The following is a 62,035-nucleotide window of genomic DNA, read 5'->3' as shown; positions in this document are numbered from 1 at the left end:
CCCTGCCCCTGCTTTTAAGACAGCAGCTATTTTAAAAATCTTTGAGAGTCCTGAAGCCTCTGGGATAAAGAGCTATGAATCTTCTTTGTAGAAAAAAAAAATACACAGGAAGCTAAATTTCTGCTTCCCCCAGGTTAAAAAAAAAAAAATCTCTGTGTTAAGCTGAGAAGCTCCCTTGCTTCCCAGTGTGTATGGAAAGCCATTTGCTGTATTCTAGGTACCATTTCTGAATGAAGATAAAGTAGCTTTGCTCAAAGATACCCTACGGGTCTGCACAGGCTGTTTTCATCCCGCTGGTTCCTACGGGTCTGAAAACCACTTCTGATTAGGCTTTCTTCAAAGCATCTGTAGTTTCCAGGAGGTGGGCTTGGCCAGGAGGCACAGATCTTGGTGACAATCATGCAGAAGCATGCCAACGGAGGTGTCTTGCCTCGTCTTTTGTGATTATCCTTTTTCCAGTTCCCCCATCCTCCATTCCAGAAGACGAGCAGTGCACATAGTTTGTATACATACATGAGTTCATAGAGTAGGCCGTCGGCTACTACTCAAAAAACAGAAGTTTTCATAGAACACACACAAGAAATAATTGGCCCTGTCTCCTGAGATGAAGCAGACTGTCTCACCCTCTTCCAGAAATTCAAGTTGCTTGTACTTTCATATGACTCCTTTTCCTGTTAATGACTGTCTGTCGTTACACTTCATGTTCCTTGGGATAAAAATGTAGAAAGAAGGGTCAGGGTCCCTTGTCCCCTACATATGGCTCCAGGCTCATGTTCAACAGGCAAGCAAGAGTCCCAGACTGGTCTGGCCTTCTAAATCTTCTGAGCCATTGTTCGTACCATCACCATTACACCATTTACTAAGGACCTACTCCAGGCAGGCCTCAAACCTGCTTGTATAGTCAAGGATGACCTTAAACTTCTGGTCCTCTTGCCTCCACATCCCAAATTCTGGATTACAGGTGTGCACCACACACCTGGTTTATGCAGTGCTGGACTCAGGCTTCATGCATGCTAGACACGCACTCTACCAATAGAACTATAGCCCAGCTTGAGATTTGTTTTTGTTTGTTTGTTTGTCTTGTTTTTGTTTTTGTTTCAAGGAAGAGTCTCAATTCATATCCCTGGTTGACTTGGAACTTGCTATGTAGACCAGGCTGGCCTCAAATTCACAAAGATCCACCTGATTCTCTACTGCCCCCGCACCCCACCCCCCATTAAAGGCCTATACTACCACATCCAACTGAAGTCACTTTTTAACTCAAAAACCTTTGAATCCCACTAATGGCTGTGGAATCCCAACTCCTTAACATGAAGGAGGTCAACTCACTGTAACTGTTTCAACCTCATTCTGTCTTTTCCTGTACTCTGTCCAGATCCACTGACAGTTTCACCATTGTAAAGACCGTGGCACAAACCCTTTTGACCACTGTAAGGATGGATGCAACCCTTTTGGGCTTGTGCATTCTTCGGACACTGCTCATCTCAATTCCAATCACAGCGGCAGGTACATCAAAGATGTCCCATAAGTATTTGTCAGTGGAAGGAAGACATGTCATGAAGAATGGGAAGGGGGCAGTGTGAGGATTAAACCTTTGGGATTGCTTGCTAAAACTCAGAACATAATGAACCTGGCACAGCAGGAATGCTCAGGGCTGTCAGGGTTTTATTTGGAGGTTACAACCAAGACTGGGCTTGAGTTTCTCTGCTAACACACAATTCACCCACAGTACACTGTGATAGCACCAGACATGGGGGCTCTCTCACAGTATCAGGAAATAGAGGATGGGTAGGTTTAAATGCGAATTCACCTTATATCCAACCAGTTAAAAACTAAGTAAACACTGTAATTCATGGTTTTAAAAGCTAATGTTTGACCTGCACGTAATTGTGGGTTGTGAATTCCAGGGTGTGAAGCAACCACTGAAACTGCAGCAGACTGCAATCCCCAGGAGCCCCGGCAAGGCTTGTGGGAAGCTAGGGAGCTCTCTCAGAATCTCCATCTTTTTCCTGCCCTGCCCACTGTTCTCACCTCAGCAGCCGGCCTCCTCCTTCAAGCCTCTGGCTCTGGGGTTGCCATCGTTGCACTAGGACAGCTTTCTTTGACTCCTTCCAGCCCCACCTCACCGCTTCTAGCAGTCCAATCACCATCTATAAATCCTGTCGCTGGCATCCGGGGTCTCTTAGGCAACAATGTGTGGTCTGTTGATTGGCTGGGGCATCCAAGGAGGGCTGCCCATCCAAAATTGGGCACGGAGATATAAAGGAGAAAGTGTGGCTGTAAAATGAGTGGGAGGAGCTGTAACATCTTGATAGAATGCTGGCAGGAAGCTGTATCCAATCCTGAAACCAGCAGCCTTGAAAAATCTTCCTTCAAGGCTTGCTATGTTTGTGTTCCAAAACAGCCCTTCCCTACGGAGCATGCCCAGTTGTGTTGCTCTGGTCATTCGGGAGCTCGGAAACGCAAACTCCATTGTGACAGGTTTTAAGACTGCCCAGAAGGTGGAAGAGGGTTGGAAGAAATAAGAATTTGCAAAGGGCTGGATACAAGAAAAGCACCTGCAGAGGAAAAGGGAGGTGGTGCAGGAACTGCCCCAAGCTGAGTAACAGATACACCAGGGAACCAGCAGATGGCATGCCCTTGTAAGAATAACTCTGAATTGGCTTTTTAAAGTCCAGTCACATTTAATTAGTTAAATGCACTGAGCGCCCACCTTGTAGCGAAAATTAGAGAATGCAAGGATTAAAAACAAGAAAGAAAGAAATATGAAGCCGGGCGTGGTGGCTCAAGCCTGCAATCCTAGCACCCATGAGGTGGAGGCAAAGGGATCAGGAGTCCTAGGACAGCTTCGGCTACACAGGGAACTGGAGACCAGCCTGAGCTCCAAAACACTGTCTAAAACACAGGAGAAATCTAATGAGAGAAACTTCACAGTGCAAAGTGCAAATAAAGAAGGTAAAGCTCAGGGATCTAGTAGCTGTGATAGTAAGTTCTGGAGGATTCCAGGAAGTTCAAAATTCCATGCCTGCAGTCATACTGCAAAACAATTTTGATGAGCATCAGCTAACCAAAAATGAACCCAGAACCTAAAACAAAAATAGTAATTTTCCACACTGTCTTTCTTTCTAAAACAATGGACTCTCCTACAACTTAAGCAGTCCTACAAATCCCTCATGTTTCAACATTTTAATTTTAATAGCGCACTTTTAAATTCACTTATTTATTTATGCGTATCTATGTCTTCGTGTGAGCATGTGTGTGCCATGTATGGAGGTCAGAGAACAACTTTCAGGAGTCTATTTTGCCCATCATGTAGGTCCAGGGCTCAAACTTGGCAGCAAATGCCTTTACCCTCTCTGCCATCATGCCAGCCTACTTTTCATAACTTTTAAATATCTCCAATTTAAATGAAAAAGGGACAGTGGGTCTCATGGAGATTAGTGCTTTGCCTAAGTTAACAATGGATCAGTAAGTGGCCAAGCTGAAATTAGAACCTAGGTTGTCTGGATTCCAACCTAGTGGTTTTTTCCAAATGACCAGCTTGTATGTAAATGAATAAACAAAGCCTTTGGGGATGTGCGGGGGTGGCCTGGGGGAGGCAGGTAGAGATGTCATACTAAATTACCATGCATTACCAGTTAACATTTATGGTTTCAAAACGGGTTCATCCAGAAAAGGACCAGTTTTAACAATGCCTAGGTGGCTGGGTCTCTCTGTGAAGTTCCCGGTTGTTAAAAGCTTTCTATTAGTGGTTACAACATGGAAGGAAAGGGAGAAGGGACAGGGAAAGCATCTCAAGTTATCCCTGTGGGATTTGAATGTTTTTATTCCTGATAGAAGATCCCTTTCTCTGCTCTTAACCGTACCTTTTGGGTCTCCTGTCCCACAGCTCCTCCATTTGACTGTTCCCCCAAAGGGGAATGAGTCACCCCATTCCCACTGTATTTCTAGGGAGCATGCACACATAGCCCAGTGTCTGTGATATTTTGACATTACTTTTGTGTGGAATCTATTAAACATAAAGAAAATCTTAGAGACTTTCACAATACCTATTATCTCCACAAAGATGTTTCAAGATGTGACTGTTTGCTGTTTCTGTGTGTGTTCCTGTGTGTGTGTGTGTGTGTGTGTGTGTGTGTGTGTGTGTGTGTGTGCTTACCAGACACGTTCTTTCTACACACAGACCCCGTTGTCCTTCCTATATCTAGAATGCCATTTGCCACCTTGCTGCAGAATGAGTGTGCAGCCTTCTTGTTCCTTTTAGATATTTTCGTTAGATATATGTTCACCCCTGTAAGCAACTTATTCTTTCCACTTTTTAAAGATACACCTCCACTAAACATATATTGTAGCTTCATTTTCTGTTAAGTATTGCATTTGTGGGACTTAATCGTGTTGATGTATTTGCGATTCCTGACAGGAGCAGTGGTGTGGCCGGTGCCTGTTTTTACTGGATGATGTGTCCATTGACTAAGGAAGCTTCTGGTGAGCACATTTCCAGGGCTTTAGCTATGGGGACCTGGCAATACATGAAGTTAGCACCAAGTTTCCCCAAATAACACCTGCTTCTTTACTCACTCTCATCAAGAGGCACCATTAGCTCCCCAGGACAGCCTAACTTGCCTGGAATGGCCCTAAGAATCAATGTTACTGTCCTAAAATGTTACTGCACAAGGGTCAGTAAGTAAAAAGGAAACTGTTGCATCAGATTTCATTTATCACCCTGGTTCATCAAGGCTGCCTTTTGATGTGATATGTCCGACACAAGCCCTTTCAATATTCATTACATTATTTGAGAATCTGTCTCTGTTTCTATTTCTGTCTGTCTGTCTGTCTGTCTGTCTGTCTGTCTGTCTGTCTCCCCCCTCCCTGCACTCTCCTGTGTGTGTGTGTGTGTGTGTGTGTGTGTGTGTGTGTGTGTGTGTGTCTATGTGTCTGTGTGTGTAGGCCAGAGACTAACTACAGGTGTGTTCATCGGTTGCTATCCACCTTATTTTTTGAGACAGATCTCTCCCTGGACTGGGAATGCATGGAATGGGCTAGGCTGAGTGATCAGGTAGACCCAGGAATCTTCCTGTCTTTGCTTCCCCAGCACTGGGATTACAAGGGCCTCTTATCAGGCCTCGATTTTTGTGGGTTCTGAGGGCTGGAGCTCAGGTTCTTCTGCTTGTTCTTCTGCAGGTGCTTTACCAACAGGACTGTATCTCTAGCCCATATGTTACCATCTTAACCGTTTATAAACATACAGGTCAGTAGTGTTAAGTACACTCACTTGCGACAGGACCAATGTTGCTGACAGTCCTGTGAGCTACCAAGAGAACAATAATGCTACGAACCCCAAGTTGAAGACAGACAAAAAGAAAGATAGGCAAAATGCTGTAGCAAAGGAAAAGCAATAACTGTTGATTGAATTCCTACTCTTTCATTAAAATGCTGTGTGGCTTTAAGTAAGACATCCAACCTTTCTGAGCGTTCTTCTCCCCTGTTGGGGAAAAATAAAATAACACTGTGTTTAGATGACCTCTGAAGAATCTTTCCGCTTTCGAGTCGTGCATGTAGAAAAGGGAGAGTGAAGCCTTTTCTAAAGAGAAGATGGGGCATGGCGCCAGTAAACACAAGCTCCATCTGTTTATAGTAAGGTCTTGGTGGAGAGGACGCACAGAGCGCACCTGCTTCGCCGGTCAGTGTGCAGCGTTGCAACAGGCCGGGTGTCCCTTGCTACTTGTACACGGTCCTACCCTCCGCCACGGGTGGTCGCTCCCTGACCCTGAGATCCCGAAATTGGCACACTAGCTAGTCAGAGCAGGTGTTGGAGGACTCGCACGGAGAGCTTGGCTCAGGAGAGCCTTGCAAGAAGGAGCCGGCGCATTTCAGATGAACGCCTTCAGAGCTGGGAACCACTAAGCCGACGCGCGACAGCTCAAAGGCGTCACCGTCACCTAGGATGCCAAGCAGAGAACAAAACGAAGCGCGGGTCAGCACCGCACAGCCAGGCGCCGGCTGGGAGACTTGATGCAGCGCGCATGCGCGGCACGTGCGCGCGCACCTTCCTCGCCGGGCCGCGCGCCCCGACGCTCGCGAAGGCTCGGCGCGCCGGCGGTCCTCGGCTGCTCTGGGGACCTGAGGGACGCGCGGCCGCCTGCGGGGCCAGCGGTGCAGCCCGGGAGAGCCCGGAGGCCGCCGGTGAGGTAAGTCCCGCTGCCGACGCTTCCTCCGGAGCTGGGAGGGCGAGAGGGGATCAGAGCGTGTGGAGAGCGTTGAAGCGCTTGCCCCAGCTCGGCCGCCCCTCGTCAGGCGGCGCTCGCTGCTCGCGTCGCGGCCGAACAAAAGCCCGAGGCCGGTGCTGCTGAGGCGGGCGCGGAGCGGCGGCTGGTGAGCGGTCGGGCCCGAGCGGGGTCGGGGTGGGCGGCGCGTAGTTCGGGGCCTCAGCCGTGCCGGGTTGGGGATGCCCCGGGAGGGTGGCGGGGCCGCTACGTCCCGCCCGCGCCGGGCAACCTGTGCGAGTGTGGACGCGGCGGGTCCTCGCACCGGCCGCCTGCGGGGAGCGAGGCCGGCCCGAGCCGGTTTCTGTGCTCGGCGACGCGGGGGCGTGGGCGGGAGGACGATGCGCCAGGCTTCCCAGCAGCCCCCGGCCGACCCATGCCACCCAACGCCCAAAAGTTGTCCCCTGCTGCCCATCACTTTGCAAAGTCGGAGGCTCCCTGCTCCGCGCACTCCTCTGCTGCCCCGGGGGTGGGGACTCGGGGTCGGCGGATTAGCCCTGGGATGCCTCGGCTAGGTGATGAACAGTTCGTGGCCTCTGGAATAAAGACGCTGAGATGAGGGTGACGTTAAGGCTGTAAACATCCCATAGGCTTCTTAACATCTTGGGTCTCTTGGAGATAGGGGCTTCCTTCAGGGAAAAGGAGAGCTTTTTCATTTCTCTTTTCTCCTCCCTTTTTCTTATCCTTTCCCTTTCCTTCTGTGGGTAGAAAAAAGAACAAAAGCTCATGCCATTAATTAGGCAGAGGAGACTTAAAGTTGAAAATTACCACGACTCCAGGAGAGGTCCCTGGTTTTCGCCCAATGTAAGTGAAAAATGGGAATTTTTAGTTCCCTTCTGAATGTCTCAGGCTGCCGAACAGACGCACCAGCTCAAAATCTCTCCGTAGAAGTCTTTTCAGTACATCTGGAATGCTGGTTGATGGGAATTGGGTTAGTTTGCAAAGCCAGTGTATGAGAGCAGGGAAACAAAGACCCAGCTGGGCTTAAGGATGTTACCTCCCTCCTCAGCTTTCTTTGGTCCTCGGTGGTGGCATAATAGGCTAGGAGAGGACTAGATTACCCTTGAGTTCTGTATTAAGGAGCGGGTACGCTAGTCGTGCTTGATGGCTCATGCCTGTAATTCCAGCAGTTGGGAACTGAAGCAGGAGAATCACCGAAAGCTCTAGGACTTAGAATAGGCTACATAGTGAACCCCTTTTCTCAAAAAGAAAGGTGGGGAGGTCCTCTAGATGACAATGCTTTCTATTCCATCTTTACTATTAAACAAATCCATGTCCCCTGCCCCCCGGGAAACAGAACACATTTGCTTGAGCTGTATCAAACCACAGACAGCAAAAGGTAAAAGGATTCAGAGTTAAGGAGCCAACGAAAGAAGTGTATTTGGAAGGATAAAACCGAAGATAAACTATAACCCAGTCACAGCTCTTGCCATGCTTGTCTGTACTTAGTAAAACATGTGTAGTGTTGCTCCCTGCCCCCAAATTCTTTGAAACTGTTAGGTAAATAGGTATATTTCTTGATCAAGTCTAATATTCTATTTCATCTTTCCTACCCCTCCCATATAGTAATAATTGCATCTCATATCCTAGAAAGCTAACAAGATTCCATTAATGAAAGAAAAAGGGACTGTGGCCTCCTCATCCCTTTTATTCTTTTTTGAACTTTATTTTCTGTTTTGGGCATTCAGGTTAATTTTTCTTGGGAGTTTCATGCTTGCGGTATTTGAAGTGGAAAGGGTTGGGAGGAATTTAATAGTGAAGTGTGCATCCTTTGTATAGTACAGCATGAAACCTTTATCATCTAAGAAGAGTGGGGGGGGCGTTGCTTACAAAAGATTGTCTGTTACCCTGCTTTACCTCTGGGGTTTAGGAATCCACCCAACTTATGTTTTGTATTAGTTTGCTGCTAAAACTCTGCTATGATTTTGTACGTGAAACTTCCAAGCTTGAGATCAGGTGTGGTGGCGCACACCTCCAACCCCAGCACTTAGAAAGCAGAGGCAGGAGAATCTGTGAGTTCGAACCTAGCCTGGTTTACGTAGCAAATTGCAGGACAGCCAGGACTACATACCAAAACCTGAATATATTGATGCTAGGCTTCTATGGAGTTTATTTTCTCTAGGAGTCAGGTGGTAGGCAACAGTTCTCAGCACGGTATCTTCTTTGACTCAGTAGAGGTTAGGGCAGATACAGTAAGATTCTGAGGAAAGAAAAAGTTTTCAGTGATGGTGTTTTCGTAAGGTGGGGTGTAACAGCTCTTCATTGGCTTGCAAAGAGTTGGCTGCTGTGCAGAAATGGACTTTCTCTCTGCTTTCCAGTTTATCATCCTGGGAACCACTGACTTCAGTGGATCCAGGGAATGCACTGTAAATGAAGCTTTTGAAGACTATAACAGGGTGTGAGCTTAGCACATTCCAGTCTCCCCCTCATTATGTCTCAGAATAATACTTGAGTCAAAGCCTATGAAGCATACAGTCTTGTTAAGGGGAAAACTCTGGGGCTGGTCGTTTCCTCTCAGAAGTTCAGTGTTTTCTGGTGAACAGACTGTAATTGGAAAGGGAAGCTGGTTGGAATTTCACCTTTACTTATTTTATTTACCTTTTGCCACTATCTGTCTATCTTCAGGACTGGGACTACAACTCAGCTGGTAGTACTTGGCTGGCACCTTCAAGACTCTTGAGTCCAGTTTCCAGTACTGGGGGCTGGGGAGAGGAAGCAAGCAGATGTGTCTTTGAAATTTCAGTTTTATTTATAGGTTAATTTTGAAAGATTGCATCTCTTAGTTTCAGAATTTAGTAATTTGTAAATCTGATTGAAATCTAATGCCCACCATTCCTTCTAATTCTGCATCTAGAAGTAACTTTTGGTTTATTTCTTTAAGCAGTACCGCTCAGCACACTAATAGATTGGGTTACTTGTTGTACTTAGTAGATGACAGCAATGTAAAAATTAAAGAGGTGGTGGGCACCTTGTACCACAGTGCCCACCTGTAATACCAGCACTTGAGAGAGAGGCAGGAGGGTTAGGAGTTGGATGATAATCTTGGCTATGTGAGATGCTGTATCATCCCTTGCCCCAGGTAAAATTAGATTGATATAGTTAGAAAGGCCAGAAAAGAATAAGTCTGGGATTAGTAGAAATGTAGGTTCTATGAATTAAGTATGATATATTAACTTTTTGCAATTCCTAAGAGGCAATTTGGTGAGGATGAGTTTTTTGTTTGTTTGTTTGTTTTTTAACCATAAGATATGGAGGGCCGTGGAGGTGGCTTCGTTGATAATGTGTTTACTGTATGTACATGAGAGCCTGAGTTTGGATTCTCCACACCCAGGTAAAAAGCCCTGTGTGGCAATGGTGCTTGTAACCCATTGTTGACCAGAGTGGAAACACGAAGCCCTTGCTTTCAGGTCAGCTAATCTAGCCAATTAATTGATGAGCTCCAAGTTCAGTAAGAGACTCAATTAAAAAAAAAAAAGTAATATAAAGGTGGAAAGCAATTGAGGAAGATATCTATCTGACACATGCAGGCACACATATGAATGTGCGAAAACACTCACACACACATGTGCCACCCCCAATAAGAAATGGAAAATGAGGGGGCTGGAGAGATGGCTCAGTGGTTAAGAGCACTGACTGTTCTTCCAAGGTCCTTAGTTCAATTCCCGGCAACCACATGGTGGCTCACAACCACCTTGAATGAGATTTGGTACCCTCTGCTGGCGTGCAGGCAGAAGACTGTATTCATAATAAATAAATAAAATCTTAAAAAAAAAAAGAAACGGAAAATGAAAGGACAAATACTGAGTGGGCCTTAGGAAAAAGGGAATAGGTTGTAGGAATATTTTTCTAAGAAGACAATGCTTCCCTTCAGACAGACTGACTTAGAGGAACCCATTGCTAATCTTTGTGATGTGTTCTTGAAAAACATGTCTAAAAGATGAGTATCCTACCTTTCCACATTGTAGCCAGTGTATTAAGGATTTACAGCTGACAGATATTTCTGAACTGCCTGTCAAGAAAATTAAGTGTAAACTAAGAATGACAAGAGGGACCCTGTCTGTGGAGAAAGTGATGGGAAGATATTTCTAAACAGTCTTTTGTTGCCGTACTTTCTTGAGAAGACCTGTGGTACACTTTCTCATGGTTGCTCCTGGGATCACCTAGTTTTTTCCAGCTGAGTTCTTTGGACCTGACTCTGTAGACAACCTGGGAAGACAGTCTTCCAACATTTTATTTGCCTTTTTCTTCCTGCCCTTCAGGTCATGTGCTCAGCTAAATTTATATTAAGGACTTTTACTTTTCATCATAAAAACTAACAATAATTGGAAAATAGTAGATTCCCGATGACGTACATTCATAAAACTGGACATGTATAAATTTCAAGTATTTTCTATGTTCTGCTTAGTACAGGAACTCAAAACAAGGCTTCACATGCTAAGAAAGCACTTTACCAAGATGAGTCCCTAGCCCCAGTCTAAATTGGTACCAAGCACTTAGAATTTTCCAGATGTTTTATATTGCTCTATGGAGAGGTGAAAGTGCCTCTTTTCTTATGAACTGTCATAGCATTTATTTTTGCTTGGACCCTGGTACCCAAAACTGCTTACTCCTTCTGTTAGCTCAATAGGCTCCTTATTCTGTTGGAATCCCACAGATTCCTGCCCCCCCAAAAGATAATAATAAAAACAATGCTTCAAACAACTGTAAACCTTTATTTAATGGGTTGCTGTGTTTTGTAAAGCTTAGAGCTTTCCCATGGACTGCCTACCTTGAGAAAAGTGGTACATTCTCGTGATTCTGATTAGAAACAGCTATTTCAGAGGCTATGGAGGTGGCTCAGTCGGTAAAGTGCTTGCCATACGTGTTTGAGGCCTGATGCCTGGTGCATCTGTGTAATCCCAGCTCCAGAGACAGACTGGCTCTCCAAACACCTTAACTGAATCAGAGAGCCCTTGGTGAGAGACCTGGTTGTCTCAGCAAAAACATGTGGATGCTTCAGAGAGAGATACTGGACATTGATCTCTAGCCACCAGGTGCATGTTCGTGTACATGTACACAGGTATAGGTAATTCATCGTTTGAGACTGATGTGGAGTGTGTACAAGTGTGTACAAGGTGCTTTAAAGTACACACAGCATTTTGATTGAGCTAACAGGTAACCTCAATTATTTTAGTGTTAAAAAACCAAGTTTTTTTTGTTTGGTTTTGTGTGTGTGTGTGTGTGTGTGTGTGTGTGTAAATGTAAGAGTACTCATGTAGTGGTGCATGTGTGGCAGTCAGGACAACTTTTTTTTTAAATTTTTTAAAAAATTTTATTTATTTATTATGTATACAACATTATGCTTCCATATATATATGCACATCAGAAGAGGGTACCAGATCTCATAATAGATGGTTGTGAGCCACCATGTAGTTGCTGGGAATTGAACTCAGGACCTCTGGAAGAGCAGTCGGTGTTCTTAACCTCTGAGCCATCCCTCCAGCCCGTCAGGACAACTTTTGATGCCAGTGTTTTCCTTCCATCTTGTTTAAGACAGTCATTTGTTTACTGTTGTATATGCCAGGCTAGCTGCCGCTCAGCCTTTCCGGGATTTTCCTGTATATGCCTCCCATCTTTTCTGTAGGCACTCTGGGATTACAGATATGTGCTATCTTATCTGGCTTTATGTGGGATCTGGAAATTTGAACTCAGATCTTCTTGCTTGCAACACAAGCACTTTACATACTGAACCATTTTCCCAGTCATGATTGTTTAGCTTACCATTGTTATGTTCGTATGTCAGTAAATGCAATTCAGGCCCATCTTTTGGGAGGGAGGGGCAATGTTGAGAATTGATCACAGGATGTTGTGCATGCTGCATATCATGACCACTGTGGTGTGCTCTAAGTTATGCTCATCATTTTTAGTGTCTATATAATATTCCATCATGTGTTTATGCCACATTATTTAGCAGAACCGCTATTGGTAATTTTTTAGGTTATTTTCAGTTTTTTAAAAATTGTTATAAATTAACCTATGCTAATATTTCAGCTGTATACCATATGCACTGGTGTGCTTCTGGAATAAATTATGAACAGGTTTGCCGAATCAAATTATGTGTGCAACTGAGGGCTTTTGGTATAAATAGCCATTAAAATGAATTTTATTTTTATTTTATGTGTATGGGTGTTTTTCCTATATGTATGTATGTGTACCATGTGCCTGCAGTCCCTGTAGAAACCAGAAGAGGGTGTTAAATATCCTGGATTGGAGTTACAAATGGTTTTGAGTCACCTACAGGTGCTGGGAATTGAACCCAGGTCATCTGGAAGAACAGCGTGTACGTTTAACCACTGAGCCATTTCTCCAACCCTATAAGTAGCCATTAAAAACAAAAGTATCAACTAATTCACATCCTTATCCAAAGTATTTCAAGACGTTGAAAATAATCTTTCCCTATAATCCATGCCATACTTTGTCCTGCCATTTTATTTTTGTACATCTGATTGGCAAAAGTGTTATGTTTGTCTTTTTTATTTGTATTTTTTAACATTTTTTAAGTGAAGCTAAACATCACATCCTGTGTTTATTGGCCTTTTGTATTTCTTTTGTTCTTTGGAATGTTTTCTATTACTCTTTTTAAAATTTTTTTTTATTTTATGTGTATGAGTGATTACCTGGATGTATGTCTGTGTGCCATGTGTATATCTGGTGCCTTCAGATGAGGGCATTGGATCCCATGGAACTGGGGTTATAGATAGTTGTGAACTACCATGTGGGTGTTGGGAACCAAACCTGAGTCGCTTTTCAGCCCTATTATTCTTTGTATCCATTTATTATTGTTACTTTTTTATATCTACTTAATAATTTTATGTAATTGTTATATATAAACATGCTTTTTCTTTTAACTCTTCTGTTTTAGCATAGCATTTCTCAAGACCTGACTTACAGGACACTTGTAACGATGGGCAATTCTTAGACAGTGGTCCTTAGTCAATGTGTCTCTTTTCAGAGGAGTTATGTAGCTCAGTGGAAGTGGTAATTTGGAATCATCCCCAGCCCTACTCAGGTTTGTCTATACACCAGGCTGTGTGGTGACCATTTGTTGATCATTTATTCGAGATTCCAGGGCAATATATGTGACCTTAAATTTTTGTGCTATCTAAAATGATGTAACATTGGCAAAACTGGCTGGTGATACTTTTAGAACCATTTATTTTTAGTTCAGTATGTTTGACAGAGGTAGCCTTGTCAACTGCAATTCAGTGCCCAAAACACCGAATGCTTGATGCTATTTTTTTTGTATATATTAACTTATAATTTACTCATAGATTCCCATGTTTGAGAAATGATGTTCATTTTGAGGAAAAAAAATACGAGTTAAGTTGAAGACGGAGTTTCTGTTCTGCTTCTGTTCTCCCAGAGCTGTGCTCACCACCTCAGCTCTGTTTTATGCTGCCATCAAGCAGCTTGTAGCACACTGCCCATAAACCATTTTTGTCTATATGAGTAAAAGCTAAATCTGCCATGCAGCAGCTCTGCAGCTTGGAGATGCAGCCTCTGTGTACCATAGTGGAAATCTGCCATGCTTTATTCAAGCCTGAATGCCACAGCCTCTCTGCATCATGGCCTGTTTGAGACTGAGAGACCAGGAAGCCCATTGTGGCTCCGTTTCTGTACATTCAGAACTCCTTATAAGCTTTTGTCAGGTTTTACATGGACATTCTCACCTCACATTGGGGGCACCATTTGAAGGCGGAGTTTCTGTTCTGCCTATTCCCACAGCTGTTTAGTCCCAAATAAACGCACAGAAGCTTATATTAATTATAAACTGTTTGGCCAATGGCTCAGGCTTCTTATTGGCTAGCTCTCTTAATTATTAACCCATTTCTATTTATCTAAGTATCTCCAGATAGTCTTGGCTTACTGGAGAATGCCCAGGTGTCCTATCTTCCTGGTAGCTGCATGGTATCTCCTTGTCAACTCCTCTCTCCTTCCTCTTCCCAGCATTCTCCTAGTCTGGTAGCCCCACCTATACTTCCTGCCTGGCCACTGGCCAATCAGCATTTATTGGTTCATCAACCAATAAGAAACATATATTCACAGCATACAGAAGGACATCCCCCCCCATCATCAAATGTCAGTGTTTGCAATGTTGAATTAATAAGAGGTTTAATCTCTTCCTGGACCTTTCACAGTAACTCTCTACCAAGTCAGTTAATATAAAAGTGTACTGCTAACAACCAAAACACATATGATAAATTCATAATTCCATAGTCTAGTTTACAACAAATATTACAAGGAAAAAGTATTCAAAATGGATTATTTACATCTTGTGATGGAATTCTCCACCATGCATTAGATACGCAATTTAGAGTATAAAATTAGCCTTTAATTATTATTTTAAAACTATTTTTAGTGTGTATGAATATATCATATGATAAAATAGAAAAACGATTACTTTCTGAATACCCCTGTATTTTTCTGTTAGATCAGTATGATGTCTCATCAAATATTTTAATGTCAAGTCTGCAATATTTTGAGAAGTGATTAACTTTTCCATTTTCAATACTTTTCAGATATTTCAACAAGGAAGAAATCACTCTCCTCCTAAGATGGAATCTGTGATTTGGGAATGTGGATGATCAACTTGATATGTTGGCCAGATGTGCCCTGTGTAATAAAATGAAAAGAAGATACAAGATGATGTCATTTTCCAATATTGTGAAACCAAAAACAAATGCCTTTTGTGAGACCAGGTTAACAAACCTCTGACAGTACAAGAAGTTTCTAACTGTTTGAAGAACCTAACAGATACAGAAGGGTGCTTTCAAGCTGAGACCTGCAGTCATATACTGGTAGATCTGATCATCGAGTCTCATTCAGATCCAGGGAGAATGGCTATGAGTTGGATTGTCTTTTATCTTTGGCTCTTGACTGTGTTTGTGGGGCATATAGGTGGGCACAGTTTATTTTCTTGTGAACCTATTACCTTGAGGATGTGCCAAGATTTGCCTTATAATACTACCTTCATGCCTAATCTTCTGAACCATTATGACCAACAGACAGCAGCTTTAGCAATGGAGGTAAGACCTGAGCTACCATTTGTCATTCCAGAAAATAACCCTGATGACTCACCCAATGTATCTGATATAAATAATAGGAAAATACTGCTGTTTTTAACTATATCTTATACATTTAAAAATTTTATATAGTTTGGCTCATGCTATAATAGATTGAAGAATTTGTGTTTGGAGAAATTCTCTTGAATTTATTTTGAGACATGTTTTTACAAAGAAATTTGTAACTCTGAAACATGTGATCATACTTCTTCAGAGATTACATCATTCTTATTTAAATAATAAATAACTTTTATATAGATAGCCGAGTATAATAATATGATATATAGTTCAATAGCTGTCTTAGGGTTTCTATTTCTGTGTACAGACACCATGACCACAGCAACTCTTATAAAGGGAAACATCTAATTGGAGCTGGCTTATAGTTTCAGAGGTTTAGTCCATTATCGTCATGACGAGATGTCAGACATGTTGCAATTTTCCAAATATTTGATGATGTTGTAGAGATTGAACAAAACATTTTCTGCCCTTTATATGACTATGCAAGGTTTAACTAATAAAGAGATTTGTCATAGATCATCAGACAAGGATATATGAAAGGAGGTATTGTCTGCTGGCGGTAGGTTGGCTTCTGGCATACTAGTTGTAGTAGTTTTGCTGTGTGTTAAAGACTGAATTAGAAATACCCTTATATCTACTATCGTTGTAAAGTCATAACTTCTTTGGAAGCAAGAAACATGTCATAAAGATGCTTGTACTTAGGTTCTGCTTTTGACTCTGTCATGGAGTAGGTGTAAAACTTTGGACAGATTGCCTAACATTCCTTCCTACATCTTGTTTTCTTATTTAAGGCAACAATAATGGAAAAAAAAAACTATATGGGCTTGTTAGGATTAAATGAGAGATTTGTAAGTAGCTGCACAATGCTTGGTCTACAGATTTAATTCTATTTCCGATTCTGTTTCTAAATTGTCTGGAGAGTCACTAGGAAGGTGATGGACTTGGCCCCAGGTGCACTTTTATCATTCCTTACATGTTCATGGGACGTTCAGGACAATGACATGGTAGGCATTCTCTGCCTTCTCTAATATGTCCACATAATCCATATAGTTTGTCAGTGGGGTTGCCTCTTGGAATTTCTGACAGCCTAGGAAGAGTCTGTAAGTGAGAAGTAGTTTTGAAGAGAAGGCTTCAGAGATTTGATGGAACCCTGAGGAAGTTGTCTGCTACATGGTTGTCATAGCAGAACAGAGATGCCACTGACAGAGTCATCAGACACAGTTGGAGAGTGTGAATTTCATACTCATAGCCGTCTCTCAGCTTAGTAACTCTGTGTTTAAAAATAATTTTCTAGCAGCTTAAGACCCTGGCTTGATCCCCATACTAGGAAAAAAATTATTTTTTAAACACAGAATTACTGAGCTAAGAGATGGCTGCTAGAAAAATGTTGCATCAAACCATTTAATGTTTTGAGGAACTCCTGTACTGCTTTCTGCGTGGCTGAACTATTTCAGATTCAAGGTAACACATAAGGATTCCTAATTTCTCTCCTTGCTTATCAGCATTTACCAGCCTCCCTTCTTCCTCTTAAAATTTTTTTTTATAACAGCTATCCTACTCTAACAGATACGATGTCCTTGGTTTTTAGAGCTATATTGGGTTAGGTAGCATTTCTTCACTCAGTACTTGCTGATGGACATTTGGGATTTTTCCTGTCTTTTTTTTTTTTTTTTTTTTTTGGTTTTTTGAGACAGGGTTTCTCTGTGTAGCTTTGGAGCCTATCCTGGCACTTGCTCTGGAGACCAGGCTGGCCTCCAACTCACAGAGATCCGCCTGCCTCTGCCTCCCAGGTGCTGGGATTAAAGGCATGCGCCACCAACGCCGGGCTTTTCCTGTCTTTTGTTCTTATAAAAAGTGCCACACATGTCTTTTCATACTTTTACTAATATATTTTTGAAATGAAATTCAAATGTTCAAATCATGGAAAATGCTTTCATTGGTACTTTTAAACTCTCAATAGAAGTTGTACTATATTTTTGTTCCCCCTAGCAATGCATGAGAGAACCTGTTTCTCAGAATTAGCAGTAGAATCTGCTGTTTGTCTCTGTAGTAGACTGTCATTGACAGAATACCTGCAGAAATAACATAAGGGTTATTTTGGCTCACAGTTCAGGGACTTTGACTTCATTTTGGGGGAAGGCATAGCAGAGTGGCTCAGTTCATAGCAGGTGTTTGTGGCCCTGCTACTCACATTGCAGTGGGCCCAAAAGCAGAGAGCATGCCAAAGCCAGCAGCTGAATTTAACCCTGGAATGCACTTCCAGTGGATCTGTGTCCTCCAGGTAGGCTTCACCTCCTACAGGTTCTACAGCCTTCTAAAAGAACCACTCCTGCTGGGACCAAGTGTACAAAACAGGAGCCTCTGGGGACTTTCAGATTCAAGCCATAGTTGTATTAAACCAGTGTGGTAGCTGGAAAATAGCATCTCATTGATCTTTAGCACCTACTTTACAGAGACAGAAATTGCATCATATATGAAGGCAGTAAAATGAAGATTAATTACACTGTAATGAAGAGGTAAGAGTAAGGAATTTGGAGGTACAGTAATTCAAGCCCAAGTTTTGCTACTTATAAACAGTGAGGCTGGGACAGAGTGTCTTACTGTACCATCATTAGAATGCAATTGGTTAAAAAGATCAAACAAAATATGAAAACTACTTTTCTATAATATGGTGCCAGTCCTTGCCCAGAGGATCCCATTTGAAGCATAATAGACATTTGTAAATGGCTTCTACTCTAGACTAGTCTCAATGGTTTGCAGGTTTTCCTCACAGTTTCACAGAACTTCCTACATTCCTTGACCTGATGGAGTCATTGCAAATGGAAGGCTCTGCCAATATCTGGGTGATACCTTGCTTTATTCTCAAGGCCTGGCTTGGGTCTAATTTCCTTGTGGAATCTAGGATGACGAAAGTTAGCGCCTCTTACCGCCATACTTAGCAGTATGCTCTGTTTACCCCTGTTCAGTGTGTATGCTTTTTTTTTTTTTTTTTTTTTACAATGTTTGGGTGTTTTGCCTCCTTACTCCACTCATTTGGAAGCTTGTCCTTAACCACCTTTGTATGCCTAGTATTTAACATAGAGCCCATATACAGTAATTAATAAATGTTTGAATTAAACTGCAAATTCTTTAGCAATGTCGGTAATCATAATTATGTTTTGCTGCTCTACCTAAACTCTTACTATCCTGGGATTGAAAATATTTTGGTGGGATAATGAGGCTGATCACACTTCCAAAGCTACCACCTGCCTATGGACACTAGTGTAATACTTCCTTGTCTTTTTTGTTGTTCAAAGTGATTTGAAGCTTTTCACATTATGTGTTTGTATTTTATAAATAATGTAGTTAGCAAAAGAATGAAGCAATGTAACTTTCTTTTCTCTAGGATCTTGTGTTGTTTCTGCTTAAGTCCACCTTTGCTTGTTCAAATTCTGTTGTTCTTGATCTATTGTTAAGTTAAAAAAAAAAAAAGTACAGGAGGGTGTGTGGCTTAACCAAAACATGTGTGATGCTGTGCAGGCTAGTTTTATGTCAGCTGACCCAAGCTAGTCACCTGAGAAGAGGGGACCTCGACTGAGAAAATGCCTCCATCAGATCAAGCTGTAGGCAAGCCTGTGGAGCATTTTCTTAATTAGTGATTGATGGGAGAGGGCCCAGCCATGAGGAACAAGCCAGTAAACAGTACCCACACCTTCATGGCTTCTGCATCTACTCCTGCCTCCAGGCTTCTGCCTTCCTTGGGTTCCTGTCCTGACCTCCATCAATGATGAACAATGAAATGAAAGTGTAAGCTTAATAAACCCTTTCCTCCCCAAGTTGCTTTGGTCATGGTGTTTCATTACAGCAGTAGTAATCCTAACTAGAGCAGAGACTAATATAAGAATCTTCTAAATTAAAAAACAAAAGAAATGCTTTTTCTTCCAGTCTCTTTGGCCTTGGGTGGATAAGGCACCTAAAATTTTCTTGTAGATTCAGACATGGCAGCATTCAGTTTATCTTGAAGATGTCAATTAGTCATAAATGTTCTGGTTTCAAAAACAAAAACAACAAAAGCCATTCTACATACAGATAGTGGAGAATTATTTGCAGTTATTTCTGATTTTAGGAACAAAAATAACAGCTTCTGAAATTTTGAATGTACCCTAGTGTAACAGTACTGATCCACTTTTATGGATAGGCCTTTTAGAAAATAAAATTTCTTTAGAGTTCATGGGTTTTTGTTTTTGTTTGTTTATTTTCCAAGCCAGGGGTTCTCTGTGTAGCCTTGGCTGTCCTGGAACTCTGTAGAGCAGACTGGCCTCCAACTCAGAGATCTGCCTGCCTCTGCCTCAGGAGTGATAGGATTAAAGGTATGGGCCACCACTACCCAGCCAAGTTCCTGTTTTTAAAATTTATACATTCATTGTCCACCATATTTACTTTCCTTATTATCTTTTGTTTAGGCTAATGTTTATAATGAGCTTTTTTTTTTCCTCTAAAGAAACAACAATGTATTGAAATGACCTATTTTATTATATATCTCTAGCCCTGACAGGTGTGGCTTTAGAAACTAGTTTTGTGACTAGAATAAACCAATTAAGAAACTTCTAAGTTAAGTTGGGTGGTGGTGGCGCATGCCTTTAGTCCCAGCACTCAGGAGGCAGAGGCAGGCGGATCTCTGTGAGTTCGAGACCAGCCTAGTCTACAAGAGCGAGTTATAAGACAGCCTCCAAAGCCACAGAGAAACCCTGTCTCGAAAAAACAAAACAAAAAAAGAAACTTCTAAATTAAAATTTCTGGTTTTAGGAATAAAAAATAACAGGTTTTAGAAATTTTGAATTGGTTTTCTTATGATAAATTACATTTTAAAAATCCCTTGTAATTCTTGCTTTAAATCAGATTATTAAATGGAGTAGAATTTGACTTGTAAAGTATTATTTTTTAAGTATGTCATAATCCAGAACTCTCCATGGTAGTGGAAATATTAAAAGTTTACTCACTAAAGAGTCAACCCTATGCACTGTTTTAGGAAGTCCACTTTGCCTTATGAAAGTGGATAGATTCCTGTGATAATGGTGACCCTGTTAGCTGTGTAGACTATCATGGTTCCTTTTTTTTTTTTTTTTTTTTTTTTTTTTTTAAGGTTTGAAAAGAGTTGTTACTGAATTAAATGTGTTTTTTAGAAATCTAGAGATTTTTTGGTTTGGTTTATTTTTTTCAAGACAAAAAAAATAATTCTTAAAAGTGTTGGACCGTGTATCATCAGAAACTATTGTCCAGAAAGGGAGATTGGGTTTTGGGCTTTGTTTGCTTTGTTTTTTTTTTTTTTTTTTTTTAGAATCTTTTATAGTTCTACTTACATAAAATTGTTTTTATAGGTTGTTTGGAATAACTTCTTATTCCAATTAGATCTAAAGTAGCTATGAATAGCAGTTTTGAATTCTCAAGGCTGTTCCACATTGGTTCACATTTAGTGAATTTAATCATGCTATTCCCAAACCCAGTATGGCACAGTTTCTATGGTTACCAGGCTCTTTGTACAGTGACAAAGATTGGAATTCTGATTCTCCTGAGTCAGATTTTGGCCTTTGACACTGTCCCCTTTTCACACCCTTGCTAAGCTTGGACTGTTGCTATGCTTGAAGGCTTGTCAGTTAGCAAGTTGCTATGGTAACGGATGGAAATTTGAGAGAAGAAAGAATGGGAGCACAAAGGCTTGGCTGATTTGAATTTAAACAAAGAATGCAAGGTTCCATGTGGTGCGCCTTTGTTGTAGAAATCAGAAATCTAGTTTTAGAAAGTTACTTTCCAGTTTGTAAACTTCCTATACTCTAGTCTTGATTTAGGGAATGAAAACATCACAGCCTAGAGAAACACTCAAGAGTCATTTAGAATTCAGTCAGCCTAGTTCCTTCTTTATTTTATAGATTATGAGTGCTGTTCCCCATGTTATATATGTGTTCTCAACCAGTGTCTAGGCCAAGTCATTTAATTTTTATTTTGCTGAGGTTGAAAATGTTAAGGTTATGATCAAGATATTTGCTTATTTTAAAAATGTTAATACTTTGTTTATATAACAGCTTTATTGAGTTGTACCACGTATAACAAACTACACTTATTTAAAGTGTTTCCTTTGATGAGTTTTAATAATTCCCATGACATTATCATCAGTACCAAGTGTAGAACATTTCTGTCACATCAGAAGCCTTACAGCCCTTTGTGGTCCACCCCTGTGCTTTTACTTTCAGCCGTGGCAGATGTACTCTCTGTCCTTATGGACTAGTGTGCATTCTAATGTTTATAGACATGGGCTCATACAGCATCTACTTTTTTAGATTTTATTTTTATTTTTAGTTATGTGTATGTGTGTATCTAATTGTGGGTTTGTGTGCATGAGTACAATGTCCATGGGAGCAAGAAATGATCATCAGATCCCTTGGTGCTGGATTTAAAGGCAGTTGTGAGCCGTCTGATGTGGGTGATAGAAACTGAACTCTCTATCCTCTGCAATAGTAAGTAGATTATGCTCTTACCTGCTGAGCCATTGCTCCAGGCACACAGTATCTACTTTTTATATCTGGTTTCTTTCACTTAGCATCACAGTTTTGATGTTACCTACTTTGTTTGGCATTTTAAAAATATTCCAGTTGACTTCTCCATTTGACAATTGAGAACAGAGAACCAAATCAGCCTGCTATACTTGAAAATATTCCCTATCTTATTTATACATATTATTTATTAGTTATGTTCTGTATGTGAGGGGAAAACTAAAACATAGAGGTTAAGTAAAACAAATTGGTTAAGTACAAGGGATCTGGGTAAAAATGTTAAGGTTTGACTGAACTTGTTTGAATTCATATTAATAGTTGTATGATCTTTGATGACTTTAGACAAGTTAGCATTATTTGTTTACTGGGTGGAATTGTGCAATTGAAATTAAATAAGGTATGTGAGGCACTTTGAACAATTCGTGTCATACTGTGCTAATGTCAGCTAAACTCTAGCTCGAGGTATTTGTAATTCAGTGAAAATACACAAAATATTAAAATAAATTTTACAACTTAAGTACTCACAGTTGGAGGGTTTGATAACATATACAAAGATACTCCACCATATGATTATTTTACATTTTGCTTATTACCACCATACATGTGCATGTTTGTCATGTGTGAACATATATCAGCATGTGAATATAATTCCTTACCTTTTTTTTTTTTTTTTTTAAGACAGCATCATACCATGTAGTCCTGGCTGACCTGGACCTTGCTGTATAGACCAGTCTAGAGATCTGCATGCCTCTGCCTCCCAAGTGCTGTTAACTTTACCTTTAGTTTTTTAATAATTATAGGCTCTTAGGAAGTTGCCAAAACAGTACACAGAGATTACATATATCCATTTTTCCACTTTCTGCCCTAATCTTACTGTTTTATAAAATTAGGATACCTAGGTAACATTGAAAGATGTATTCATTTTTCCAGGTCTTTGCTGTTACAAATTAAAACTCATGTAAACATTTGTGACAAGTTTTTGTGTTGACATATCCTTTCATTTCTCTGGGTTTGGGTTTTAAGAAACCGTAGTGGTTGTAAACCCATTTTATATTCCTACTGTAGGATATAGTGCATCTGTTTTTCCTCTATGTTCTTGCCATTACTTGGTATTACCACTGTTTTTGTCTCTAGCAGTGCAGGTATATATGCAGTACTATTTCATGTGCATTTTACTTGTTGAAATAACTGTTTAAGCTTTATGCTTTCTTTCTGATTATATTTTTCCACTTTGTTAGAAAAAGAGTTTAAATTAGCAATACAGTAACAGGTTTCCTTGTTTTTGCTGAACTTCCTCTTCTGCTCCCTCCCCTTGTCCTTCTACCCCCCCACCCAGTATTCACCTTTCCACTTTAATGGCTCATGTATTCTATTACTTTTACTTATTATTATTAATGTGTGCATGGAGGGGTGTGCCACACAGCATGATTGTGAAGACCAAAGAACTATGTTTAGGAGTCAGTTCTTCTTTATGTGTTCAGCATGTGCCTTTACTTGCTCAACTGTCTTGCTAGCCCCTGAGTTATTTATGTATTCTGAATACAAATCCCTTCTAACTATAATCCTAGCACCTGGGAGGCTGAGGCAGGATTATGTTCTGGCCAGCTTGGGCTATATGGTAAGATACTATCTTAAAATACGTAGTGAAAGGATTCAGGCCTGCCCCTGTTACCTGGCAGAATACACTCAGGCAGTACTCTGGTCAGCCCAGGGTTCCTTGAGTACTAGTCTGAACACAGGTATAAAGAAGCCCTTTAAAAGAGACTTCCACCCACTTTTGCTTTCTTACTCTGTGTTATTGTCCTTTCTGCTCTTCCTCTCTTGCTCCTCTCGTCCCTCTTTCACTCTTTCCCTTCATCTCTCCCTCTCTTTAACTTAAAAGAACATTTTGGTGCTGTGAAACCCAGGAAGCTCTCCCCGTAATCTCTCCTATTGCCTGCTGGCAGCCGCCAGAGACTCGGGGATCCTGCGCTTGAACCGACAACCCACTTTTCATCTACCCGTTCGCTGCGACCTGGTAAGACACCCTTTCTCCTGGTCAGTACATTTCCCACGGATGAGGTCTATTACCGCATTTGCTGAGCGGTAATCGTTTCGTTTCTCCAAGCCTTTGGCGGCTGCTTCTTGCTGGCTTTCGGATTTCTGTGTCCTGTCAACTGTTGAATCCTGTTTTGGGCCTTGCCCTCAGCCATGCTCTCTTGACTGATGAGTTCTGAGATCGTACTGAGCCATCCTTGGCCTCATCCATGGGAAATACACATCAAATTGGCAGCTTACATTCCAGTTACTGCCAGCGGACAGGTAAATGAGAGGAGTTACTGTATTTCTAAGCTATCTTCTACCTCTCTGCTAAACAATCTCTTTCCTTAAACCTGTTTTCCTCCTCTTTCCTTCCTGGCATACTAAAACTCCCCTGCCTGCCTCAGGGCGGGAACCTTCTTCCACCTAGGAATGTCTTGTTTCTTCTTAAGGATGCCAGTGGCTCACAGTGGCCTGGCCTGAAGCAACTTCTGCTTGGGATGCTCTGAGAGTTTTTTATTTTTTCATTTTTTACCCACGAATGAGGTTTTCGAGTTTTGTACTGCTGGTGCGTTCGTTTCTCAGACCCATGACGGGTCTCTTGGGTTTTGTACCCTAGCACTGTCCATAGACTGGTGCATTCGTTTCTCAGACCTACAGTGGTCTTTTTTGTATGTTGTGTCACTTGAACTCTGGTGTCCTGTTGGTTTCATACATCTTTCTGCCTTTTAAGTTCTTCATGGAAACTGTTGTAGTTGGAAGTGATTGTTGATTGTTATATATTAGTTATATATGCTTTACAGTTAGTTTCTTTGGCATTGATTTAACTGACTCTTAGTTTTCTGATTATACCATATTTAGAAATAATTGTTCTTACTCAGTAGATAAGCCAATGGTGAGAGTATAACTAGTTCACAATCAGCTGTAGCTCAGTTTATTTTACAAACAACTGAAAAATATTTATTAGTCAAAAATCCAGGTATACTTTTGGGGATATTTAATCTATTCCTCTGGTTACAGTAGGTATCTTAGCCTAGTTTTATGTTTGGGACCACAAATTTTCTTTTTTATTAACTTAGTATCAAATTATAGCATTAGCTGTATTTACAACATTTGATTTCAGTTTAAAGAATTGTGTAGATGCTTGGGTTTTTTTTTTTTTAATGTTTAGAAAAAAAAAAGAATTGATCAGCAAAAGGTGAGAGACCTTTTCTCAACTGAACACTTCTTTACTGTGTGCAACTATGGAGAGGTCTTTTCCATTTCCATCCTTTACAGTGTAACTACCTGTCTTCTCCCTTCTACCCTTCCCAGGACCCCTTGCTACTGCTAATTTGCTCTTTTTGATAGGTGTTAATTGAAGAAAATGTAGAAATTGAAATACATCAAAGGAAATTCAAACCCTTGTAGCCCCACTGCCAAATAGTAAAAGTGTAATCATTGGGTGAGCTTTAGTGCATATCTTGTATAGTTTTGGTTTTTTTTTTTCTATATTAAATGGATTGTTTTATTAGTAATTCCCAGCCTGCTTCTTCATTAATAGTACCTGTAATGCTTAAATATGTACAAGGATTTATCAATTTTATCATAGTCCTTGGATTTAACCAAATTAGACTCTTGAGAAGTAGCTTGGGGAACATTTTATTTAAAAAAAATCTTAGAAATATTAATAGCCTTGAAATTTTTTTAAAGATTAATAAAAAAAGAAACTCAGGTTATTAACAAACACTTGAACTATCTAAAGCTCTTTATCTAATTATTCAATTTTAACTTTTTCCTAGCCATTCCACCCTATGGTGAACCTGGACTGTTCTCGGGATTTTCGGCCATTTCTTTGTGCACTCTATGCCCCTATTTGTATGGAATATGGGCGTGTCACACTTCCCTGTCGTAGGCTGTGTCAGCGTGCCTATAGCGAGTGTTCAAAGCTCATGGAGATGTTTGGTGTTCCTTGGCCTGAAGATATGGAATGCAGTAGGTATGGGTCATTTTTTATGCTGATATATGCCTTCTCTTTCATCTATTTTAAAGAGCAGGATTTATTTTTTTTTTTGTTTATTTTTCTGAGGCAGGGTTTCTCTGTGACTTTGGAGGCTGTCCTGGAAGTAGCTAGCTCTTGTAGACCAGGCTGGTCTTGAACTCACAGAGATTCACCTGCCTCTGCCTCCTGAGTGCTGGGATAAAAGGCATGCGCCACCACTGCCCGGCAAGCAGGATTTTTTCTAATGTATAGATGTGTATATTAATGTTGAGCACTGTTTCATTGGCTTATTTTTTGTAGGAATTGGGAAGAAATAAATGAAAATGATATGAAGAAGATATTTCTATGAAGAAATTTAAAAGAATTAAGAATCATATAAACAGGACATTTGGTTGATTTTTTTCTTTTCTGCATTTAAAACACTTTTCTTTCTAGAAGTAATGCCATTCTAATGAAAAATTAGAAACTGGGCAGTGGTGGTTCATGCCTTTAATCCCAGCTTTTGGGAGACAGAGGCAGGTGGATCTCTGTGAGTTCAAGTCCAGCCTGGTCTACAGACTGAGTTCTAGGACAGCCAGGACTACAGAGAGAAACCCTGCCTCAAAAAAAAAAAAAATAGATAAGAAAATAATTACTCGTGACTATCATTTTAGCAGCTTAAATGCCTTTGATATAGGATGTGCTGATATCTAAGGTTGATGGGTCAATTTTGTTTTCTTTTTCCCCATCACATATTAGCACCCAGTTGAGAAAATGTTGGTGCTTTTCAAATCTCATGTAACACATAGACTGTGAGCTGTTACAGAAGACTTAAAGATTTGTTTAGCAGACATTCCTGTAGTTTTGTAGTAGTCAGAACTATTAATAGTAATAATATAGTGTGTTATATAACATACTTTCCTATTTTCTGAAATATTTCAAAGATAAAGAATAATAAGGGAATACTTATGTACTCATAATGATCTGCCTTTTTCCTATCTTCAATGTTTTGTAATGTTAGTCTTCAGATCTTCTTTTAAGAAATAAAATACTGTAGATGCAAACTGAACTTGGTGGCATAAGCTTGTAATTCCAGCATTTGGGAAGCTGAGGCAGGAGGATTGAGTTTTAGGCCAGTCTAGGCTACAAAATGAGACTCTGGAGTGAGGTAGGGTGGGGTAGGGGGGCTCTATAGTACAGTTGCATGTTTTGTTAGTCCTTGTCTTGCTTGCATTTCCTTCTTTTCTCCCCAAGGTTTGGTAAATATGGTAAATTAACTATTAATTATGTCCATGTTTGGTTTATGCAATCTACGAGGGCTTTGTCTTCATAACTAATACTACCACAGTGAGGAATAAGTTTCAACACATGAGATATGTTGGACATGTGTAATGAACATCCTTAGTTTCTTCCCCAGCCTCTTTATTTTTTTTCACCATTTAGTATAAACTTTGCTACCTGTCACTTGAAATAATACTTTTCTTGATAATTTCACTTTATTCTTTCTTTTGTACTTGTTCAGACCCATGAATTTATGCTTTGTATTTAATTGTTAAACCATAGCTATTCTTTCTGTTATTTGTAGCTACTTGTCCTGGTAAAGAAAATTTCTCTTGTTCCCATCAGCACCTTTGCTGATAGAATTTTAGATCCATAAGAACAGGGACTTTGTTTTATTCACTGTTTGTCTTCAACATCTAGAAAAATCTAGCACACTGAAGACAATATTTGTTGAACTTATGCCTGTTAAATAAATAAATTCATGTAACTGAGCCTAAGTAATCTAAGAGGTAGCAGAAAGTAACTCAAGCTGAGCAAAAATACATAGAGATCAGTTGGAACATGGTTAATACATTTTAAAAATTAATTAAAAATAGAGGAAGTTAGAAGACAGCAACGGAGTTCATAATAATTGGGTATAGCAATTGACTTCTTGAAAGCTAAACAAAGATAACTTTCAGAGAACTAAGAAAACAAAAGAAATTGTAGACATGTTGAAATTGAGATATTTGAGACAAATTTAAGAGTCAAGATCACCTTTATTTCCCTCATCCTCAGCCTGCCCACCTTTCCTTGTGTGTTTAGAACATCGTATCTGAGCTGTGTCAGACCAGGCAGTCTTGTTTCCTTCTTGGATTCTCTTCCTGTGTGTCCCTTGTGTTAAGGGTCTTCACAGAGTTCAGTTCTTGCTTTCTTTGATACTTTCTCTGGAGTCTCACAAAGCAAATCTCAGCAACATAGGAAAATTGAAATCATTCTTATATTCTGTCTGATTACAATGGATTAAAGCTAGAAATCAGCACTTAGAGAGTCTACAAAATATGCAGACTCATGCATATTAAACAGCAACACATTATAGACTGATGAATGGGTCACTAAAGAAATGAATGAATTTTTTTATTTGTTTTTTTGAGACATGGTTTCTCTGTGTAGCCCTGGCTGTCCTGGAGCATGCTTTGTAGATCAGGCTGGTCTTGAGTTTACAGAGATACACCTGCTTCTGCCTCCCAAGTGCTGGAATTAAAGGTGTGTCACCGCCCAGCAAGAAGGAAACTTTTGTAATGCCTGGAGTCAAATGAAAATGAAAACACAACACACCCAAATCTATGGGATACAATGAAAGCAGTCCTAAGAGAGATATTTATAGCTCTCTGAAATATGGTTTGTGGTGATAGGTATATAGAATTTTCTTCTTTAGTTTTTCGAGACAGGGTTTCGCTGTGTTTTGGAGCCTGTCCTGGCACTTGCTCTTGCAGACCAAGCTAGTCTCAAACTCCTGCCTCCGGAGTGCTGGGATTAAAGGCATGGGCCACCACTGCCCAGCTAGAATTTTCTTTTTAAAATGTCCTTAATTTTATGCACATCTGTGTTTGGAAGTAACTGAGTTATAGGGTACAGTGGGCTGGAGAGAAGTTGTCAGGATGGTGGGAAAAGTTAAGTGACATTAAAGACCTTAGATGCCCTTTGGTTACCGGGTAACAAAAGCAGAGACTGGGCTAGGGGAGGCTAGAGTGCTTGCTCAGCATTCATAAAAGCCTTAGGTTCTAATCCCGGTGTTGCCTCCCCTGAAGCTAAAGAGTGCACATGAGATCTAAAACTTATCAGTGAGGTTGTTTATTACTAATCTAGCTCACAGTACCTTGGACCATGCATTTAAGGAAGATTTTTAAATCTTAAGTTTGAACTTTTATCTGCTGGTCTTTTGACACAATATAATTGCACATACACATACACACATATTTCACATTTGGAAACCATAAAGACTATACTAAATAAATAGTCCACATATATGTTGTGGGTTTTTTTTGTTGTTTTTTTGTTTTTGTTTTTTTGTTTTTGTTTTTGGTTTTTTGGTTTTTTTTTTTTTTTTTTTTTTTTTTTGATGGCTGGTTTGACTGTTTTAATGGAGTGCTGATTTTGAAGGTAAAACAAATTTAATTTTAAGACTGTCATTTAAAATCTGCTTGAAGCCTCCCCAGAACATGCCATTTTCTTTCATTTCAACGTTTTTTGAAGACTTTTTTAAAGATACAATTTATTTTTATTTTATGTTCATGGGTGTTTTGCATTCATGTATGTCTGTGTGATGGTATTAGAAGCCCTGGAACTGGAGTTATAGACAGTTGTGAGCTGCCATGTGGGTGCTGGAAATTGAACCCATGTCCTCTGGAAATGCAGCCAGGGTTCTTAACCAGTGATCCATCTCTCCAGCCTCATTTTCTTTATTTTTATTTATCCCAAGTGATGGGAATAGATGAGATTACAGATGCTAAATTTAGAATTTGAAATTGCTAAGTGACAGCAACTTTACCCGGAAGTAAATATGGTTATCATCTTTATTTTTTTAGGTTTCCAGATTGTGATGAGCCATATCCCCGACTTGTGGATTTGAATTTAGTTGGAGATCCAACTGAAGGCGCCCCAGTTGCAGTACAGAGAGATTACGGTTTTTGGTGTCCCCGAGAGTTGAAAATTGATCCAGATCTTGGCTATTCCTTTCTGCATGTTCGAGATTGTTCACCACCATGTCCCAATATGTACTTTAGGAGAGAAGAACTGTCATTTGCTCGCTATTTCATAGGACTGATTTCAATCATTTGCCTCTCTGCCACGTTGTTTACTTTTTTAACCTTTTTGATTGACGTCACAAGATTCCGTTACCCTGAAAGGCCTATCATATTTTATGCGGTCTGCTACATGATGGTGTCATTGATTTTCTTCATTGGCTTTTTGCTTGAGGATCGAGTAGCCTGCAATGCATCTAGCCCTGCACAGTATAAGGCTTCCACAGTGACACAAGGATCTCACAATAAAGCCTGTACCATGCTTTTTATGGTACTCTATTTTTTCACTATGGCTGGCAGTGTATGGTGGGTAATTCTTACCATCACATGGTTTTTAGCAGCTGTGCCAAAGTGGGGTAGTGAAGCTATTGAGAAGAAAGCATTGCTGTTTCATGCCAGTGCCTGGGGCATCCCTGGAACACTAACTATCATCCTTTTAGCGATGAATAAAATTGAAGGTGACAATATTAGTGGCGTGTGTTTTGTCGGCCTCTACGATGTTGATGCATTAAGATATTTCGTTCTCGCTCCCCTCTGCCTGTATGTGGTAGTTGGGGTTTCTCTCCTCTTAGCCGGCATTATATCTCTAAACAGAGTTCGGATTGAGATCCCATTAGAAAAGGAAAACCAAGATAAGTTAGTGAAGTTCATGATCCGGATTGGTGTTTTCAGCATTCTTTACCTTGTACCACTCTTGGTTGTAATTGGATGTTACTTTTATGAGCAAGCTTACCGTGGCATCTGGGAAACAACATGGATACAGGAACGCTGCAGAGAATATCATATTCCATGTCCATACCAGGTAAGGGAACCCTTGTTATAATTCTCAGAATGTGTGATAGTGAAAAGAGGGTTACTATAAAAAGTAATCATCTGTTGTTTTCTTTCTAATTCCTCATGAACTTTAAGCATGTACATTAAAGTTTTAAAGTGAAGATGATTGATAAGCATGTGTATTGTAGTAAGTATATAATACACATATTTGTGTAGATTTTCATTTTATTTGTTTTTATGTTTTTGTTTTTCGAGACAGGGTTTCTCTGTGTAGCTTTGTAGAACAGGCTTACCTGTAACTCACAGAGATCCATCCACCTGCCTCTGCCTCCCGAGTGCTTGGATTAAGGTGTGTACCACCACTGCCTGGCGAGATTTTCATTTTAAAAGATGATTTACATTTCCATATTATAAACTTAAAGCATTACCACAAAACATTTGATTCTTTGAAAGTCAAGGTTTATAGGGGAGAAAATTGTTCCAACTCTGAGAGAAGGGTCCTGGCTCCTGTGGAAATTTTACTGGTGGTCAGATTAGTAATTATTTGAACAGTTTTTTAGAAATAGCAGAATTCAATTGCATAAACTCTTGGCATTACTTTTTTTGTTGGTATACTGAATATTTTGTGATGTACCTTTGAGTTTGAAGAGCCATAAATCCATAAATCAGAATTTTAGTTCTAGAAAGAAGTTTAAAGATCATTTATTTTGATTTTGTCCATAAATTAAATTTTCATACATCTGTTTTGTTTGACTATTTGAACTACTGGATGACTTGCCCATGTGACCTTTTAGTCTTAGGAGAGTTACTGAGAACAGGTCAGAGGACATCTCATCCTGTAGATGGTACCTAGTCTTCCTCCTTTTAAAAGGATTTTCTTTTTCTTTTTTGATTTTTTAAGGTTTATTTGATTTTATGTGTATTTGCCAGAATATATGAACATACACCACATGTGTGTCTGATGCCAGTGGAGTTCAGAAAAGGGTGTTGGACCTTCTGGAACTGGCTGTGAGCCATTATGTATGTGCTGGGAACCAAACCTAGCTTCTCTCAGAGAGCAATAATTGTTCTTGACTGCTGAGTGGTCTCTCGGCTCCTCAAAAGGTGTTTTCTTAGTATTCTCACATGGCATCTGTTCACCATCTTCTGTGTGCACCTCATCTTACAGCTCCCTGACATGTCTCAGACCTTTAAACACTATTGAAGTGTTTACATCTCAGACCAAAGGGCTTGCATTCATGTATCTTTTCTTCCTACTAGATAGTGAACTCTTTAAGAGCAAGAACTTCTGGGCATTGGTGGCACACGCCTTATATCCCAGCACTCAGGAGGCAGAGGCAGAGGCAGAGGCAAAGGCAGGCAGATCTCTGTGAGTTCGAGACCAGTCTGGTCTACAAGAGCTAGTTCCAGGACAGCCTTCAAAGCCACAGAGAAACCCTGTCTCGAAAAAAACAACAACAAAAAAAGAAAATAGATTCTATTTTGTACAGTATATCTGATTATAGTTTTCTTCCCTCTACGCTTCCCAGTTCTTCCCCACCTCCCCTTCCCTCTGGATCTACTCTCTTTTTGTCTCATTAGAAAAGAGCAGACTTTTAAAAGATAACAATCAAACATGACAAAATAAAATATAACAAGACGAAGCAAAACTATCAAATCAAAATTGGACATGGAAATCTAACAGGAGGAAGAGTCCCAAGAACAGATGGACTCAAGAGTCAGAAACTCACTCATTCTCACACTGAGAAGCCCCATAAAATACTAATAGCTATAATACATGCGCAGAGGACCTGGTGCAGGCCTAGTAGGCCCTGTGTTTTCTGCTCAGTCTCTGTGCTCATATGCACTTTGCTTAGTTGCTCCAGAGGGCCTTTTTCTCATCGTGTCCTCCATCCCCTCTGGCTCTTGCTGACATCCAGTTAGACCAGCACCATTTGTTGAAGTTGCTGTCTTTTTTCCAATATCAAAAATCAGGTGTCAGTGGGTGTGTGGATTTATGTCTGGGTCTAGTATTTGATTCCATTGATCAATGTGTCTGTTTTATGCCAGTACCATGTGGTTTTTATTACTGTAGCTCTGTAGTAAAACTTGAAATTGGGAATTGTGGGGACTCCAGCAGTTCTTTTATTGTTCAGGATTGTTTTAGGTGTCCTGGGTTTTTGTTTTTCCATTTAAAGAATTGTGTTGGAATTTTAATGAGGATTACATTGAATCTGTAGATTGCTTTTGGTAATGGCCATTTTTACTATGTTAATCCTAGCAATCCATGAACATGGGAGATCTTTCTATCTTCTGATGTCTTCTTTAATTTCTTTCTTCTACGTCTTGAAGGTTTTTATCATGCAAGTCTTCCACTTGCTTGGTTAGGGTTACCCCAAGATACTTTTATATTATTTGAGGCTATTGTGAAAGATATTGTTTCCTTGATTTCTTTCTCAATCCATTTGTCATTTGTATATAGAAAAGCTACTGATTTTTTTTATTTTTATTTTTTTTTAGTTAAACTAGAATCTAGGCCACTTTGCTGAAAGTGTTTATCAGTGTAGGAGTTCCCTGGTGAGAATTTTAGGGCCACTTTGTATATTATCGTATCAACTGCAAATAACAATACTTTAACTTCTCCCTTCCCAATTTGTGTTCCCTTGATTTCCTTCAGTTGTCTTATTGCTCTAGCTAAGACTTCAAGAACTCTATTTTATAGGTAAGCAGAGAGTGGACATCCTTGTCTTGTTACTGATTTTAGTGGACTTGCTTTGAGTTTCTCCCCCATTTAAGCTGATATTGGCTACGGACGTGTTAAAATTGCCTTTATTAAGTTTATGTATGCCTTGTATCCCCAGTCTCTCCAGGACTTTTATCATGAAGGCATGTTGGATTTTGCCAAAGGCCTTGCCTATATCTAACAAGATCTGTCAAGTCTCTAAACACTATTAAAGTGCTTCTTGTGTCCATATATCTTTTCTTCCTATTAGACAGTGAACTCTTTGAGAGAAAGAACTTTTAAAAAAATGTTTGAATGCATATTCTGTAGTTAGTAAACGATAAGTTAGTACAGAGATGGAGAAAAAAAGGACATCTTAGAGAAATAATAACATTACTGCAGTGAGGATAAGGTTAGCACATAGTCAGTGCACAGAGTCAATGGTGACAATGACAGCTTACTTATTTCTTCTGGTGTGATATTTTAAAAGACTGCCTCATAGCCAAACATTGTTTCTTCACCTGCCATAAAACAACATATAATTGAGTACTAGGTAACATATAGGGAAGCAATTGATGTGAGTCAACCATGTTTTTTATTGACTTTCAGGTCTGAAAATTGTATTAGGAGTTTTTAGTAAGCAAATCTGGTAAGAAATTCAATAGAAGATCAATTATTGTTTTTCCCCAACATATAAATTATGGGTTTTAAAAATAGTAGCTAATATTTCTTACAAACATAAAAAAGCATTGTTCGTACCAGCAAACAAGAAATTGTCATTCTCATCATCTACTATAAGCACTCTGTGTTAACATCATATTCATGTTCCCAACACTGCTGTTACCATTTATTTAAAATAACCTTTCTTCTTCATCCATATGCCCACATTCTTTGTAATATCACTTCTTGGTCTCTGTTTTGTTTTGTTTTTACCAAAATTTGCAATTGTTGCCTCGTAGGAAAAAGAATCTTCAACTTAAGTGGCTATCTTAATTTATATTCAGACATTTTTTCCCTTTTATAAGTATCAGGCATGAAATTTTTTTTGTTTACATTCCCTTATTAGTAATAAGATTATGTTCCCATGTGCCTATTGGCCTCTTGGCTTCTCCGCTGTGTCTTGCCTATTTGTTATCTTTGTTTACTACTCTAATAGGTTGCTGTTGGTTGCTGATTTCCAGTTATTTGCATCACAAGTATTTTATCTGGCTTACCTTTTGTGATTTGGGTTTTTTTTTTTTTTGTATTTTTTTGGTTTGGTTTGGTTTTTAGTTTGTTTTTTGCCTTTTTTTTTTTTTAAATTCAGGTTGAATCTGGCCTTTTTTTCAAGATAGGGCTTCTCTGTGTAGCCCTGACTGTCCTGGAACTCACTCTGTAGACCAAGCTGGCCTTGAACTCACAGAGATCCACTTGCTTCTGCCTCCCGAATCCTGGGATTAAAGGTGTGTACCACCATCACCTTTATTGCAACATATACATACACAAATTGTAAAGGAGTAAGAAGCTTAAGTATTTGCATCATAATAGGTGGTAGTTCAACATCCAGGGTAGAGAGAGCACTGGAAGAAGACTGCAACAGATTGATTCCCATGGAAGAAAGAGCATCTTCACAGGCAAAGGGGAGTCTGGGATCTGCACCATCTCAAGCTCTTTCTCCTCATTCATAATCATAAGGGGTACTCCGTTCACGGGGAGGTATGTGATCTGGTGCTCCTCAGGAAGATCAGAACTCAAAGTCTAGAGCAGTGGTCCTCAACCTTCCTAATGCTGAGACCCTTTAATATAGTTCCTCGTGTTGTGGCAACCCCAAACCGTAAAATTGTTTTTGTTGCTACTTCATAACTAATTTTGCTACTGCTATGAATTGTAAATATCTGATATGTAAGCTCTATGAAAGGGGTCGTTTGACTCCCTATGGGGTTGCAACCCACAGGTTAAGAATCACTGATCTAGACATTTTTTTTTCTGTTGTCATCAGAAGCAGAAACAGAACTTTGTACTTTAACTGTCTCCTTGGTGACCTTTTTCATAGTAAAAGTTAGTTGTTTTTGTTTGAGGAGTTGATTAGTTTTCACTGGCTTTTCTGAGCTCTTGGCCAGCCTTTCTACCAGTGTTGGGTAAGGCTGTGGAACACTGAACACATTGCCAACTTGTGATTTTAAAACCTGCTATTTCCCATCTAAGGTTTTGACACAAGATCCCAGCCTCAACCCATAGTTAGCCAAATGGCTTCTCCATTATCCTCATCCACAGAGACCAGAGTAGCCATTCTGGATTACTCCTAAGACTGCTCCAGGTTTTCCAAAAACTTGGTGAGGACATTTTCCACATTCACATCTTGTGCATACATTTAAATTTTTTCTTTGTCATTTAAATTTTCCCCATAATTAATATTAACCTTTCTCTTTAAGTAATTGTGCAATCTAGTGAATTCCTTTGTGATTTCATGGTTTTTAGTCTCACTTGAGTCCATCGCTGTTGAATTGAACCTGGTATATTCAGAAGGATGAAGTACTATAAATAGTTCACTAGTTAAATTGACTTGATGGTGGGTAAAAGCCTATGATACCATTTGGTAAGCACAGTAACTTCAGAAAGTATGTAGTGTGGCTTCATTCTAAAGCACTTTAAGTATGTGGCTTTCACAGTGTGGTAGTTTGAATGTAACTGGCCTCCATAAGCTCATAGGGAATAGCACTGTTTAGGAGGTATAGTTTTATTGAGTAGGTATGGCCTTGTTGCTGGAGTACATTACTGTGGAGGCAGACTTTGAGGTCTGTGCTTGAGATATCACCCAGTGTCTCAGTTCACTTCCTGTTGCCAGTGCAAGAATAAAGAACTCGCAGATACCTCTCCAGCACCATGTCTGCTTGCATGATGCCATGTCCTACCATGTTAATAATGGACTGAACCTCTGAACTGTAAACCACCCAGTTAAATATTTTTCTTTATAAGAATTGCTATTGGGCTAGACAGATGGCTCAGCCATTAAAGGCTAGACTCAAAACCAAAAATATAAGAGTTGCTATGGTCATGGTGTCTCTTCATAGCCATAAAAACCCTAAGACAGTCACATTAGCTAAAAGATCAACAAAATAACCTATACAAACTACATTTCAGTGATTACAAGGCTGGCCACCTGTGCATGCAAAAATACCTATCACGATATTCACCCTTTTACTTTTTTATTTATTTTTAAGACAGTATTTTATGTAGGCCAAATTTGCCTTGAACTCACTATGTAGCCAAGAATGACCCAGTTTATAAAGTGCTAAGGATGGAACTCTGGGCTTTTTACTTGCTAGAGGATTGAAGGAAAGAGAAGCTCTACTAATTGAGCTATACTCCCAGTCCCATTTAAGCATCTTTAAGTGTCTTGTTCCAAGTACATTCACAATTACAAACCCTCCCTAGCATTTTTTTTTCCAGAAATGTTTTCATTTTCTCAAACTGAGGCTACACATTTAACAGTGACCTCACACTTACCCCATTCTCTGGCCCCCACCATTCTACTTCCTTTGTGTGACTACTCTCTAGTACCTTATATAAGTGGAATCATATAACATCTGGCCTACTTTATGGCTTTTAGCATGCAAATATTAGGATATTAGTTTTCATTCAGTTTCATTAGGATAGTAAGCATCAGTGATACTGTATTCTCATTTTGAAGTAATATTGAGCATGCCTAAAGCATGCAGGAAGCTCTTATGATAATTCCTAATGGGAATTTTTTAAGTGGTTTGAGCCGTAGTGGGGGGTAGCTGCCCCGGGTAACTTAGAAAGACTAAATAGCATTTGAATGTGTTTGATTAAACACATAACTAAGGTTGTAAGCCAGGTAGGGCGGTTCACACCCCTAATCCAAGCACCGCTAGTGTTTGAGGAGAGCCTGGATTTTATAGTAGGACCCTAAATAACAAACAATACAAAGCAAGTGAGAAAGAAGGTATTTGGCTTCTGACAAAAATAGTAAAGTTGGTCTCTAATATCTAAAAGCTCAGTTTGTGAAGTAAATTTATCACATTTCTTAAAATACTAATTGGATTTAATGCAAATCACATGTATGTAAGCTTACGATTTAGACAAAATGAGCTAAATATGTTAGTTTTAAAATCTTTGAAATGAATGTTCTTCTTGAAAATGGAATTTCACTGCCTACGCTTGTACCAACTGTTTTTGGTTGAATTTTTTTTCCTTTTTTCTTTTTCTTTTCTTTTTTTTGGGGGGGGTAAGAATGCTCATTTTTCTGGGCAGTGGTGGTGCATGCCTTTAATCCCAGCACTCGGGAGGCAGAGGCAGGTGGCTCTCTCTGAGTTTGAGGCCAGCCTGGTCTACAGATCAAGTTCCAGGACAGCCTCCAAAGCTACAGAGAAACCCTGTCAAAAAAAAAAAAAAAAAGAAAAAGAGAGAAAGAAACGAAACGAAAAGAAAAAAACCAAAGAATGTTCATTTATTTTTTTTTTTTACTATGTATCCACTCACACTATAAAAAGCATTATTTAGGGTCAGCCAAGGCTATTTATCAGTTAGTAGAGTTTGTCTAAGAAGCATGAAACCCTGTGTTTCATCCTCAACAGCATGTAAACCTGCTGCTGGTGCATATGTGTGATCCCAGCACTCTGGAAGTAGGAGGAGAGTAATCACAAGTTCAGGGTCATTCTTGGCTATATAGAATTCAGGGCTAGACTGTGATATATGGCATACTGTCTCCAAATGTTTTGTTTTTGTTTTTTGGTTTGGTTTGGTTTGGTTTTTCGAGACAGGGTTTTTCTGTGTAGCTTTAGAGTTATCCTGGCACTTGCTCTGTAGACCAGGCTGGCCTTGAACTCACAGAGATCTGCCTGCCTCTGCCTCTGCCTCCAGAGTGCTGGGATTAAAGGCAGGAGCCACCAACGCTGGGCTTCCAAATGTTTTTTAAAGAAAGGAATATTTAGTCCTAAATTTACTCAGAGTAATGCTATTTCACAATTGACAAAGAGTGAAAGAGCTAGAGAGATGGCTTACTAAGTGTGTACTGTTTTTGTGGAGGATCTGAGTTCAGTTCCCACACCCAAACCATTTGTTGTGCTTCAGGGAGACCTGACTCCTTTATTCTATATGGGAAATGCACATAGTTAAAAAAAAAAAATGTCTTGTGGGCGTTGGTGGCAGAAGCAGATGGATCTCTGAGTTCGAGACCACCCTGGTCTACAAGAGCTAGAACCAGGACAGTCTTCAAAGCCACAGAGAAACCCTGTCTCGAAAAAACCAAAAAAGAAAAAAAGAAGAAAGAAAGAAAGATGTCTTTAAAAGCAATGACATTTACTTCTAGAGCAGATGTCATATTAGTAATTTCCTAGGTACTTGGGGGGGTTGTTTGTTTTATTTTTAAATGTGCATTGGTGTTTTGTCTGCATGTATTCCTGTGAGGGTGTAGGATTCCCAGGAACTGAAGTTACGGACAGTTGTGATTTGCCATGTGGTTGCTGGGAATTGAACCTGGGTCCTTTGGAAGAGCAGCCAGTGCTCTTAACTACTAAGCCATTTCTCCAGCCTCCCCCCCCCCTTTTTTTTCCTTAAACGTCAGTTCCATTTATTTATTTATTTATTTATTTATTTATTTATTTATTTATTTATTTAGTGTGTCTTAAGAGATTTGAAGCACTTTATAAAAGTTATATTTCTCAAAAGTTGTTGATAATTCTAGAATAGATTTTTAATGTAACAGGACACATTACTTTAGAACTGGAACAAATCAAATGGGTTGAGTTTGTGTCAAGTTTTTAACCATTTATTCATGTAAGAAAATGTTTTAAGTTGCTATGAAGATAAAACAAGATAGATTTTAATCTCTTGCTTGAGTGTCTCATATAGAGCATTAATTTCACTGTAAGGATAAGTACATAATTCTTCCTGTGTTCTCTACTGTAATCTGATTTTCTTCTAAACATTAATTTTCAAAAGTATGTGGGGTTTTTTTCATTTTTCTCATGTTTTTGATTCCTCTAACCTAGTGCTATATGTCTGAAGGTATCTGACACTAGAGCTTTTGCTTCAGACATAGAAAGTATGTTGCCATAGCTCAGTCTATCAAGTTCACATTAAAACCATTTGCAGAATCTAAAAAAAATACATTTTTATAGGAAAACAAACATCATTTACCCTTCCAGACACACAAGGCAAGCCATCTGTTGTTTATCTAGTCTTGATTCAGAAAAATACAAAAATAGCAGAATGACATTAAATCTAATTTGTTGGTTTTAGCTTCACTTTCTGATAGGAGTGTTCCCTTTGCTAGTCAGTTTCAAAAGAATCAGCCATACTGTGAAGGAAATGGTTTTTTTTGTTTTTTGTTTTTTGTTTTTCTTGAACCATGACAGACAGTAAAGGATTCTTGTAAATACATAGTTCTTCTAATGTTTTGGTGGAGGTATGTACTAATCTTTAAAGTGGAAGCTATCTTGCTTGTAACTTCTAAGTTCAATCAGTTTATTCTCAGAATTTTTTAGTGTCTGTTAAAGAGGAAAGGAGTCAAATTCCCTAAAAAAGCATAGCAAATCTCTTGCAGAATTAAGATACAAGCTGCTGCTGTTATGGCCTCCGTGGAACAAAACAGCTTAAGCTGTGAACTCAGTTTAGGAGCACTGTAGATATACCTTGTTTTAAAGTTTGCACTTCGTTTTGGGTCATAAAGGCAGGCAGCCAAGGCTGGATCTCATACTTGCTGTGTAGCAGAGGCTGGCCTTAAACTCCTGATCTCCTCTCTCCATCTCCCAAGTGCTTAGATTATAGGCATGTGCTAGCTTACTTTTTTCCTCTCTTTTAATTCAGTGTCATTATCACGACCTACAGAATAACATGGCAGTCTTTCTATAAAGAGTCAGACATAAATATGGGGGCTCTGGTAGCCAAGGACTCAGCCCTGCTGCTGTCTGCAAAAAAAGGAGGCAAATGTTACAAGAAAGTTTTACTTACAAAAGAATGACTTGGCCTACATGCTATAATTTGCCAGCCCCTGATCAACATCAAACATTATCCTATATAACCTTGCATATCATGTAATGAACTCCTAACAGCGGTTGAGACCTATCATGTAAATTGTCAGACTTGCAGTGCAGTCCTCACTACTTTGGTCATAATTTTATGTCCAAAATAAAATATTTACTGTAATTTAATATTTCTATGTTACTATACTAAATAAATAAAATGACTTGTATGTCACTGTAAGACATGTCAGTAAAGGTTATTCTTAGCAGTCTGATAGTTTTGTTGCACCAATTAAGGGAAGTTTGGTAGTTTATGCTAATGTAAGCAATGTGTTGCTGTGTGGTGTGTGTGTGTGTGTGTGTGTGTGTGTGTGTGACACACATAGGAGTGTATGTGCTTATGCATGTGGAGGCCAGAGGACAACCTCTGATGTTAACTTACTGACACAGAGCCAAAGAATAATTTTGCAAAATAAGGAAACTAAGTGTGAAACACAGTTGAACCAAAGTCATACAGTAAGTGACAGAGTTTGGATGTAAACTGCCTGGCTCCAAAACCTGCAGTCTTAATATTTTAAGCTTTTTTTCTATGCAAGAATACTAATGTATTTAAAGGGGCATTTTTCTACATTTTGCTATTTCACTCAGAAGTTGTATCTTTACATTAGTCACTTAGTTTATAATTTCTTTAGCTCTAATTTTTTTTGTTTGAGACAAGATCTCATGTAGCCCAAACTGGCCTCAAATATACTTCGTGGTAGAAGATGACCTTGATTTTGCGATTCCCCTGCCTTTACCTCCCCAATACTGATATTAGAGATGTGTGCTAACACACCCAGTTTATGTGCTTCTGGGACTCTCATGCACACTAGGCAAGCACTCTGTCTAGTGAGCTACACCCCCAGCCTGAGCTCTGAAATCTTACAAGATATCTGAATTTCTTCTCACATGTAAAATTAAATGAATCTAGAAACTGCTTTTCCAGAACTACACCTTACTTTCTCTTCTTTTAAGAATCTCATTAATTCAGAATTATTATGCTTCTATTCTTCTGGCATGTTGAGGTTGCTACAGAAGGGAGAGTGATTAAGATAAAACCACTGTCTTAAAGGAGTTCATAGCCAGTGGAAGAAAGTTAACTGTGAGTCAGATAACGGCATGACTAAAGCAGAATTATGGGTGAGTTCTTCCTGTCTTTTCTTCCATAGAAAATGAGCACCTTCTTAGCATGAACCAGAAAAAAAAAACACCTCAGTAACAACAGACTTGGAAAACCTACTAAAACAGTTTGAAGTTTTTATTGTTAGTAATAATAATAATAATACAATTTGTTAAATATACAAAGATTATATTTATCTTTCCAGAACTTCATAGCCAGGTTAAAATGTCTCTAAATAAGAAAGCCTTTCCTCCTATCCTGGGGTTTAGAAGTGACTAGGAAGTTACTGTAACAGATTTCCAGGCTAGTGTTTTATTAACCCCACTTTAAAATGAAACACAGCATTTAAGGGACTGGAGAAATGGCTCAGCAGTTATGAGCACTAGTTGCTCTTGCAGAGGACCCAGCTTCGGTACTTAGCATTCACTATGTGGTTCACAGCTGATAGGGTTTCTGTTTCTTGCTTGCTTTTTAAATCCTGAAGTTGCAAACAGTTTGGGGGAAGTTTTAAAGATCTCTTCATTGTGTACGAAGCTGAGAATTCGGTTGGTTATGATATTGCTGTGTAAAGGAGAGTCCTTGTTTGGTTTATTGTTCTGTAAAAACTGACTTACCTTTTCTGTTTATTTTTTAGTTTGCATTTGAAAAAGATAAAACATTCCCAGATAATTTACTTTTTGTGTGATTTGCTTTAGGAAGAAAACAGTAGTTCTTGAGGGAACTGGGATTGACATGTAAAACAAACTTGTTTCTAATTTAAATTTTTAAAAAAAGGAAAAAAAACAGTTCTTTTTTATTGTTTTTTTATCCAGGATAGAAATTATACTCTCCACCTGTGTGAGCATCATTGTTACACTATGCATGAGGGATATAATTGCTTATGCTCACCAAAATTAAGATAATTCTGTAGTTTTTATTTGCTTCCCACTTACTGCATCTATTATTGTGTAGCCTTTTGTAGACAGTGTTGCTTTTCTATTTTTTTTTGGTTATTCCTTGTTGTAAGACAGACAATAACATCAATAATGATCACACTTGTCATGTAGAATTGGATGTTGTTGCCCTTTGCTTAATCAAATATAACTTCTTCATAATGCCAGCAAGGCAAAGAATGATAAAATTGAAATAACTGTGTTGTTTCTTTTTTCATTTTGAGCTTCCTCATCTTGAGGAAGTTTGGCTTTGGTATTTTCCTATGGGGTTATCTAAATAACATGTGCAGTCTGTATTGATTTGCATGATAGATCTGTCAGGTAGTAGTAAGATTTTGTGGCAATGTCTGAGCATTTGTGTTCTGCTGGGCAATTCATTCTGAATTAGGCAAGTTCTGCTCTCCTTTGTCTCTTTTCCCCCTGTTCTCTCACTTGACTACTCAGAATCTTGAATAATGAGAGACAAATTTCTTCTTTAACCATTAAATTTCATTTTTATTTACTTAAAGGTTACAGTCAATAGTTATACAGCAGTCATTGGTAAACTTCCTAGAACCCAAGTTGTTGAACTTTGTTATAGTTGGCCACACTGGCTGCTCTTAATTTTATAAGAAGTAATTACCTTAAGATGGCAGTCTCTGTTTAGATGACAAAGATTATAAGATGTTTGAAAAGTGAATTTTTATTGATTTCATTCCAATGATCAAAGGAAAATATGGGGATTGAAATCCTATTATATATTTTCACAGTGGCACAAATAATTTGAGATTTAGAGAAGAGAAATCAAACAATGAAAGAGTGAACTGCTAGCAGCTCTTTACTTGCCCAACCTTGTGCCACTTTAATTTAAAGCCAATGCTTTCCTGAAAGGAACAAATTATAATTTTTTATAGCCATGCCTGGTGTGTGTAGCAGTTAGCATTCCCTGCATCCTTGCTCCACTGCTGTGCAGTCCTTCCTTGGTCAGACGTGAAGAGTTCACAGTGGAACTTGCTGCCACTCTGCTCCATGGCTGCTTGTCTCTCTGTGCTACATTATCTTAATTACTATAGCATCATAATAGGCTTTTATGTCGATAGGGCAAGTAATTGACTTCTCAAAGTGTAATAAAAGTAAAGGCTGATAAAGCAACATAATATAATTAAGAAGTGTATAAAAGCTCTAATTCCAAGCTTCAATTCAAGAACTTGTGGCTGAGGGTGTAGCTTGGTGGTAGAACATTTGTCTAAGCACACAGAAGGCCCTCGGTTCTGTCCTCAGCTCTCAGGGAAGGGGAAAAATCCCCATGCTGTGTAACTTGTGTGACAGGTTGCCTGAACCTGATTAATAGTTTATTTTCTTATGGCTTTACATGGTTAAGGGCTTGATCATTAAAGCCAGTATTTTGTAATTAACATATTTTTAAAAATAAAAGGGAATCGAACACAATATGTATCTCCATTAGGAAATACAGATTTTGCTTGGTTAGGAAAGAGAACTAAGAGCCAAAGACTCTGCCAACCTGATTCAAAACCAAAATCTCAATAACAGTTTACGCTACCAGATAATGTGAATATACCTTAGGTGGTTTCCTTTTTATGCAAGGCTTTCCCTCCTTAATATGAGTAATTTTTTCCATTTATTTAAAAAGAATTTAAACCTCAGGGCTTTGTTAGATTATAAACCTAAATAGGAAAAATAATATATAGTTGAATGTTTTTTCCAAAGGATGCTTCAATAAAGCCATATAGTGGTACTATTAGCTATAATAAGAGTGATTGTGGAGATCAGCTGTTTAGAATATAATACCAAATTGCTGTTTATAGCTAGCCAGGCTATTGTCCAAAAAGGGACAGTAATCAAAGTAGATGCAGATGTCTCCTTTATCTGGGATTCTCCATGGTTTCCTAGATGACAAGCCAAAGAAATACATCAGATGAATTGAGTTAGGGTTATGTGATCATTAGTTTTGAATATAAACCTGATGCAATCTGTTCTACACCATAAGGGAAGAGAGCCTCAATGAGGGATGATGGTCTAGATCCAGTTGGCCTGTGGCTATGTTGGTAGGGAATTTTAATTACAAGAAATGATGTGGCTTTGAAGACTCAGTCTACTATGGATCACACCATGGATTTGGGTCCTAGACTATGTAAAAGCAGAGAAAACTAGGTGAACACCAAGTGTGGATGCATTTGTTGTTTCCCTGCCCCTGACTGTGGGTGTGACGTAGCCACTTGTCTCACTTTACTGCTGCTGTGGCTTCCTTGGGTAGTAGGCTGTAACCTGGAATTGGGAACCAAAATAAACCCTCTGTCCCAAAGTTTAGTTTTTGTTTTTGTTTTGTTGTTGTTCTTTTGTTTTGGTTTTAGGATTTTTTTTTTAGGGGGGGTGTCAGTATTTTATCACTACACCAGAAACAAAACTTAAGACAGGTTATATTTTATAGCATCAGAAAGATTTTGGTGTTTTCAAGAACTTTTATAAAAGAAAAAAACAATGTAGTGCTTCTCATTTGTTCCCTTTACTATATAAAGATTTAATTTTTAAGTTTTTTCTTTAAAAAATTATTAATTCACTTCTTCATTATAAGGTTATTTGAAATAAAACTAAACATATACTCCTTTTCCTTTATTTAGATACGTTTCTTTGATGGGCTTTGCCCTGTGTATCATGTTTATATACAATGCACCCCCAATCTCTTTGTGTTCTCTGAGATGTATAACCAGATAGTGCATTTTCCTAGCTCTTTTTCTCAGTCATAAGGGAAGCTCCTTTTACAGCAGTCACTTGACCACCTCCCCTTAGTGTCTTGGACTTCTGCTCCAACACTCACAAAACATATTTCTTGAGTCACTGTCTTGCTTTACCCTTGCCATCCACAGATGCTAACTTGTTTCCCCTGGAATTTGGGGTTTAGAATCCTATAATTCACTGTCAATGCTACATCCCTGTTCTCCCTCAAATCTCCTGTGTGCTGCTTGCATGACTGAAGGTTTCTGTGATTGCTTTGGGTATTACTGATTTTGTTTTTAGCACTCCTTCCCTTTAATTCAAACATTTCTGTTATGTGAGCAATGTTGATTTATAAAAGACAGTACCATACAGCATAAAACACTAGAGGAAAGAACCTGGAAAATAGGACTTCTCGTCTGTGCTCTATCCCCCCCATCCCACCCCCGCTTCTGGATGGCCTTAATCTCCCCATGTTTTAGACATGTATCTAAGCTCCAAAATGCCTATTTGCATGATGTTTCCAAGCTTAATTTTGAACTCTTAATATTTCTCCTAAAAACCTGCTTCCTGCATCTCGCCCCCAGTTTCCCTCCATTCACTGAATGGTGTTTGCATTCCCCAGTTGTTCAAATTCTTAATTTGGAGGTATCTTCAAGCCTTGTCTCCTTTCATACTTTGCATTCAACCCAGTTAGCTTTGCACCACCTCCACTTCCTCCCGTGATCAAGCATTCATCTACTTGCACAGTGGCCTTCTGCTTGCACTCTTACTCTTTCACAGCTTGTTTCAGCATGGTAGCCATAATAATCTTTTGAAAACACAAGTGAACTTGGTTGCCCCTTTGAACAAAGCCCTTCAATGGCTTCCTGTTGTTCTTTGTATTTGTATTTGTATTTGTATGAAATTTGTATTCTTACCATTTGGCAGGACCAGACATTGTCCTGCTAATTCTCTCTGACAGTATCTCCTGCCATTTTCCTCCTTGCATGCTCTGTTCTACCTCACTCTAGCTTTATTGGCCTCTTTGTTTTTCTTCAAAAGTAACAAATTTTCCTTAGGATTATCTTTTATCAGTGTTTCTGTTTGAAATACTTACACTCCAAAATATACCCTCAACCTCTATCTAATGTGTCATGTCTGTAGAGAGACCTTGGCCATTCTGCTATCTAATTCCTCTCTGTCATTTCATACCCCAAATACTCTTCTCTCCTTTGCCCCTCACCTTGCTTTAGTAATTTTACTGCTCCCTAAATGCCTAAGATTTCCTTATTCCCTTGTGTATTAACAGCATTCTACCCTACCTTTCCATAGAATGGAAATTCAACAAGTGCACAGAATATTCTGACTCATCTGCTGTGGGACATAGTAACACTCAAAATTTAAATGACTGGGGATGCAAATAAATTTAACCTTAAGGTGAATCATTTCACCTCCCTGTATCTTAATGACATTTCTACAAAATGAAGGGTTTGCCCAAAGTCTATAAGTAATCACTCCAACTTCAGATGATCATTCCCTTATAGGCACAAGTTCAAGGCACTTAACTTTTCAAGTGATTTTTGAAGACACATTTTTCAAGCCAGTACTTGACAGCTGCAACATTAGGAATTATGTGATTCCTTTTGAGCTCTCCCATTGCACTTCCTTATTTCACCTTTACCACTTGTATTTTCTAAAGTTATTATCCATTGTCTTCCTCATTGTATTATTTAAATTATTATTATTATTATTATTATTATTATTATTATTATTATTATTATCTATGCATAAGAGAGGTTTTGCAGCACGTATGTCTTCGTGTATGCCTAATATCCAGGGAGTCTAGAAAAGTGCATCCAATCCTCAACAAATGGGAGTTCCAGATTGTTGTGAGCCACCATGTGGGAGCTAGGAATCAGACTGAGGCCCTTTGGAAAAACAGCTAATAACTTCTGTGGTATCTCTGTAGCCCCTCTTTGCATTATGGAATTAGATCACCTCTCTACAGTAATGTCTTTTTCTTATGAGCCCTCATTTGACCATTTATTAAAGCAAATGTGATTTGAAGTATGTTTCTTAGCCACTTCGTTCTTGTACTCTAACCTTTGTAGAGATTCCCTTTCCCCCCCCCCTCTATTTCTCTCTCTCTCTCTCTCTGGATACATACAACCATGGTTAATGTACATGTTAATTAGTCTGATGGATTTTCAATCATGGAGAAGACAACAAAATTAGACATAAAAATTAGTGTATCATTATTCTACAGTTTTTCCAACCAGGGTATGGTTGCACACACCTCTGATCTTAGTACTTGGGAAGTTAAGGCAGCAGAAACAACAGTTCAAAGCCAAGCATGTGTGGTAGCTCATCCTTGTACTATGAGATGAATAGGCTCATAGACTATTAGACAATGCCTAGAATTTTCCCTTTCCAAGTCTTCAGTGTCTATCAGCTTAGGGGGGCAGGGTTGAGGGAAAATGATGTAAATCACTTCCTTACTCCAGGGCTATTCAGAAACTTTAGCACACAAATGTAAAAAATCCTTCAAAAGGGGTTATAGTCTCCATGTTTTATTTCACCACAGTAACTTTTTTAATCTTTATATGTCTGGGTGAGTATGCGCCACATGTATGTAGGTACTTGAGGAGACCAGAAGAGGGTGTCAGATCCTCTGGAGCTGAAGTTACAGGCATTTATGACCACCCCTTCCCCAGCATGGGTGCTAAGAACTGAAATTAACAAGTGCTCTTAACTGCTGAGCCATCTCTCCAGCCTTGCAATTGAGACAGCAGTGTTCCATGAGACATATATTTGAACATTTATTAGGTACAAGATTGCTGTAACTATTTATATATCATTTTATGAAACATACATTGGTTCCTTAATATTTTAAGAAAATCTTCCTTTAAACAAATATGTTGTGGGATTGCAGATACAGCTCATAAATTGCTAAGAACACTTGCTTCTCTTGCTGAGGACCTTGATTAAGTTCCCAGCACCTACATGACAGCCTACAGTCCAGTTCCCAGAGATCCAGTGCCATCTTCTGGCCTTTGTAGGAACCAGGCATGCAGATGGCACACAGATATACATGCAGGAAAAACACAACACACATACAATAAGTTAATATTTTAAGAATATATTTTGGGCATAATGGTGTACACACCTTTAATCTCAGACTTCGGAAGACAGAGGCAGTCAGATCTCTGAGTTCAAGGCCAGCCTGGTCTATACAGTGAGTTCCAGGACACTCAGGGCTACACAAGAGAAACCCTGTCTTGAAACAACAACAAAATTGGTTAAAACAACAATCAGAATGCTAGTGAGAAGTAAAAGACAATAAGGAGTAATGAGTGCAAAGTTAAAGACTACCAGAGGCAAAAGTTTCCAGTGTAAGGCGGGGGTCTCTCCAGCAGCAGCAGGACTTTGCAGATAGTGGACTTTAAGATAGTAACAGATAGTATCACCGTGCAGTATGACCACTCAAGGTTAATGGACAGAGATGCTTTTAGACAAAGGCTTGGCAAACTGTACCCAAGAAGGCAGTGGAAAAAGGAGAAGTCTTAAGTAGCTCTAGGCAGAGTTAGTAATGATAAAATAGTATTTTAGTGAAAATTACTCCAAATACTTCAAAACTAGGTAGTTATGGAAGGGAGCACTGTCTTGTGAAGAAGATAATGGTTGGTGTTGAATAATTTTACCTATTTTGGGTTTTTGCATTTTCGAGACAGGGTTTCACTGTATAACAGTCCTGGCTGTCCTGGCACTCGATTTGTAGACCAGGCTTGCCTTGAACTCACAGAGACCCATCTGCCTCTGCCTCCCAGATACTGGGATTAAAGGTGTGTGCAACCAACACCCCTGCCTGGCTTTTAACTGTAATTTCTTCCTAATAAAACCAAGTATAAGTAGCCAGGTATGGTGGTACATACCCTTAGTCCCAACAGTCAGGAGGCAGAGACAGATGGATCTCTGTGGGTTTGAGGCCAGCCTGGTCTACATAGGGAGTTCTGCATCAGCCAGGGATAAGCAGTGAGATCCTATCTAAAAAGTTTTAAAAGTGTAAGTATATATTCAAATACATATGTATTTATTGGGTATCAATCATGTGTTGAGCACTGCTTAAAGGCCCTGGAAATAAAACACTTGAAGACAGTTAGTAAACCTATATCTTCATGGAGTTTACATTCCAGAGGTAAACTACACGTTGTGTTTAAAAGGCATGGCTATCACAGACATAGGACTTATGGGGAAAGAAACAGTCTATGAAGAGGTATTGGGAAATCCTCAAAGAAAACATGTTGGTATGAGTAAGAAAATAGCTAATGAACAATGTTAAATTTAGACAAAATGTAAGGTGAAAGAACAGTAACAAAGTAAGACAAATGGCTAGAGCGTCTCCTTTACTAGCAAGATACAGAGTGACATTGACAGGATGAGAATTGGCAGGTTCACAGTCATGTGAGTATATCTCTGCTAAAACTAAAAGGTTGATAGAAAATTAGTCAAGAATAGAAAAGATTGAGAGTCAGAGAAGGGAACTGGGATTGTCATGTAAAACAATCTTCTTTCTAATACAAATAAAAAAAATCTGGGGAAAAAAAAAAAAGAGTACTTGCTCTTCTGAGGATCCATGACAATTATCCACAGAACTTTAGACACCAAGATACTAAGTTTGTAACATGATTTCACTGTTGCCTGTTTATATTTCTATATTTGCCTTTAATAGATGCACATATTTAAGGTGATTTTCTTTGCCTTCCTGTAGGTTACTCAGATGAGTCGTCCAGACCTGATTCTCTTTCTGATGAAGTATCTGATGGCTCTCATAGTCGGGATTCCCTCTATATTTTGGGTTGGAAGCAAAAAGACATGCTTTGAATGGGCCAGTTTTTTCCATGGTCGTAGAAAAAAAGAGTAAGTTAATGAGTCCTCACAGTATTAACAGCCCTTGTGTGTTGGGGGAGGGGGGTGTGCAAGCAGGTGTGTATGTGCTCGTGTGTTGGGCTTGAAGAAGTATTCTAACAAGATTGTAACTATCAGCAGTGACTAGTAACATTTGGCACAGTAGCTTGACTTTAAAATGAAAACTAGCTGGACACAGTGGCTCGTACCTGTAATCTTAGTTATTGACTAGGCTGAGATAGGAGGATTAGGAGTTTGAGGCCAGACAGGAAGACTCCATCTTAAGAAAAAAAAAATCAATAAAAAACAACTGAAACTCTGATTTGGAGAAGATGGCTGAGTAGAGCCATTCAAGTGCTTCCCTATTCTAATCCTTAATAAGGAAGGAAGGCTAAGCATTGCAGAACATTCAAAGTATAGTTTTCTTGAAATGGAAAACAAGTGGATGCTTTTTTCCCTTCCTATTTACCTGGCCTTCCTAGCTAGCTTCCTGGGGAAGGTTAGGTGTGTATTCTCATCTCTTTTCAGATAAGAAAAACTAAGAGCAGCATAAATGCCTGGCCATAGCCACATAGCTGTTCAATGTAAGAGGTAACTTTAATTTCTGTTTGAAGTTTTCCATTGCTTACGCAAGTCTGTCAAACATATGAAAAGATAGATTATTGCTCCATTCTAATTTAGTGCACATTAAAAGTTTATAACCCTAATTTCTTTCTTTTATTGAATTCTAGTCTGAAACTATTGAAGGAGTTGATTACGAGTGATGGTAATATCATATTCCTGATTTTAATAAAAAATATTCCTAGTTAGCCAGTCGGTGGTGTGCACACCTTTAATCCTAGCACTCAGGAGGCAGAGGCAGGTGGATCTCTGTGAGTTCAAGACCAGCCTGGTCTACAAAAGCTAGTTCCAGGACAGAGAGAAACCCTGTCTCGAAAAACCAAAAAAGAAAAAAGAAAAAAAAAAAGAAATAATAGACTTATCAGCCTTCGTTTCATAGATAAAATAAAGACGGGATAGTAACTTGTTGAGATCACCTATGTACTCCCAAAATTGGAACTACAATCTTGATTTTCTTACCCTAACATGGTCTCTGTGTCACACCACTTTAGGGCAAATGGCATTGGGTTTGTTTTGTTGTTGTGTTTTGACACAAGGTCTTACATAGTTTAGGCTGGCTTTGAACTTGAAGATAACTTTAAACTTATGATCCTCCTATCTCAACATCCCAGATGCTAGGATTACTGGCATCAGACCCAGTTATTGACACAAGTTTTAGTTATATTCTTTCCTGTGCCAAAAATTTTACCTCAAATTGGTCCCAGAAACTTAATTTGGGGAACAATTAATTTCAAGACTAGCATCAACCAGTATTGCATAGCAGTACTGTTTGTTGGTCTGTAGGAATGTTTGTATCTTAAACTTCCTGTTGTATTGTGTAGGATAGTGAATGAGAGCCGACAGGTGCTCCAGGAGCCTGACTTTGCTCAGTCGCTCCTGCGGGACCCAAATACTCCTATTATAAGAAAATCCAGAGGAACTTCCACTCAAGGAACATCCACACATGCTTCTTCAACTCAGCTGGCCATGGTGGATGATCAAAGAAGCAAAGCAGGGAGTGTCCACAGCAAAGTGAGCAGCTACCATGGCAGCCTCCACAGGTCACGTGATGGCAGGTAAGATCTGGGAGCAACTCAGTTTATTATATGTATTCAATTAGGATCACAGAGCTTAGGAAACAGGAGCCAATTCCGAAACAGAAGTGGAACATTATTAAGCTTTTTTAATTTTCTGGTTATAGTTGTCCCAGATAATGGGACTTAAAGCCAATCAAAGGACTTTGGGGTTTAGACTTGACACAAAAGCAATATGGCATCATTGTAGTGTACTGAGTGGGGATAAGGGAAGGTGGACTAATCAGTTTAGGAAGGTGAATTTTGCCAGGTAGTGGTGCACACTTTTACTCGCAGCAGAGGCAGGTGGATCTTTGTGAGTTCGAGGCCAGCCTGGTCTACAAAGCAAGTTCCTGGACAACCAGAGCTGTTACACAGAGGAACCCTGTCTTGAACTACACCCCAAGAAAATAAATAATGTATATCTGGGGAGCTATAGAGACAGTTTAGCAATTAAAAGTATTTGCTATTCTTCCAGAGGACCCGAGTTCAGTTCCCAGCACCCATATCAGACAGCTCCAGACCATCTGCAACTCCAGCTCCAAAGGATCTGACACCTTCACAGGAACATGTACTCACATGCACATGCTTCAGAGAAAGAGCTTGAAGGAAGCCTGGCTGTGGGTTTCTCATTAAATTTGAGGTTAGGGTACTAGAGCTAGAAACTGCTTACGAGCTGCCACATTAAATCATTTGAGAGATAATAGGGTTTATCAGAGAGTAAAGAAGCAGTGGGGAGAGAGGAACAGCTTACTTGAAAGGTATATTTTTCTTTAAAAAAAACAAGCATAAGGATGGATATGGGATAAGCATAAGAAGGATGGAGAGGAGATGGGATAAGCATTGCTGGGGAGGATGTAAATTATTCAACCACTATGGAAATCAGTATGGAGGTCCCTCATAACCCCAAAAATAGAGCTGCCTTATGATTTACCTGTATGACTCCTGAGAAGATACCCAAAGGGATCTAAGTCAGCATAGGGTTTTTATTGCTGTGAAGAGACAACCATGACCACAGCAGCTCTTACAAAGGAAAAAATTTAAATGGGGCTGTCTTACAGTTTCAAAGGTTCAATCCATTATCATGACAGGGAGCATGGTAGCATGCAGGCAGACATGGTGCTGGAGAAGGAGCTGAGAGTGCTGCATCTTGCAGGCAACAGGAAATAGATGTGACGCTTAAGCGGGAAAGACCTCAAGGTCTGCGCCCCCATATGACACACTTCCTCCAACCAGGCCATGCCTACTTCAATAAAACCAGACCTCTCATTAGTGCCACTCCCTGTGAGCCTATGGGAGCCAATTACATTCAATCCACCACACCTCTGTTGCTCGTTTTTTCTGTCCCACCAGATCCCACGGCTGCTTCAGCCCCAAATAAGCACACAAAGACTTAATATTAATTATTAAACTGTTGGCCGATGGCTAGGGCTTCCTGTTGGCTTGCTCTGTAACCCATTTTCTATTAATCTAAGTATTTCCACGTGGTCTTATTTTACTGGAGAAGCGTCCAAACCTGTTACTCCTTCCTCCACTACATGGTGACTCTCCTTGGCACTTCTCTGCCTATCTTTCCCAGAATTCTCCTTGTCTCCTAGCCCTGCCTATCTTCCTGCCTCTGTAGGCCAAACAGTGTTTTATTCATCAACCAATAAGAGAAACATGTATACAGAAGGACATCCCCCATCACACCCCTCTACTTGTGTTTATTGCATTGCTGTTCAGAATAGCCAAGTGTAGAATCAGCTTAGATTTTCATCAATAGATGAACATATAAACAAAATGTAATGCATGTGCACAGTGAGGTTTTATTTAGGTATAAAGAAAAAGAAAGTCACTCTTTTGAAGGAAAATGAGTAGAACTGCAGATCGTATTAAATGGAATAAGCTAGATAGCAAAGACAACTTTTTTCCCTCTTATGTAGAACCTGGAGAGAGAGACAGAGACAGACAGACACACAGAGAGAGGGGGGAGGGAGAGAGAGAGAGAGGAGATCAAAATGTGTATAAGATGCTTTAGGATCTCAGAGAAGAGCACCATCTACCTCAACATGGACAGTCAGAAGCAGCTTCCCATCAGATGGCACTTCTACTTTAAACAGAGTTCAGAGGAGACACATGGGAATGAAAGACAAGGGAGCAGTGTATATAGAGGCAAGAACAGTAAGGCAAGTTTTGGTGCCGAGGTGTGACCACAGCATAGTGTGTGTTGAGTTTGGGTTTCTCTGACAGAGAGGCTATTGCAGGACTTTGAGTACTAAGATAATAAAGTCTGATTGAATTTTAGAACAGCATGAGAAAGGAAAGTATAATGGAACTGTTGATATGAGATCTTAATTTAAGATATTGATAAGGAGATAATGCATAGGCACAGTTTCTCTGTGTCCTGGCAGCCACTCCCAAATAATCACACAGAGACTTATTAATTATAAGTGCTCAGTCAATAACTCAGATTTGTTATTAGCTAACTCTTACATCTTAAATTAACCCATATTTCTTATTTACTCTCTGCCACATGGCTTAGTACCTTTTCTCAGTATGGCAAATTCATCTCTGCATCTCCTTGAAATTCTGAGACTCCTCCCCTTCCTTCACACTCTTTTTGTCTGCAAGTCCTGCCTAACCTCTGCCTGTACAGCTATTGGCCAGTCAGCGGCGGCTGCTGCTGCTGCTCCTGCTCCTCCTCCTCTTCCTCCTCCTCTTCCTCTTTCTCCCCCTCCTCCTCCTCCTCCTCCCCCTCCTCTTCCTTTTCCTCCTCCTCCTCCTCTTTCTCCTCCATATCCTCCTTCTTCTGTTGTGTTTTGTTTTGTTTTTGTTTTTCAAGATAGGATTTCTCTGTAGCTTTGGAGCCTGTCCAGGAACTCACTCTATAGACCAGGCTGGCCTCAAACTCACAGAGATCCTCCTGTCTCTGCCTCCCGAGAGCTGGGATTAAAGGCGTGTGATCCCACCACCTGGCCAGCCTCTTTATTAACTCAATCACAGTGACATATATTTACAGTGTAAAGGAATAGTCCACAATAGAGATTCCATCTTTTGGAATGTATTTTATCTATGAACTCTTAGTGATGATATTTGACATCCTGGCCTCATCCTTTTCGTTGATGAATAGACATTATTACAGTATTATATTTGTATATGACATTCTGTGCATAAATATATAGAAAAGAAAGATTTTTAATTTCTATATTCTAAGGAGCTAGAGAAGTGGCTCAACAGTTAAGAATATTGGCTGTTCTTCCAGAGGTCCTGAATTCAATTCCCAACAACCACCTGGTGGTTCACAACCATCTATAATGCGATCTGGTGCCCTTTTCTGGTGTGCAGACATACATGCAGGCAAAACATTGTATATGTAATAAATAAATCTTTAAAAAGTTTCCTAATTTCTATATTCTAGGAACATAGAACCTTATAGAAAGGGTACAATACATACATATGAAGCAAAATGATGTAGGTGGGGTCTTTGAAGGCATCCTGTATCTGGGTGAATGAATATGCACATAGGACTTTTTTCCATACCCAGAACTGTAGGGCAGATGTGAGAGTTTTCAAGACTACATTGAGACTAAAAGTCTAAACAAGAATTTTCATAATCCAAAAAGCCATCTCCCTTCTGCTCAGTCAGGCTTTAACTGCATGTTAGTGTTGTCTTCTTATCTCAAGGCATCCTGGCCTTGGGTCACAGATTCCCAGTACTCATTTTGTTTCACTACATGGGTAATTATTGAGCTCTGTACTACATAAATGTAAACACCACTTCAAAGAATAAGTAATTGTTAGTTAGATGAGAGGATAGCTACAAAAGAAAGTCAGTGGGTAGAAGTTTGGGGATGAGTAACTAGATTGGTACATAGGTGACCTGGCAAGGGAAAGCAGTGGAGTGAATAATAATGCACTACTGAAACTATGATTGGTTTAATTATTCAGATGAATGGTAGCAAATAGTAAAGAGAATCAAAACCTAAACTATCTCTTTTTCACCGACTCTGGAGTGCCCATATTATATTTTTAACAGCAACAGCAAAGTGACCATCCTAATATTTCATCTAAACATATATTAAAACTACATTTTATATTCAAGGTCATATAAAATATGTATTTTCATATTGTATGGCATATAATCACATTGGTTTAAATGGCTTTTGAAAGTTACAGAAATTTGACAGTTCCTACATATACAATTTATATTACACTATAATTAAACTTGTTTTCTGTATAGTTAGTTCTTATTTACTCATGGGCAGGATATTTATATTTTAGAATTCTGTGGATAGTCATGTTTCTCAGATAATAATTGTACAATGTAATTTTTCCTATGAAAATGTATGCTGGGGGGGGGGCGTTCAGCACCAGCAGCACACATAAATATATCAGGCACAAATGGCACATGCTTATAATCTCAACACTAGGCAAAGACTTTATTTTTATTTATGTGTGTGTGTCTGTGTGTTTGTGGGGTAGAAGAGGGCATCAGATCTCCTGGAACTGGAGTTGCAGGCAGGTATGAGCTGTGTGATATGGGTGCTGTGATCTAAACTCCAGTCCTCTGAAAGCCCTCATTTGTATATTTTAAATGACTGCGTGTTCTCTGCTCTCCTCCCTTCCACCCTTTGCCCTCTTTTCCTCTCTTCCCTTTTCTCTCTTCCCTTCCCATTCCTGCTTAAACCCAGGGCCTTGCACATGGTAAGCAAGTACTTTACTATTAAATTTCATTTCCCAGACACCCCCTTTGTAGTGTGTGTGTGGTATGTTTTATTGATTGTGCATGTGTATGTATGTATACATGTGTGTATACAATGTGTCAACATTGGATGTTCTTATTCTTTTTGAGAAGAGGTATCTCACTGAACCTGGAGCTCACAGATTTGGTTAGTCTAGCTGCCAGTGAGCTCCAGGGACCTGTGTATCTCTTCCTCCCCAGCACTAGGGCACTGGTGTGTACAGCCATGCCAGCTTTTAAGAGGTTTCTAGGCATTGAACTCAGGTCCTCCTGCTTGCACAGCAGACTCTTTACCTACTGAACCATTTCTCTGGCTTCCCTGGCCTCTTTTTTGGAGATGGTGTCTTGCTACATTGCCCAGGCATGCCTCAAACTTGCCAATCCTCCTACCTCAGTCTTCCAAGTAGGATTCCAGATATGCAACACCACACAGGACTCCGTTTGTTTTGTTTTTAATTATTTTTCTGTTATTGCTAGAACATTTGCTTTCTTTATTTGCCATATTATTTTAAATTGATACATTCGAAGGTAAAAGTTGGCAAGTCATATTTGGAAATTAGGGAATCTATATAGTTCGAAAAACAATAATCATTATGCAAAATAATAATTGTAAAATATATTCTAACAAGTCCATTGTAACATATTGCATTTGCAAGCATTCCAATTATTTTACCAAAACATGCAGTTAAAAATGTAAATGTCTCTAGGTTCTTAAATGTAAAATATTTTAAGTGTTTGGAAACAGGGTAGGGTCTCATGTAGTCCAGGTTGGCTTTGAAATTCACTACATAGCCAAAGCTGAGTTGAGACTTCTGTCTCCATCTCCTAGTTCCTGGGATTACAAGTACACCATGCCTGGCTGAAATGTGTACTCATAATATGAGAAAATTTAAAAACATTTAAATATACATCTGTCCTGGTTAGTTTTATGTTCTCTTGAAGCAAGCTAGAGTCATTTGGGAACAGAGACTCTCAGTAGAGAAAATACCTGCATAAGATTGGACTACAGAGCGGGGCGTTGGTGGCACATACCTTTAATCCCAGCACCAGGGAGGCAGAGGCAGGCAGATCTCTTTGAGTTTAAGGCCAGCTGGTTTATGGAATGAGTTCCAGGATAGCCAGGGCTGTTACACAGAGAAATCCTGTCTTAAAAGAAAAAAAAAAAAGTCACCTACCATTCTTTCATCATAACTATAAAAAATATATTGTGACTTAAGGTGAATCATTTGTAAAATTAAAAGATCTGAAAGAAACATTCATGAATACTGCTGAGGTAGCCATCTAGTTTTACAGCAGTGCTTGCCAATGGACTTTTCATTCAGTTACAGAGTTTAAAATTCAGAAGTCCTCTTTCAGGTCTTTAAAAATCTAACTTAGGGACCAGGCACAGTTGGCACACACCTTTAGTTCTATCACTCAAAGAGGAGGCAGAGATAGAAAGATCTCTACAAATTTGGGGCCAGCCAAAGCTACATAGTGGAACCCTGCTCCAACCCCGCCCCCCAACCCAACCCTATCTGTTTCAAGTTTGAATAAAGAAAAAAAATAATAAAGATGCTATACAGGATTTCTGTTGCTGTGCTAAAACACCATGATCAGGGGTTATTTCAGTTCACAGTTTGTAGGTTCATTATCCAGAGAAATCAGGGCAGGCACTTAAATCAGGAACCAGTACAGGAATTGGTGCATGGGCCATGGAGGAACACTGCTTCCTGGTTCATTCCTCATTGTTTGCTCAGCCTGCTTTCTTATACAACACCTACCTGCCTGGGGAGGCACCACCAAAAGTGGACTAGGCCTTCCCTATCAATTATTAATCAAGAAAATGCCTGACAGGCTTGCCTGTAGTCCAATCTTTTTTCTTTTTGGTTTTTTAAGACAGGGTTTCTTTGTGTAGCTTTGGAGCCTATCCTGGCACTTGCTCTGTAGACCAGGCTGGCCTCGAACTCATGGAGAGCTGCCTGCCTCTGCCTCCGGCTCGTATCTCCTTAAATTTAAGGCCAGCCTAGTCTACATAGTGAACAGTCAGGACTAGAGACCTTACCTTAAAAAGAAAGAAAGAAAGCCAGGTGGTGGTGGTGGTGCATGCTTTTAATCCTAGCACTCAGGAGGCAGAGGCAGGTGGAACTCTGTGAGTTTGAGACCAGCCTAGTCTGCAGGGCAAAAATATTTTAGGAAAAAGTTTCTCAAGGTACTACAGATTAAGATATTAAAATATGGTACTTATCCTGAAATAACTCACTATTTAGCCAGGAAGATTGATAAATACCATTTGAGCTCTATAAATGAACCAATAAAAAAGTCTAATTGGTTTTCGTGACCTTGACTGACCTAGACCCAGTGACTGAGATTTTTGATGTTGTCCTTGTTTTTTGTATTTTTATATTCTTGCCTCTAATGTGGTTTATTGAGTCAGGGTTTCAACAAAAGAAAATTTAATTAACCCTCTGTTGCATTTTTGGGTAGGAAGACCACCTAGAGTAAGGTGTGTAGCCCAGCTAGGGGCACAAGGATTTGCTGATGAGAGAATTGGTTATAGGGTGTCAGGATGCAACTTTCAAGTAGATATAACTTCTACAGATTACCATCTTCACAGCTTTAAACCCTGAGGAAAAGAATTAAGATCATTTATAGATGACTGATTGGCTGTTAACTAACCCGTCTAGACACCATGGGCACAGATGTCATCAGTGCTTAGCAGCTCACTCTTTTAAGTCACTCTTCATTTCTCCTCTCACTTCATGTATTCCCTCTTCTAACCCTAGTCATTTAGTAGTTGGATTCTGAGCTGTTCCTGACTATACCTACTCTTCTAGAGTCTGAGGGCAGTGCCTCATTCCCTTTCTTCATCTCTGGGCCCACTGTATTTGACACATACTTGAGTAAGAAAAGTGTGTGTACTTAACATAGTTTCAAGTAGGTCAGCCTTGCTTATTTACAGTTTGCCCTTTTGCAGGGAGTCGGACTTTCATCCTGAACCTAAGTGGATTCTCTCTTTCTGTCAATCATATCAGATAATTCTACAGCTTAATGGAATTACTCTTAATAATCATGCCAGTTATTGCTTTCTCACTGTGGATTTGCTGAGCACTTCAATCACTAATGAAAATTATCAGTGTTACTTTCTGGTGTGTTCAGTTAATGAAATTATTTAGTGTTACTTTCTGATGTGTTCAGTTACTCACTTCAAGATCCACTCTGTTACACAGGTACACTCCCTGCAGTTACCGAGGAATGGAGGAGAGACTACCTCATGGCAGCATGTCACGCCTGACGGATCACTCCAGGCACAGTAGTTCTCATCGGCTTAATGAGCAGTCACGACATAGCAGCATTCGAGACCTCAGTAACAACCCCATGACTCACATTACACACGGCACCAGCATGAACCGTGTTATTGAAGAGGATGGGACCAGTGCTTAGTCTTGTCTAAGGTGAAAATGTGTGCTGTTGAAAAGCAGGTTTTAGTCTTTGCCTTTGCATGGCTGGCTGCTGTAACTCACTGTCATCCTGCTTTCAATCAGGCAGAGTATGCCCACTGAGAAGGCAGATCTTTGCTCTTTGTATCACATCAAACTTGGCGCGTAAACACATCCAAAACACAAAGAATCATGTCATCACAAAAATAATTCTTTCCAGGTTGTGAAGAGATGATTGTCTGATAAGCATTTTTATAAACCCACTTATTTTATATTTAGAAAAATCCTATATGTGTGGTGACTGCTTTGTAGTGAACTTTCATATCATGTGAACTAGTTGTGAAATGACATTCTGGTAGCTCTGTTAATAAAACAAAGTTTCAGAATTAAAGAAAATTTCTATGCAAGGCTTATTTCTCAGATGAATACTAGGACTTTGTAGGTTTATTTCCACTGAATGAGAAAAGGAACTGTTTTTAAACTGTAGAAGACTGTGATAAGCCAGCAAGGGTATTTAGGTAATAGGATAAAAGTGCCAGAAAAGTCCAGTTGGCCTGGGAGAGGTTCTCTCAAAGTCTGTCTGTCTTCCCCCAGAGATATTCAGGATGTGGATTAGCCCTGGAGTAAAGGCAGAGATGAGCATTTCCCCTGTAGTTGTATTTTTTTTACTTTTGTAAATATTACTTTTATGGGCTATGATTTTATAATATCCATATGCATGATAGAAAAAAATTTAATTTGTGGCCATCTTTTCCCAGGTAATTGTATTGATTCATAGACAACTTCATGTTCAGATATGTTCTGTGGAGGCATGCAGTAAGATAAACATCACACATTATAAGGGTTTTTAGTGGTAAACAAATTACAAAATGGCAAAATATTTTCTCTGTATTCATTGTTGTATTTTTCTACAGTGAGATGTGACCTTGCCAAAGCCATCAGACATTGATACCCAGGCCTTCCTATAGTGAGCTGATTGTCTGCACTCAAATTCCTCAGTAGCCAGTTAGCTACTGCTTTTGCCCCGCATCCCTATTTTCAGTTTCTGAATTATTGTTTACATCTGAGGTATATAATCTAAGTCCAGAGTGATGATTAATTTGTGTTCTTGAAAATCATTGTAGCTAAGTGGAACATGCTTACTCTTTCTGTGAATACCTTTTAATCTTAAAAATATCAAAAAATGCTTGATATTTTATCTTATAAAGCTTAAATGATTTAGGATTTACCTGTGAACTTCATTGGGTATGAAACTGATCAGAAAGAAAAATTCTGGAAAATGCTAATGTGCTATTAAGAAAACACAGTAATTCTCAGCCCCAATTGCAGGTAAAATTCACTCTGGGAACTCGTGTTGGCCAACATCTTTCAGGTGAGAGTTGATGCTTTAAAAACAAAAGTTTTCCAGGTGATTATTATCTAGCCAGGCTGGAAAAGCCCATTCTTTTAAGTTCAATTTCCCCTAATGATAGGCTGATGGCATCACTTTTGATCACTGGGAAGATCTAGCCAGATCCAATAATACACTTTACATTGTTACCTAATATACTTTTGTTTCCTACTTTATTATCCATTATAAAATGCAGAATTCTCAGCTCTCATCTCTGGAGAGTCGAAGGCAGTAGGATTTCACAAATCTGTATTTCTAAAAACACCACAGAAGATTCGTAGCAGGCTATCCAAGAATGACACTCAGAAAAAATATTCTAGACTCTGGAGAGGCTTGGCTTTGCCATATGCTAGTTTTCAACTTTGAACAAGTCAGCCTCCTTGAGCCTAACGCCCCTTGTTTGAAAATGAATATCTACTCTACCTACCTCACAAAGTTGTCAAATTAAGATCAGATGACAGCAACCATATGGAAGCTCTTTGAAACTGTGAAGCATTGTGAAATATGAGAGATTAAGATTCCTGACGACTTAAGAGCTTTATTAGAGGTCTACTGTAGTGCATTTCTTGACACATGTTTATTTCAAGTGCATGCTTCTTTCGCCCTTTAAGACGAAGAGCTCCCACCTGACAGAAGAGCCAGTTTTCTGGTAGTCATGATTTATGTGTGTCATGTTGCTTCTTCAAAGTATGTATCAGTGGAGATTACCCATTCTTCATAAGACATATTTGAGCATTTAGCCCCAAAT

The 62,035-nt window shown here is 39.4% G+C and overlaps 1 protein-coding gene across 2 annotated transcripts; it reads left to right on the top strand.

The window, feature by feature from the left end:
- The first annotated feature begins 6,052 nt into the window (after positions 1-6,052).
- Positions 6,053-61,578, top strand: Fzd3 (frizzled class receptor 3). 2 transcript variants are annotated; one of them, XM_027390319.1, is made up of 7 exons: positions 6,053-6,188; positions 14,822-15,328; positions 25,710-25,906; positions 29,737-30,754; positions 49,946-50,094; positions 51,525-51,758; positions 59,688-61,578. In XM_027390319.1, exons 2-7 carry the CDS (start codon positions 15,140-15,142, stop codon positions 59,899-59,901), a joined length of 2,001 nt encoding a protein of 666 aa, XP_027246120.1. In that variant the 5' UTR covers positions 6,053-6,188; positions 14,822-15,139; the 3' UTR covers positions 59,902-61,578. The 2 variants fall into 2 exon arrangements, with proteins under 2 accessions (XP_027246120.1, XP_035308329.1); XM_035452438.1 differs by lacking the exons at positions 6,053-6,188; positions 14,822-15,328 and having other exon boundaries at positions 25,774-25,902.
- The last annotated feature ends 457 nt before the right edge of the window (positions 61,579-62,035 follow it).

The sequence above is a fragment of the Cricetulus griseus genome (genome assembly GCF_003668045.3).
Source record: "Cricetulus griseus strain 17A/GY chromosome 1 unlocalized genomic scaffold, alternate assembly CriGri-PICRH-1.0 chr1_1, whole genome shotgun sequence".
NCBI classification, from domain to species: Eukaryota; Metazoa; Chordata; class Mammalia; order Rodentia; family Cricetidae; genus Cricetulus; species Cricetulus griseus.
Note: the sequence above shows the minus strand (reverse complement) of the source record. Positions and strands in the feature narration are given on the sequence as shown.

Coding starts and splice junctions, on each gene's coding strand:
- Fzd3 (XM_027390319.1), top strand. CDS start 15,140: ATGGCTATGAGTTGGATTGTCTTTTATCTTTGGCTCTTGACTGTGTTT. Junction 25,907..29,736: donor GAAGATATGGAATGCAGTAG/GTATGGGTCATT, acceptor TTATTTTTTTAG/GTTTCCAGATTGTGATGAGC. Junction 51,759..59,687: donor CACAGGTCACGTGATGGCAG/GTAAGATCTGGG, acceptor TCTGTTACACAG/GTACACTCCCTGCAGTTACC.